Here is a 72,089-nt window from a genome sequence, read left to right on the forward strand (position 1 = left end):
GTTTTGTCCTGTTCAACAACATGGACAAGCCTCTGAATGTGTAAATGATACTTTTTAAACCGTTGAATTCAGCAGGACAAGTTACAGAACATTGAACTATGTATAACACCATGTAATGCTACGATATATTATTCTATGTGACAGTAAAGTGTATTATTCTACTCGTTAACATATTCAGTGTGCTCTTTAATCACAAAAATGTCATCATGCGAACAAACAAATATTTTTTTTAATATTTATTCAACAATATTCTTACCCCCTGAAATAGAGGAGAGCTTGTTTCATTGGTCAACATAGACTTCATGTTTGTATCTGGAAGGACAAGAATGAGAAAGTGAAGAACTAATAATTTAATAACTTTAAGTTTCAGTGCGGCAGTAAGATGAATGTATCAATTAAGAAACTTAAAACTTCCTCCAAATGAACGAAGGCCAGTTTCACCAAAGCCTAAACCAGTGGCATAGCATCAAGAGTTCTCAGGAAAAGTGAACCTGTATCCTTTCTGGGGTCTCTATGAACTTAATCCACACATTCTCAGCCCCAAGATCCTCACCTACACAAAATGTTATCAAAGATGTTGACAAGCATTGGGCATGATTAAAGAAATAACCAGGATGATGATCTCACACACCCTATATTTATAGGTGACACACAAACATATCAAGCACAAAAAAAAGTAAAGGTGAACTCTACAGTTTATTTCATGGTCTTCTTATGTTATCACTGAATCTGTTTATCACGTATTTGTAGAAACATTTGTCCTGAATACCCATCACTTCTTCATCTCCTCCATTTCCTTCACCAACACGCCCATTGAGGTCTGCTCCAATCAGGACTCTCTCACTGCTAGGATGCTCTGAACCACTTCATCTAAGTCAGTCCAGAACTTCTCCTTCTCCTCTAACCCACCTCCTACCTGTGGAGCGTAAGAACTTCTCCTTCTCCTCTAACTCACCTCCTACCTGTGGAGCGTAAGAACTTCTCCTTCTCCTCTAACTCACCTCCTACCTGTGGAGCGTAAGAACGTCTCCTTCTCCTCTAACTCACCTCCTACCTGTGGAGCGTAAGAACTTCTCCTTCTCCTCTAACTCACCTCCTACCTGTGGAGCGTAAGAACGTCTCCTTCTGCTCTAACTCACCTCCTACCTGTGGAGCGTAAGAACTTCTCCTTCTGCTCTAACTCACCTCCTACCTGTGGAGCGTAAGAACTTCTCCTCCTCCTCTAACTCACCTCCTACCTGTGGAGCGTAAGAACTTCTCCTTCTCCTCTAACTCACCTCCTACCTGTGGAGCGTAAGAACTTCTCCTTCTCTTCTAACTCACCTCCTACCTGTGGAGCGTAAGAACTTCTCATTCTCCTCTGACTCACCTCCTACCTGTGGAGCGTAAGAACTTCTCCTTCTCCTCTAACTCACCTCCTACCTGTGGAGCGTAAGAACTTCTCCTTCTCCTCTAACTCACCTCCTACCTGTGGAGCGTACCCACTAACAATGTTCAACATGACACCCTTAATCTCCAGCTTTTGTCCATCTGACACTCGGTTCTCCTCTAGAACACTCTGCACCAACTCTTCCTTCAAGGTAACTCCTCCTCCATTCCTCTTTCTGCTCCGTTATAAACAACTTGATTCCTGCTCCTCAGCTTCTAGCCTTGCTTCCTTTCCACCTGGACTCATAACACATCAACCTTTCTCCTCATCATCATGTCCACTGGCTTTTCCCGCCATTGTCCCAACATTTAAAGTCCCTACTCTCAAAACTAAACTCTTCCATTCCCTCTTCTCTCACTGTTGATGCACTGGCCTTCCTCCTCTTCTTTGTCTTTGTCTTCAACCCACAGTAATCCAATTTCCAGCAGCGTCCCGTGGGTTAAAATCGCTGCTGGCAGTAATTTTTAACCCGGATTTTTAACCAATGATTTTCTTTCTCAGTAAAACATTTTTAAAGTTTTATGCAACGGTCTATTTTTCCTCAAATCAACCACAATAAACTCAGTTCCGAGTTGATAATTTTGTGTTTCCTGCAAAGATGAGGGAAAGTAGATGTAAGATCACTGTTTCCTGTTAAGATATAAGTTTTGGTTTCAGAAACACAACCCAGAAAACTGTGGCTTTATTTCTGTTTAGTTAGCTCCGTTCACAAACCAGTCGTTGAGCCAGTTATGATGCATCTCTGATGGCACTGCTGATAATTGTAAAATGTGTGCTCAAAACTCTTCTGCATGACTCACAGATATGAGATAAAACTATCTGAATGTTGCAGGTTCTAATAATGGTCAGTGCAGTGATGGAAAATTACTCATGTGCAAGAGGAGCAGCTAAAATACAAAAAAATAAACACTTGAAAGAGTGTTGTAATAGATAGTAATGTCAGTGTGTCAAGATAATTAAACTTGTCAGCAAATAATTTAATAATTTGGTTCCAGTCTCCAAATAAATAGATTGAAATTAAGAAAAAATAGTAAATTATATATATACATACATACATACTCAGAATTGATTTATTTGCCATTGTCAGTGAAAGGATTCACAAATGTTTATTTTTTCTTGGTGCAATCGTACAACATGAAACATAAGTCCACGATCATCTACACTGTCTTCTGGCTGTTCACCTCCAGGTTGTTGCTGCTGCACCAGGACACCAGCCGGTCTACCTCCCTCACTTTAACGGACTGATGGCTGGAGGTGCAGCAGTTAGTGTACAGGGAGAAGAGCCAGGGAGAAAGTACACAGCGCTGGGGGGGATTCAGAGCTGATAGAGTGTCCGAGACCAGAGTGTCCGAGACCATAGTCTCCAGCCGCACATGCTGCCTCCGGCCTGTTAGGAAGTCAATGATCCACCTGCAGAAGGAGTCGTGTGCATTGAGCTGGTACAGCTTGTCCTGGATCAGTCCCGGGAGGATGGTGTTGCAGTTCTTCTGAGTCGCTTTGGTGCTATTAGATCAGAATGAAAATTCTCACAACTATTAGTTCAACCTCCACAACATTTAGTCATTTGTGCTCATCATAGCAGCACTTTCTCCTTCCTCTGAACAAGTTGCTAATGCTTTTGGACATGTATCAGTTGCTTTCATACAATTATCTGCTGTTTTATAACATTATTATTTGCTTATGTCATGTCAGTCAAAATGAACTATACTTATGGATGCTGAATAGTCGTTCCCAATAAGACTATTCCACAACCCTCTGCATTTATCCGGGCTTGGGACCAGCTCAGGGGAGAAACTACCTGCGCTACCTATGAGGTTGCATTACTCACTACCACCCCGAACTACAGCAATGTGTGTCTTTACTGTAGTTTTAAAATGGTTGTACAAGCAGTGTGTAGTGTTGTCTTGAGCATTTTCAGGTAGTGTCACTGAGTTCTGACCTTTTTTTGCATTGTAAAACACTGAGAGAATAAACTCATCATGAAACCTGAAAAAGCCATTTGACTCTCTTGTTCATAAACGATGGTGTCAAGACCTCTCATTTTGATGACACTGGCAGTTTCACTGACATGAATACTTAGAGCTTCAGACATCAAGAAATAATTTTTGTTCTGAAATTTATTGAGGACAATTTGGAGACCAACCAAAATTTTGGTGAATTATTTGTATTTTTTGCATACCGTACATTTTTATATCCTTTCTATGTAAGAACTTCTCAGTAATATTGGTCAATTTGTATTTATCTAATTGTGATATGTCAATCATGGGCATAAACATGGCCACTTTCAATAGCATTAATTTGTTTCTCGTCGGCACACCCTCTGTCATATAAAGCAGACCTGGTGTCGCCGTCTCTTCATAGCTGTGGAGATGATGTGGTTCCTATTCCTCTCTGTGGTTCTTGTTGAATCACTGTTCTTTCTTCAAGGTAAGTGACTATTTACCTTATATTTGCACTCTTTGTCTCAATTAAAACTGGGCAGTGTTTTGAACCCTTGAGATAGAGAAGAGTAAAGTAGTGCTTGCTAGATATTCTTGAAAGATAACTCATGAATAGGAAGGAAATGTGAAAGTGAAATTACTTTTACAGTGAAATCTTTAAAAAAATTAAAAAAAAGACATATTTGGATTGATTAGTTAATTTATTTAATTTATAGAGCTTACAAAAGGAGAATAAAATATGTTTGTTATCAAAATATTTGCTAATTATTTAATATGTAGAATTAATGTTGCCATTTGCTGCAATGTTGATTTTATAATTTGGATTTCTATAAATGAAATGATGCATTTTATATACGTCAATGTCAATTTGAATCTTAAAATAATATATATTAATACATTTTTACAAGTTTTGGAAAATATTGTATTTTAATACAAGATTCCTTGTCATCACTTACGGATGAAATCAGTTAGTCAGTACTAAACAATTTAGAAAACATACCAGACTTTGTCAAAGCTGTCTTTCAATAACATATATAACAAATTAAATATATAATTGAATGTACTGTATTTTTCTTTTTTTTTTTGGATGATGATTTTTTTTTGTTTTACAATTTAGCAGGTTTAGATTCTTTTATTTGCTTTTAAACCTGTAAATGATCTTGCCGCTGCCGACTGCTGTGAGCTTCTTCAGCGCCCTGCTCTTACTCAACAACTAAGGTCAGCTGACCAGCTGCTGCTGGAGGTTCGGAAGTCTTGGCGGAAGCTCAGAGGAGATTGTACGCGGGCTGTTTTTAAAACTGCTCTGAAGACTAATTTTTACTCTCAACACGGCATGAGACATTTGGTCTTGTTATTATTTATTTATTTATCTATTGTCTTTTTAATGGTTTTTATTATTATTTTATTATTTGCTTCATGTTTTTATGTTTAGTTTCTTGCTTATTTGTGTTTGTTAGAATTATTTATGTACAGAATATTGTTTCAGCTCGTGGTTGTTTAAGTGCTTTATGAATAAAGTTGACTTGAGCGTTCAGGTTGCAATTTAAAATAATGAAATAATAACTATGATTACTACTCTCTCACCTTTATTTGTAGTAATCTTTGAATACTTGTACAATTACTTTTAATATATATATATATAATATATTTTTTTAAATATATTTATTTATTTATTTCGATCATGTAAACAACAAAGAATAAAAATGATAAACAACGCCGAATACATGCTCACACATACATATACATATACATACATACATGCATATATATATATATACATACATATATAAAGACATATTCACACACACGCATCACATGTAATAGTAATTAATAATAATAACTCAAATAATAAATAATAGCCATAATGCAGTAACTATGCCGTTTACATGAGCGAAAAGGAGTAGGAATAAGTATGTACTTATTTAATCCTACCCCTTCTAAACTTAAACATTATCTCTAATTATTCATTTTCTAGCCAATGTACATAGCATCCTCTACCTTTGTATAGTCAACATTTATTGCCAATGAAGATAGATTCTTGATTATGATTGTAATCAATTCAGGACACCAAAAGGGAAATCTATTTAAAAATAGTAATAATAATTTGTTACATAATTAATATCATTGAATAATTTGTATCATAACTCATATTACGGGGCAGCAGTGGCTCAGTGGGTTGGGCCCTGGGCTGGGAAGCGGAGAAGTCCCAGCTCTGGTGAAATATGGAGTGTGGGCTGGTGACTGGAGAGGGGCCAGTCTGCCTCCAGAGCACTGCCGAGGTGCCCTTGAGCAAGGCACCGTCCCCGCAAATGGCTCCAGGTGCGCCGACCACGGTGGCGCCTTCACCCTACTCCCTCTCCGTGTGCTAGGGCCCTTTGAAACACGTATTAGTGTGTGGTTGTTTCAAGGGGTCCGTTGTTCTAGGGCAGGCATGGGCAAACTACGGCCCGGGGGCCATATGCGGCCCCTTGAGCTTTTTAATCCGGCCCGCCGAACTTTCTCAAATTCTGTCATTAAATTAAATTTTATTATAGTTACACCTCGTTCATTTTCCTTTTCCCGGTAATGCTACTTGTAAAAGGTCAAATCCTTTCATATAATGTCTTTTACATGTCATTTATATTAGTTCTCACAAACACTCCATCCATCTGTTTCCTGGTCACATTTTAGAACCCATTGTGGCCCGCGAGTCAAAACGTTTGCCCACCCCTGTTCTAGGGTGAAAATTCGATTTCATTGTGTGTGTCTGCAGATGATGATTAATAAAAGCATTTCATTTCATTTTCATTATCATAGTTGGTATCATAGCAGAAAAACAAATAACAAATTTGTATCAATTTGTAATCTTTAATTTATTTGATTATTAATATCCATAATATCCAATAACAGAGAGGGAAGTCTCACTGAGTTATGAGGTGGCTTCTTGTGGACGGTGCATCATCATGAAAGATGGATAGATTGATTTACTCTACTTCTCTGAGTTTATTTAAGCAGGTGATGCAAACAGGCTGATTCTTAAGAATGGACGCAACCCATGTGAAGGCCACATTGAAATCTACCATAACAGCACATGGGGCCATGTTGGGGATACTCAGTGGAGTACAAACACTGAAGAAGTGGTGTGCAGGAGCGCTCACTGTGGAAAGCACGTGTCGACAGAGAACATCCTGCGGCCTGTTGGTAGCAAAGTGTGGCTGAATGATTTCAAATGCAATGGAAAGGAGAATCATTTGTGGGACTGTACAATCCCTGGTTGGAGTGTCAGTTTATATCGACAGGACGCTATGAAGTGGATCAAATGTTCAAGTAAGCAGTTTTTCCAACTGAGTTTCCTGTAATTGAGATACTATATGAAATGTGACATTTGGGGGGAACACATTCAAGTCAAAGTCAAACCTTCTGCAAAACAAACTATGACATGATGTAGATCAGGGGCGTCAAACTAATTTTGCATCAGCATTATGGTTGCCCTCATAGGGCCAGTTGTAACGGTAACACAGTGTAAATGTAACTAAATGTAATGTAATGTAAATTAAATGTAACTACTCCTTAACATGTTGCTAAAGAACTGTATTTATTATTTATTACTACTACATAATTAAGTTACAAACATTACATATGCAATTGCATAGTTGTAAAAATACATGGATACCTTATTGCTGTAATAATCTCATTTGAGGTTATGTAATCGCCGGCGTCTGTCTGTAAGCAAGATAACTCAAACGTTTCTGGACGGATCCTGATGACATGTTCAGGAAATGTTGGGAATGTTACCAGGAACAGATGATTCTGGTGACGATCCAGAGGGGATCATGGATTCCTGAAAATTCTTCATTAGTATTACAGTCAATAGAGTTTAAAAATCTATTCCTCAATATCTCGGTTGATTATTGATCTTTATTATTGATCTTTATGGATTTTGACAGAGTCATGTTGGGTGGGGGCCTCTATCCTACCACCGAATTTAATCTGGATAGGATTCAGAATGGAGTCAGTAACAGATATTTAATTTTAACATTAAAACCCATTTACAGATTAAAAATCAGTTAAAAATACACGACTCAGATTCACTTTTATTTTTCATGTTTCTAGGTACCTAGAAACTTTGTTTGTTTTTTGCTCCTCTAGATGAAATAAAAATAAGCTTGGATGGATTTGAATGTGCAGGAGCTGTCAAATACTCCACTGACGGAGGGAAAACGTCAGGCTACATTTGTGACGACAACTGGGGTAAGACATTAATCCAATAGAAACCAGTGTGCAAATGTTGGCACTGTGAGGGAATCGAAGAAGAAAAGGGACATTTTGTTCAAGTGCAAAAGATTATAGAGTGCAAATCTCCATGTAAAGTTCTGTAAATTGTTTTCTTTGTTTCTACATCTCATATGACTGCATATGGTATATTATAGGCACTGTTGCTAATCTAAAACATATGATAATACATTATCATTTCAATTTTACTTCCTGCAAATATTTAGATTCCCCATCAGCTTTTTGGCCACACCTGTTTTCAGTTCAAATTTAGCATATATACTATCTAAGATTCACTTCCTGTTTGCCAGATTTCCTTTTTTTAATTTCCTTTCACAAATCAATATCTGATGCTTTAATTAATTTTGCAGCGATCCCTTGTGAGACTCCTCAGTTACATTTAGATATTTAGATTTTACGTTTAGATATTTAGATTACATCGATTAATATTTAATTTATATCCCTTTAATTTCTTTTCCCCTGGCCCTGAATTGTCCGTTTGTGTAATCCTTGCATTTGAGCCAACCTTTTGAACTTGGACCATCACAGAATCAATGTATAAATCATCCCTCATACAGGACCAAATGAAGCCAACATGTTGTGTCAAAGCCTCGGCTGTGGCACATCCATTGAGGTTCCACATCTGATGGTTTGGAGGGAATTTGAAAGTTCAGCAAAAATGAAGATTGCGTGTTCGGGGATAGAAAATGTCGATAATCTGTGGCAGTGTGCCACAAATCATGATACAAGTTCATGCTCAAGCCCTGCTTCTGTCAGATGCTCAGGTAATAAACGCACGCTTGATACAAGTTTACTTGAGTGACAAATTGTATCTGTGAATTAAAAGAGTTACCTTAAACAGGTCATTTGAGAATGCAGCTCAGAGGAAACACACCAAACGTCTGTCGTGGGCAGCTAGAGGTAGAGGAGGACGGCAACTGGAGACCTCGTAGAAAGTCTACTACGGTGAGCCCTGATAAGTGGTGTCAGCGGATGTACTGTGGTACTAATGCCAGCCACAGTCTGGATGGCATGGAGCTGAATTGCACAGGTAATTCATTTAATGTTTAGCCGCTATGTTTCTACAAACTAGCCTTTTAGTTGTTGGATTCTCACATTAAAATTCACCTGCCCTCTTGAGCCAAATCAAAAAATATTCATTATATTTTTATTCCCCATAGGCAATGTCATAGTAGGTTTAATGGACAAGAATAGACCCAGCAAGTGCTATGGGGCAGTTTATGTTCTGGTGAATGCTTCAAGACATCCTGTGTGTGCTTCCAAATGGACCAGTAAAGAAGCTGAACTGGTTTGCCGGGAGCTAAACTGTGGGAAAGTGAGTCTTCAGCGTCAGTTTTTAGGAATAAAAAGTAAATTAAATACAGCTTTATATACCATGTGTTAAACAGCAGTGACTGTTGTGACACCCACATCACAATAATAGATGCTAAAATATATCAGCGGAATAGTACTGTCAGGAAAAGTAAGAACCGCAGCATCTTAGTATTAGCAATCATTAGCCAAACTTTCAATTTAACTAAAAAAGAAATGGTGATGGTCTGTATAAACTTGTACGTTTTAAACCAAGTCGATGGAAGCTGTGCTGAGCTATCTTCTATCTTCTAGTTGGTTGGTCAGGCCACGATACGATCACACGTTCAAAATGGGATCATGGACAACGTAATCTGCTCAGGCAAAGAGTCCTCATTGTGGTACTGTAGAGCAAAGCGAGACAGCAAGCCATTCTCCTGTTCTTCTCAGGCCTACGTAGTCTGTGCAGGTGAGACCTGGCAACAATCATGCCGTTATAATCTCTTCCCGGAGCTTTCTAAATGTGGAATTCTGTAAATGCCAAGGAGTGAGTGACTGCCAATGTAAGTGCAATAAGAGCTTTATATATAATATGTGTACCATTGTTCATAATACTGCTCTTATTTTACAGGAAGTGTTGATGTGAGATTAGCTGATGGTCCTGGAAGATGTGCTGGGAGAGTGGAAGTCCAGTATACTGGCCAATGGAGAAGGGCTGATAAAAAAGGTTGGACAGACACCAATTCTGATGTTGTCTGCAAGCAATTGAAATGTGGGAATAAGAGAAAATCCCCATATCCTGGTGATTTCAGCCAGGGCTCCGGTGATTTCCTGGCTAAGGCTGTGAATTGTAGTTCCAATGCCCTCCATATATCTGAGTGTGTTAATTTCTCAAAGGCCGCATCTGGGGAGAAGTTCATGATAGCGATCACCTGTGAAAGTGAGTATTTCTTCCATATTGTCATTGTCTTGGCCCAGAGACAGTGTTCGTAGAGGCCCGGAGGTGAACTTGAGTCATTTGACTTAGCTCTTGTCTACAGAAGGTTAAGTGTCAACAGGGAAAGTAAAGATAACTTGTCTTTCGTAGCACCCATTGCTAATACTGTTAGAGCAGGACTGATCAACTGAAACATTCTCAAACAAATTGTATGTGTCGTTGAGCCTACATGTATTGACAGTGAAATTAACTAAATAGATCAAGAATAATTTACATGAGGAAGGGAGTAGTTTTTTTTTTAATTGCTCAAACACAAAACCCAATTTCCTAAACCAAATGACCAGTTCTCTAAACACATTTAATACAACTAGCCCCCATTTGCCAAAACCATAAACACATTTCACACGAAGACACACAATTCACAAAACACAATCCCCCTTTTCTCATAAATCTAAACACATTTTGTCTTGCGAAAACACAAGTTGCCAAAAAAAACCCTGCTCAAATTCTCAAATTAAAGCTCGGCTTGCCACAGTCTGCAAACTTTGAACACAATGAACACACCTGGCTTCATTCATTTAACATAACGACTCAAAATTGAAGACACTTGTTGCAAATGAGGTGGCCACACCTATAAAATCCAGTCCAGAGTGCTGTTTGCTGGAGGCAGAGGCAGAGAAACTCGCACCGTCATTACAGATGAGTGCGGGTGCTACAGTTCAGTGTAAAACATAAATAACCATCACACCCTGAACATTGTGTTTTCAATGAGTGTTGTGTGTGTGATGGATCCTCTGCAGTGTTTGCATTGAGTTGTAGCACAGTGGAGCATATGCTGTATTTTCTGTAGATTAACATACTTATGTGAAGCACACAAATCTATGAATGCCCGATACTCTAGAGTAATATATTTTGAGAACAGATAATAATGTGCTTTGGCAGTTGTGCAACAACAGTATAATCTGTTTCAATTTCCAAGAAGTTAACATTTAAACTTTAACCAAAGTCATTTATCATTGAATAGAAATGTTCACAGGTTTTTTTACACAGATAATCATATTCAAAATATCAGTCAGGAGTTCAGGGGCCTCGCATAACAAATACCACTGTACCATATTCACCCCCCTCTTTTTGCTTATTTTTACAGGGCAACATTTCCTGAAAGTGACATCAGCTCTACATTTTAAACTCCATATTAAACATTTAATTATGGCAACAAACTCCTCACCATTGGGCTTAAATCTAGTTTCAGGAGGCATTGTTTATTTTGATTTTGATTTTTCTATACGGTATACTATTCTACGAGGGGAGGGGGAAGTGCCCCTCACCTTAGTGATCTGGACAGAATGCCAACTGAGCATAATGGATCTGCTTAGTACCGTTCATCTCATTCTTTTTTTCAGAGCACATAGTCGTATTTCTCAAAGCAAATCGTTCCTGTTCTGGCATGGTGGGGATAGAGCAGGGTGGAATTCCCTACTGGCTGTCTGGTTCGAAGGAGACATGGAACTTGGCATCTGCAAACACCGTCTGTCGGCAGATGTCCTGTAGGAAAGCCCTGGAATTCAACTCAGTCCCCAGCACTCATATGAAAGGAGACATTTGGATTGGTTCGTACGAGTGCTCATCCAACAATGCATCTTTGTTTGAATGTAAAAATGCAACTCTGCCATCTGACCACTACGACACTATTGCTACTGTGGAATGTTCAGGTAATGAGAAGAAATCTGTGAAACGGAATTTAATTTAGTATAAGTTGTTGTTATGCTGTGTTTGTTACATCACTGGTCACCATAGCCTGGTTCAACAAAGTAATAATGAATGTGAAATCACTCAAATGCACTCAAATCCATCCAGATCAGATCCACTGAACCTTAAACTGTTGACTCAGGCATTGTGTTCAGAATAATCCAAGTCCTCAGACACTCTGAGATTCCAAATTGATTGGAAAATATGTTATTTACACCAATTTTTACACTTAAGAATTCACAATGACATTGAAGTTTAAAGCATGCACACTCTGAGGATGGTGCAGAGCTTTGACTGTGGGTACGTGCACAGCTAAATGAAAGTAATACAAGCTCACAATATCTATACTTCAATATTCGCCTGCGCCACAAATGAAGAGCTCAGCTAGTGCTGGAGCAAAGCGTTCTACTGTCACTCTACTTTCATCTTAGAGACTGTAGCTTGAGGAAAGAGTGTGGTGCAGTGTTGTGTACTGTGAGCTCTGGACTAATTTGACTTCACCCCTCTTTCCACTGGTATGAGAGTGAGAACATAGTCATCCGTCAAGAAAATCTTGAGAAATAATCGCTGATGCATCGCGTTGTTCTTCTTTTGGTTTTTGCAACAGGAAACATTAGCGTAACCCTATCCAATAGTTGTTGGGGGAACGTCAACGCTTGTGTTGAGGGGAATTGTGGGAATGTATGCGAAGACACCTGGACCAAGCACAAGTCCAGCATGCTGTGTGAAAACCTGAACTGTGGGATCCCAATCAGGACCAATGGACAACCTGGAAAAGGGAGGGTGATCATCAAGAGTGTGCACTTGACAAATCACACAACCAACCTGAACCAGTGCAACCTCGTCTTAAACAGTAAAAAAGATACCAGCTGTGACCACAAACCAGCCTACGTTGTTTGCTCAGGTAATAGATAAATCCTCACATATCCATCGCATTTGGTTATGTTTATTCTTCTGGCCATGCAACTACTCAGGGGTACTTCTGAGGCTGACAATCCCTCATACTTGTTACGTGGTAATCAGGTCAAATCAGAGATATTCTATTTTTCCCTTGTTTGTACATACAGTACATCTGTACTGCACACAGTATTTCTGTGATGCCTGTTTTAATGTTTACTGTGCATCTGCACCATGTCTTAGCTTTTGTTTTTGTTTATTGTGTCAATAATAAAACTGTTCTGTAATATTTTCTTTCTTTAACCTAACAAATCATATTTAGAAAATTAAAGCAACTGAAAACAATGCAGTATAATTATGGAAAAGATAAATAAATGTCAATTTTAAAATGGATTAGAAATATAGGAGATCTTAAAATACAATATGTATACAGTAATACAATTGAATTAAAATGAAACATAAATAGTAAAGCTTATATATAATAATATTCAAAAGAAAAAGTTCCTTATAAATGCAACAGTTTGATATAATGTACATGAAGGCACAGTACTTCACTTTCCTAATTTACGTCCATTCGGACTCATAATTCGGATAGTACTTGTATTGTCCAACAGTGTATATTTTTCTATTAACCTTTTTTCCTTAAGGTTAATAAGGTGTGCCTTTCATTGTTTGCTTACAGGAAGTCTCAAAACCAGAATCACTGCATCTCGACAGAAATGCTTTGGAACTGTGGAGATGTATTCTGAAGGTCAGTGGCTCCCCGTGTGCGTCGATGCTCTTCGAGACAATGTAACGCAAAAAATAATCTGCATGGAGGAGAAATGTGGAGAAGCTGTAAATGTGAATGAGCATTTTGGACCGAAAACAGCATGGCCTCGTGTCATTTCACAAATTCAGTGTCTTGCAAATAACAGTAACTCGTTTAAAGCATGCACAATGACTTCTGATCGGCGAAACTGCACCCAGGGTGTCCTCCAGTGCTCCGGTACGTTTCGCGATTTCATCTTCAGTGGGCATGATTTTGATTTTGAATTCCTTCCAAATATATAAAGCATTGTCTGAATCTGCTCATCACAGGCTGGCGGAAGATGGAGCTGAAATTTGGCAAAGCATGCAGTGGAGCTGTGTTTGTTCACTCAGAGAAAGGTAGACAGGCTGTCTCCAGTGAAGGCTGGACAGAAGCTGAGGGAAACAGGCTGTGTCAGGATCTGAAATGTGGCAACTTCAAGTTTAACACATCAACTAAATTCAATTATTTCTGGAATGGAAGCTTCAACTGCGAAGGTGTCAAAGATCCAATGAACATCTGGGCCTGTGAAAAACCAGCTTTGTCTGCACCGAATCAGCTCAATATTGAATGTGATGGTAAAAAACATTTCCCCCTCTATCTCTTTCTCTCTTTCATCAAATTATCTTTCGTCAGACTAAATTTTTTAAACTAAATATGTGTTTTGTGATCAGGTTCAATGACCTGCTCATTCTGGATTAAATACTGTCAATGTCTTTATTCTCTGCATTCAAAACATCTTCATCCATCCATCTTCCACCGGTTATCCGGGGCTGGGTTCTCGGAGGCAACAGTCTCACAAGGGATTTCCATACTTCCCTGATCCCAGACACTTTACTCCAGCTCTTCTGGGGGGGATCTCGAGGCGGTGTCAGGCCAGCCGAGAGACATAGCCTCTCCAGTGTGTCCTAGAGCAGCCTGACTCCTCTCGATGTGGAGGGGCAGCGCCTCGACTCCAAGTTCTTCCCTGGTGACTGAGCTCCTCACCCTGTCTCTAAGGGTTTACCGAGCCACCCTTTGGAAGAAACTAATTTTGACCTCTTGGATCTTGTCCTTTTCAGTCATGAAGCAAAGCTCCTGACCAGAGGTGACAGTAGGAATGTCGATTGACCGATAAATCGATAGCTTTGCCTTTTGTTTCAGCGCCTTCTTTACCACGACATACCGATACAACGACTGCATCACTGCAGCTGCTGCACCGATTTGTCCGTCAATCTACCGCTCCATCCTTCCCTGACTCGTAGACTACAAGATACTTGAACTCCTCCACTTGAGGCAAAGATTCCCCACCAAGCCAGAGAGGGCAGACCGCATTTTTTCAGTCACCATGGCTGTGGATTTGGAGGTGCTGATCCTCATCCCCCTTGATCCACTCTCGGCTGCAAACTGCCCCAGTACACGCTGGAGGTCCAGGCTTTGTTCCCCAAACCAGACCCCCTCTGGTCCCTGACTGCACCTAGAAATGCAGAGTCCAGCCCCTCTCGAGCTGTTGGGTTCCAGAGTCAAAACTGTAGGTGGAGGTGAGGCCGATTATATCCCTCCCAAACAGGTGACATTCCATGTCCCAAGAGCTAGTCTCTGTGTCCGGGGATCGGGTCTTCGAGACCCCATCTGTCGACTGCCACCCAGTCCACATTGCACCCGTCCGATATGGTTCCCACTGCGGATGGTGAGTCCACCCGAGGTCGGACCCACGTCACCCTTTTGGGCTGAGTCCGGCCCAGCCCTGTGGGCAGAGGCCCGGCCAACGGATGCTCACAAACCAGCCCCGATCCCACGCTCCAGAGTGGGGCCCAGAATCTGATCTGCGTATAAAAACACCTATAAGAACATTTAATTTGTGTCAGTTGGCCAGTTGATGTGGCAAAGTCACAACAATGCAAAAAATATGTTTTATTGTTGTGGTTGGTCATGTCCAAAATAGTCCAGATAAGGTTGTAGTGAATAATACATCAAAGTTAACAGCGCTTTATAGGCTCATGTTTTCAGCTAATCCTCGTGTGGTTTTTTTCAGACTGTTTAACGTGAACTTACTTCAGGTTCATCCACACTTTCTTTCAACGTGGGATTTGATTCATCCAGTTCATTCTCCTTGTGACATTTATTATCAATAGTCTTGTTGTATTGTTGCTTTCCAGACGAGCCAAAGATCACCCTTTCAGAGAAATGTGCCGGTGAAGTCAAGATAAACAACATCAGTGTGTGCAGCAGTCACTGGAACATGGACTACTCATTCTTGGTTTGTCAGGAACACGGTTGCATCGGCGCCATTTCCTTTGATTCGACACCACCTAATCCAAAGGAGACGTACCACCACGTCAGCTGTGAGGACTACCATCACAATCTCGGCCAATGCAACAGATATATGTCAAAGTGTGACGGAGGACTGGTGTCCATCGTCTGTGCTGGTTAGTTTGGATACAACCATCCTGTTCTCTGACTAATGAAATGTCCACAATGATTTAACCCTTATGCGGTGTTAGGGTCCGAACGGACCCGGTTAACACCAAATGAAGATAAATAAATTAGCACAGCATAAGGGTTAAAGAACAAACCAGTGGAATTTACCAAATTAAGACACATGAACTCTTCTCACAAGAGATTTTACTGAGGAGTCATTATATTGTGACCAGAGCTTTAACACATCTCCTGAATCTAGCACAGTTTGAGCATTTTCAAGGTTTGCATGTGCCTTTAGTCCACAATGCAATAGTGAATCCATTAATATGGCTTGAATTACAGCCAGGAGATGAGTTTAGGTTAACAATGTGGCACACAGTGAAGCTGCTAGTTGTTGCTGCATCTAAGGACTGTTATAAATATGGTGGCACGGTTACGCAGTGGATATCGCTGTCGCCTCACAGCAAGGAAGTTCCAAATTCGATTCCTATCTGTACAGAGTTTGTATGTTCTGTTTGTGTTTTCACCTCCACAGACATGCAATTTAGTTGAATTGATCACTTCAAATTGTCCGTAGGTGTGAGTGGTTGTCTGTCTATGTGTTGCCCGCAATGCGCTGGCGATACATCCAGGGTGCTTTCTACCTCTCACGTGTGGCCAGCTGGGATAGGCTCCAGCATTACCAGACAATTGAGGCTGTCTCTTCCACAAGAAAATGCATGGATGGATGGTTGAGATATCTAAAAGGAAAATCATTCCAACCGCACATCTCTGTGCATGGAACATTCTGGTCCGAATATTTCCCTAGTTTTCCCAGTGAGTCACTAAAGCTGGAGTCATAATTCTTAACTTTTTTTGTGTGATAAATAGAGGATAGTATAATTCTTAACTTTTTCTGTGTGATACATATTTGAATTAACCACTGATTTAATCCATCAGATACATATATTGATACTTTGAGAGTAAGTACACTGTGTGTAAGTAGAATGTGACATGAAGGAACCCTCCCTTATTTTTGATCATTCTGTTTTTGGATTTGTGCTTTACCTCATCAACCCCCCCTCCTCCCAGCTTTGCTTCAGCTTCATTTACCAAAGTTGATTTTTTCTTTCTTTCTTTCTTTTCCAGGTGATTTGAAGTTCAAGACGACAGAAAATTGTGGAGGTCAGATTCAAGTCAATTATCGAAATCAATGGGAAAAAGTGTGTCTCCTGTCATTTCCCGCTGAGCAGAAAGAAAAACTGTGTCATCATCTCCTTTGTCCTGGTCACAATGATAGCTTAGCAATACCCAACAGGATACAACTGGTAGGTATTTGAAGTATCTCATTTGAAGCAACTCATTATTCTTGCAAAATCTGTCTATCTAACTATAAGTCGTTTCTTTAAATGCATCCAGTCTTTATTATTAACCTCTAATTGTTTTAAGACAAATTTACATTTAAAGGACACGGAGAGCTTAGAAACAGCGCTGGATTGTACTAACGACTACAATTTCAAGTACTGTGTCAAGAGCTGGTCCTGTGGTTCACTGAAACCAGCCGAGATCTATTGTAACGGTAAGCAAAACCATGAAAACAGTCTTAAAACGTTGGGTTCATATTGCTGCATGGCACAGCTGCCCCGCTCTGTGATTACATGCTGAGGATGAAATCTCGATGTTTGATTTCAGGTTATGAGAGAAAGACACCTGTTCTCAGCAGATCCCACAAAGTGTCTATCATCCTGGGGGCGGGGCTTATCTTGGTTCTGGTTGTAGTGATTTTATTTTTGTGCATCAAGACAGCCAGCAAATCTGCATTGTGTGAGTTTTTATAAATTTAAGAGTTACTTTTTGTTTCGGTTTTAATTATTTAATTTAAAAAAACGTGTCAATCAAACAGATCAAAAGCAAAACAACTCAGCGATTGTTTTCTCATCGTCATGAAAAAAGCGTAGAGGAGCCTTTGTGCCACTAGAGGTCAGACTTCCTGTGTTAGATAAATGTAAATGTCCTTATTTTTCATTTGAAACATTACAGGCAGCACATCAGTTTAACTCAATAAAGCGTATCAAAACAGAAATATGTGTTGTTGTTGTTATTATTATTATTGACAGGCAGTTTTTTGTCATTTATAAAAATGACTTCTTAATTTTCTTTTGATATAGTCAAAATGAGGTCAAATAAAAAAGTCGAGCCCAAAAGTCGCAAGCATGATGATGTCTCAAGAGGAGCAGAGAAAGGTCATCACAGTAAGTCTGAAAACATAAATATTTATTCATACTATTTTGTTTTTTCATTAAAATATATATATTGAAAATTGAATCCTAATAGCAGTAGGAACACATTTAAAACAAATGAAATGCCCTTGAGCTATGAGTAAAATTCTAAATTTCGATATTAAAGAAACTCCTGGGTTACAGTTATATGTCTGTTTGATGTTTGTTGAATTGTTGGTCTGTTATGTCTCATTTAGCGTATTACTATTTATTTTTATTCTGTAAATATGTAATTTTACTTCTATTCTTTTAGGGTTAGGGACTGCAGCTGAAAAACAGCCCTTTGGCTAACTCTGGCATATTGGCTGAAATGTATGTAAAGTTGTTGTTTTTCATGCAGAGTTCAGGTCAGAGGCTGAATGCATGATGGAGGCCGGAACACAGAGCATTTCCTCTTATGATGATATTGATGAAACGTTCAAGGCTCAGCCACTGAGCTTTCAAGCCACCACTGCTGCCATCCCCCGAGAAAACTACTTTTATGAAGGTAGCGTCTGTAAAGTTTCGATTCATTTCATTCACATAATTATTATTATTTTTACCCTTTAAAAGACAGTAGAGGTTCTCTCGCCGTCACTCTAATTTTAACTCAAGGTGTTCTTAGCAGATGGGGCGACCTGTGAGGTGGACGGCTTGGAGGAGGCCTATGATGACATTGATGGCTGCCCTGAAATCCTTCAGGCTAAAGCTGAAATACACAGCAGTCCACAAAATGCCCCTGAAACTGTGGCATTGGCCCATCTCGGACTGATGCGAGAGGGTGAGGACTAGGCCAAGGCCGGACGGGTGAGAGACGATTGGGTTTAAATTCCAAACTGACATCATGAATTTTATGTTCTTCAAGCCATTTTTGTTATCTTTTGTTATTTTTAGATCAGCTAAACGAGCTAAGCTAATTCTCTTGTTTGTTTAGCTTCCTGATATGAGATGTTAATACAGTATTATCCTCCGCTTTCATTGTTTGTCTTCAACAATAATGTCAAACTGTCATGCGGTACAGCATGTTGGACTAAAGTAGTAAAAAACCTTCTGTAAGCTGTATTTTATGACTATTATCTATTTCATGTTGTCATTTTTATATATTTTTGACTCTTGCTGTATGTCCTGCTACTCAATGTTACCTATAAAATGATACTATTACACATCATCATCTTTTGCAGGACTTACTGCACCTTGTTGCATGAGCGCAATGAATGGCACTGCTACAATAAAGAAATCTGAATGCGTGATTGTAAACAGCTTAATTTCTGAGACTTGTCTTGACAAATTAAAATTCACGATTTACCTCTGAGACTTCAAGGCTTCGGAAAATGGCTCAGATGTTGAGTATCAAACTGTATGTTATATGTCATATATAGTTTGATACACAGCACAATAAGCCATTTTCTCCACAGCACGTCTTTTGAAGGATGCTGAAGAATGTTTTGTTAATATGTACCGTATTTTTTGGATTATACGTCGCTCCGGATTGTAGGTCGCACCAGCCAAAAAATGCATAATTAAGAAGAAAAAAACATATATAGGTCGCACTGGAGGATAAGTCGCATTTTTGGGGAAAATTTATTTGATAAAATCCAACACCAAACAACATATAGCACAAAGAACATGCTAACACGTTTACCAAAATATCAGGTTTTACTCCGAATCACGAAATCCAAGGAAATCTTCATCCTCGGTGTCACTTTTGAACAACTCCCCCAACTCGGCAGGTAGACAAGACGCCGCTTCCTCTTCTACGTCGCTTACATCAGACTCGTCGTCAGTTGCAGTTCCAATTATTCCAGCCCTTCTGAATCCCGACAGGATGGTTACGGTTGTCACTGAAGCCCATGCTTTGTCGATCCATTCAATGACTTCCAGGAAAGTTGCATGGCGCATTCTCCCGGTTGCCGTGAAGCTGTGCTCTCCATCCGTCATCCACTGCTCCCACAGGTTACGCAAAACTGACTTAAAGCTCCTATTCACGGAGATATCAAGTGGCTGGAGTATTTTGGTTAAGCCTCCAGGGATGATGGCAGGTATGGAGTTGAAAACTTTTAATTTATTTTTTAACTGTGGTGTGATGTGCGCTCTCATGCTATCCATCACAAGCAGAGCTTTGCCTGCTCTAAAGAAGCCATCCGGTCGCTTATTATAGCACTTTGTAAGCCACAAGTTCATCATTTCTTGATCAATCCACCCTTTCTCGTTCACGGCGACTTCAACTGAGGAGGATTGGATTTTTGGCATGGTTTTTCGTTTGAAAATGACCATCGGTGGCAGTTTTGATCCGTCTCCACAACATGCCAGCACCGCTGTGAAGTGTGATCTCTCATGACCAGTTGTAACGATATTCACACTTTTTTGCCCTTTCTCTGCAACACTTCGGCCCATGGGGATGTCAAAAGTGAGGGGGACCTCGTCCATGTTAATAATATGATCCGGTGTCACGTTGTGATCACTTACATGCTTTTCAATGAACGCGCGGAAACTGTCAACCTTGGCTTGGAAGTCCGCTGGCAGTTTTTGGGACAGTGTCGTCCTTGCTCTGATAGAGAGGCGTTTGCGTTGCATGAAGCGGTAACACCAAGAAGGTCCTCCCGCAAAGCCGTTTATATTCACCTCCTTGGCCACCACCTGGGCGCGGAGACGCAACTGCACCGTTGACAAACCTCTCCCAGCAGCACGTTGTTCAAGCACCCATGCGTGAACTCGTTCCTCCAACTGCGGCCACCTAGCTTGTTGCCCGCGATTAGCTTTCTTTGTTTTCTTCATTTCAGTAAGCGTAACCTCCGCTTTTCGCCAGTCCCTTACAAGTTTTTCGCTCACTCCAAACTTTCTTTCTGCTGCTCGATTGCCGTTTTCGGCTCCATATTTCACTATCTGAAGCTTGTAAGCCGCGGAATATGACTTTCTTTTCGGCAACATTTTCATTCAGCCCTTCTAATTGGTGTTTTTAGATAACAGGTGTGACAGATAACTCTGAACCTCCAGACACCGCGACAGATTCTGACGGGTCACAGAGTTCCCTGTAACACCTGTTATAGAAATGTGTAGGCTACTGTCTCTGCGCTCACAGATTTTGTAAAAAAAAGCATATATAAGTCGCTCCGATTTATAAGTCGCACCCCCGACCAAACTATGAAAAAAACCGTGACTTATAATCCGGAAAATACGGTAATTGATCTCAACTTGTTTGGAATTGAATGTTTCATTATAGAGATTGCTGCAATTTTGCTGTGCCGACCGACCACTTCAAATCTGTCATCCAAACACTGGCACTGTTCGAAATATTTTGGATACAGTTTCATATCCATGCACTTTAACATTCTCTATAAACACTTTAAAATACCCTGTAGCACCACATTATGTAATAACGCCATTTGTGAATGCGTTATGTGAAAATGTAATACATTTTCATTATGTAATAACACTGCATTTTGTAATAACCGGTGCAATGTGTAACTTATTATTACTATTTATTACAAAATGCAGTGTTAATACAAAATGCAGTGTTATTACATAATGCGGTGTTACACACCCAGTGGCCACAGGCTGAGCGTGCAGTTGTTCGGTGCAAATGCTAATATGAGTGAGGCCATCCGTAAGAGGCCGACAGACACTGGTGCTGCTTTTCAGAGTGAAAGAAATGCTTGAGCCGAACATACTTCGTCAAGTGACACTGAGATCACGGAGCCAGCATTACACCCAAAGGGACCAATTTGCTAACGGCAGCCTTCGTAGAATATGTAAACATCAGACCCTGCCACAGGCTTTGCTGGGGGATCATGATGCAGGATTAAGTCTGTGTGACTGAAGCTGAAATAGATATAGTGAACACATATTCATCTCAGAAGAGGTGACATTTTCATTCAGTGTCCACTTTGCATTCTCTACAGTAGGATCCAATGGTCATGTTTCAGGGGAAGTCAAAGTGTGCAAACATTGAAGTGTTTACTGTAATGTGTTTGAGTAATTCTAAAAATAAATAAATGCCAGGTTGTTTAGATAATCAGAAATTATCTCTGTTTACAATACATCATAGAGTAAATCCTAGTCAGCGATCCGCTGATCCGCTGACTGACTCTCCACCTGCCTTTAAACGATCCTCCTGAAACCAAGGCACTGCTTAACATCAGCTCCTGCAATCCACAGACCGGAAAAGACTGTAGAATGTCTCATCTACAAGAAAAGGGATGGATCAAATAGCATATAGGCTACTATTATTTGAAAGAGGTGGTTCAGACATTCAGACAGTCCCTTCAGGTTGAGTTATAACTTTATTCATTTTTAAATTTTCTTCTAACAGGATAATCATATATTGTTTTCCTTCTTCTTCAATACTGTGTTTTATAAGCAAACTACTGCAAAAGCAACCTCAGCCTCAGCAGCACTTTTAGTGCAAGTTAGCATATTAGAAAAAGTTAGCATGGTTACATGTAAAAGTTAGATGAATATTGCAAGTGGCACTTATTACAATTATTAACATGGAAACATTAACTCAGTACACATACAAAGTGATAATGCAGTACTAGATGTGATAAAGAAAGATGCACATCGCCCTGTTACAGACACAAAAAGATCATGACCTATTCATTCATCCGGGTCTCGTGTCTGGAGCCGAACCCAGCTGACAAATGCAACTTCATAAAATCTTTCTTTCAACCTGATCCAGTGAGAGTTCTCACCATGGCAAGTATTTACCATCACTATTATCGAGTGTACCATCACTATTATCACGGGTACCATCACTATTATCGAGTGTACCATCACTATTATCAAGTGTACCATCACTATTATTGAGTGTACCATCCCTATTATCGAGTGTACCATCACTATTATCACGGGTACCATCACTATTATCGAGTGTACCATCACTATTATCGCGTGTACCATCAGCTCAATCAATGAAAATGCCTTGTCAGGATTTGAGAGGTTTCTTTAATGAGGATCTTTGGCACCTCCTCAATTCATGTGAATAGTTTTTGTATTGTTTTCTAACCATGACATGATACAGTTTTAACATTATTTGTCAGAAGTATTTTCTCTCAGACCATCTGGACCAAATATTCATGACCTTTATATCCATTAAGAATACTCTAATCTGTCTCCCCTGCTGACTTTGTATAGACTGTCCCAACTTATTCAAATACAGATCAAGGTTGACAAAAGTTTCTTTAGCTTCTCAATGTTGTCATTAGTTTTTCTGATGTTGGAGGTGGTGATTTTCCATAACAAACAGTGCTGTATTATTTATAGTGCTCTTGTGTGGCTGCTGTCATCCACAATGCCAGTATAAGTTGTTGAGACCTCCCTCTATCTCTCTTGCTCTCTCTCTCTCTCTCTCTCTCTGTGTGTGTGTGAGAGCGAGATGAAGGGTATAACAAAGGCCTGCCAAGAACTTATAACTGGGGAAGCTAAGTCATTATCTGTTGTAAAAGACACAGACATTGAATCAAACACAGCACGGCGAATAAGATTGGAAACAAAATCCCAATTTTGCTATAATATAATTCAAATTAAGCTCATAACAAAAGGCTTGCTTCCTGGTGGTAGTATAAGCCACTAGCACATGGAAGTCTCAAGATAAAGACTTGACCATGTACAGAGGAGGTATCACAACGTGTGTCATGAGGAATGAAGGAAATTTGTTCTGCCTTTCCATTATGTAAACTCCTTTTCTCACATTTCATCCTCGAGGCATTGGGAATATGCTTACCATTTTTTAATAGCTAAGTAATATATAATTTCCACATTACAAACAGAGCTCCTCTACAATATGTCCAGTGTTTCTGGTAACTGCTTAATGACTGGGACTCAATGAGCAAGGAGAGAGAAGTAAGTAGTCCCATTCATGCGTGTGTATCTATCTCTCACACTGCATGATGATATGCTTGTTAAATATTTAAGTATTGGGAACATGGCATTCATGCTCCACACTTTAAGCAGCGTGAAATTATCTGAGCAGGCAAAGGAACTGCACCACTGGGTTCGGGGGTTGCCGCTGCGGCAGGTACCAGAGACCCTGAGACCAAAGCTCAGAGGTGGAGAACATGGTTGACTCTGTCTCAATGTCCCCAGCCTCTTCCGGGATCTGGGAGAAGTTCTCCCGGAGGTGGGAGTTGAAAACCAAACTGACAGAGGGCTCTGCTAGACATTCCCAGCAGACCCCTAAAACACGAATTGAGAGAGAGATGTTTTTTTTGGAAAACACAGACCACAGGAGCGACGGAGGATCTGCCTGTATGACCACCGTACCATCGCAGAACACAACCCAGCTGAACATGCGAGGCGTCACCGACAGCCTGGAACAGCTTGCAATGTCGATTTGGACGTAGAATGAGGGACAAGGAGTGGTCTCACCGCGCAACACGGAGGTTTCGATATAATGATGAACAGTCAAACTCGTGGCACCGGGTTTCCTGATATTTTCTTTTTGGTAGCAATGCGCCATCTGAGAGGAATCTTTTCTAAAATGAGGAAGAGTAAGAACTATTTCTCAACCTTTTTCCTGCCTGTCAGTTATTTCATGAGGGGGGAGGAAGAGAAATGTAAATTTCACTTACCCACTTAACCATAATATTTAACCATTAACTATAAAGAGGCTCTGGGAAGCTTAGCCTCCCTAAAATTGTCACTAAAAAAATAAAATCCCGAACTTGTTATCATTCCACATCTGCTCGTGCGTAACAACTTCCCTCAACACGTTTGTACAGCCAATCAGTTTGATCTGTGATGATACACAATGAGACATACCAACATCCTGCTGATCATGTTACGTAACAACAGTATGCAACGTTTTGTGGAAGGTTTTGAATCGCGAGAATTTGCTGAAAAAAATGAAAAGAAGAAACCCTGACAGAGCTGACATTAAGTCAAAATAAAAGATGCTTTAAACAAGATATTACTGAGAATCCCTAAAACTGTTTAGACCCCAATACTAAATGTTTGCCCAAATAAAGAGTTTTGCAGATCATTTCTCAGTTGTGACTCAGTTTGTTCTATCAAAATTCAAAATGAATGTCCTGAATGTTGCCATAATCTTTCTCAGAAATGACATCATGATAAAAAAAAATATAATAATAATATTCCACTCATTAGGTCCCAATCACCCCAAATAGCCAAGCAAAATGAAAAATGCAAGCCATGCAAGAGTTCAGGCATACAGGACGTTGTGAGCTGCGGCTGCCGCTACGCTAAGTATGCCGCAGACCCAAACCACTCTGACACCGACCACGTCTCTGCAGAAACTAGCCATCCATCAGCTGTTTAGTTATTGGCCCTTTGTTTATGAAACATCTCATCCTGCTGTAGACCAATCAGAGATTGATGATTGTACCCCCCCTCACTGCTGTGAATACACTCAGAACTAGACTGGAAAGGTTATGATAATGTTTATGTGACCGACAATTGCATTGCAAAAAGGAAAGAACAGATGTCAAGTAATATTTTATTCATTCCAGAGGGAAATTACATATATATATATATATTCTAATACTTATGTGTAATGACAATTTAATGGTACACTATGCTTAAATGTTACACTTTACATGTTATTATGTAATTGCATGAGGCAAAATATAATAGGTCCATATTCTGCATAACAGTCCTCTGTTTAAATGTTTTATATCTACATAACTTTGTTCTGCATACATTCATCCCAACGCAGGAGTTGAAGATAAAATCTAGCCACATAGTCAGTTTTATTCTAATATGTAGTCTGAAATGCATTCAATTATATGATAATCAATCAATAGTAATTAATATATTAACTGTAATAGTTTCCAACGCATTTTTAGAGGACCAACAGGATTGCAAGGCAGGGCGGCAGCGATTATAATGCAGGAATTTTAGTTGGTATTAGTACTTTAGTGGTGTATATACATTATGTATGAAAATATAGTTACTCAAGTAGCATTTTGAATAGAGGACTTAACTAAAGCATCTGAGCCCTTCTTTCACCACATGAACGCCAGCATCAAAGCAACACTCAAGCTTTACAACAATTATATGATGTAAATGCCACATCCCATCGTCACATCACTGGTACTTTTGAATAATGTCTACATTGGATATTTGTTGAGCCGCTAGGCTCTGGCGACGCATTTGGGATGTATCCCACCTCTCGCCCATAGCGAGCTGGGATAGGTTTCAGCAACTGCCGTGACCCGCAAGGTGGAAAAGTGGAAAAAAATGGATGGATGGGTGGATATTTGACATGCCGTCAAAGCAAAATGGTGCAATCTGAGTCGGAATATTAGGCTGGTTCTCCATCAATTAGTCCAGTGTTGTTCTGGGAGTCACTGGCGTTTTCTGACTTCTGCTGCTGCTTCTTAAGCCAGTCCTTCTCTGCATACGCTCTTACTTCTCCCACTGTGCACCTCTCTCCTGCATCCAGGGCCAGTAGCTTGCCAAACATCTCCATTGCTACTGGAGTGAACCTTTTCCACAGAGGTGGAACATTCTCCTCCGTTTCGGTTTTTGTCTCTATTCTGCACCAGTCTGCAAACTCCTGGTAAAAGTCATCTGTGTCCATGCAGCACTCCCAGGGGAAGTAGCCTGTAAGGATGCAAAAGATAACTACCCCAAAGGCGAAGGTGTCTAGACTTGGCTCCACACAAAGTGGAGGAGCAGTCACTTCTTTCTGGCCTTCCAGCAGGGCCATAGTACAGAGCTCCGGCGCCATATAGGGCAATGTTCCTGTGATGAAGCATATCAGAGTGCCTCTCTTCTGGGCCAGGCCAAAATCTGCCAGCTTGACCTGGCAGCAGTGATTATCCAATAATAGGATGTTTTCGGGCTTGACATCACGATGGACAAGGCCATGGCTGTGAATGAACTCCAAAGCACTGGCAATCTGGAGGGCACAACGTTTTACCGAAGATTCAGGGATACCCACCTGGAAGACACATACACATATTGTATGTATGTATTGTGTTAAATAGCATTCAAAATCCTGTTTCTCTTTAGAAGCGGTCTCTCCTCTTGTTCCTTATTATACTTTACCCTCCCAGCCAAATACGATGCCTCAGTTCATGTCCCCTACACCTAATTAACCTTCTGTATACTTCATCTTTGTGCTCCCCTCTCTGTTTTCCAGTTTGTAAACCATGAGTCCAAAGTGGCTATTCCTCTTTTTCACCTTGTTTCCTCCACCTTGCCCTATTTCTTTTAGATATTAGAATATTTATTTTTGTATTTTATGTGGTGCCCCTGTACTCTGGATCCATCTCTTTTTTTTTTCAAGCACCAGGCAGATGGTCTTCCGGTGCCGATCAGCAAAGACGCGTTTGTTATCATCCTAAATTAAAAGTGTAAACATGTGAAACCCTATACTCCGGCTTATCACTTTCCACATTGTGAACATGTTGCTAGCTCACATTGAAGTTCTTCTCAATGCACCAGCAACGATAAATATAGTCCTACTAGGTGCTAGCATGACAAGACTTTGAGACTCGCAGTTTTGACGATGTATATCTCACCTTTGGCTGGATGACAGCAAACAGGTCCCGCCCAATGACCAGCTCCTGGGCAAAGCAGTAGTGCTCATTAGACTGGAAGGCGATTCCAAAAAGACCCACGATGCAGGGGTGGCAGGAGAGGTGTAAAGAGATGCAGTACTCTCGCAGAAAGCCCTGCAGCTTAGTCGAGGATTTGGGCATCACTTTCAAGGCCATGGGAGTACCTAAAGATCATCCACATTTCATAGTGGCTAGTACTTGTGCTTGAACTGAAGGTTTAAATTATTAATGTCCAGTTTAGGAATACTTGCACAGATATTAGGTATTCACTCTATGCTGTAATGATTAAACAGTAAACCGTTGCATTGATTTCATGCAACTGTAAACTTCCCTGGTCACACCCCTCAGCCTCTGGGCCTCCAGCCATCTAGCCTGAAGCCAACTCATGTTCGGCATCCCGCTCTCTTTGCCGACATTGACACTGTCAGTTTGGCTCGCCGCTTTTTCTCTCTTGATCACCTGGGGTTCTAAGTCCCCATCTTGCCAAAGGAGCGCTGTTAACCATCTCATTTCATCAGTAATACTTATCCCTTATCTCTTCTCTTCACTGTGGTTGCTCTGTAAACATCTTTGTATCAAGTTGCAGCTCGGTCTTATGACATCAAAGAACAACAAGCTTCCTTCGTTTTTGGATTTATGCTTCCCATAAAGCTGACATTTGCAACGAATAAGCACAGAATCGTATTTAGTTTTTTTGCTTGTATTTTTCCATGGTCTTCAGAAAAAAACAGCTTAAACATCATAATATTTTGCTGTAAAACTAAGCATTGACATTAATCGTGTCTCAAGGTGAAATGAATTCAGATTGGAACACATAAAAGATTTCAAGACAGAACTTCTGGTTATTATTGAGAAGGGAATTATCACCAGGTTATTCTGGTCATGGTATTCAACGGGCTTTTCATTCCTACCCCTGAACCGATGTGTGACTAGCAGCACTTTGCCATATTTCCCTCGGCCAATCTCCTTGATGATGTTGAAGTGTTCCTGGATCTCCAGCTGCCCGAGGCTCTGAGCCGTCAGCTCCATCAGTTCGTCAATCAGGCTGCCATCAATAAGGCCCAGTTCAATCATCTTTAACCTGCAGTGGAACAAGACCAGAGCACACACACACACACAGAGACCAAAGTGCATGCATTCAGGTGACGCGCAAGAAGCCAGAAATGTAACAGAAACCAGCTGTCAAAGCTTTTCTGTTTTAAGATTCTAATTTCAGAGATAAGCATGACTAAATCACACAAAGACTTGGTCTATGACTATGTCAATAATCTTAAAACACTGAATGAGAAATCTGTTCCAGACGTTGTGTTCAATAGCACTTAATAAACATGGTAAAATTATATTTTGTACAAATGCCTCTTGTGTACAATCTGTAATAACTTGGCCACAGAGCACGCAAGCACACACACACACACACACAAAACAAGATTTAATTTACACCTGACAGTGGTTCCCGCTACACAATCCACATGCATTTTTGTGTAGGGGCCCTGGACTGGCAGTGCCCTGGAGGTAGACTGTCCCTTCTCCAGACACCAGTCCACTCGCAGTAATTTCAAGTTTTTGGCTGGGCCAGGAATTGAGCCGGCAACCCTCCGGCTCTCAAACCAAGTCCCGACTGTGCTATTGCTGTCCCCCCTAAGACTTATGTCTGAATTTAACACATTTTTAGCAAAAATATTTCTTCTTCAGTCAGTATGATATTAAAATAATATTTAATGTTTTAATTTGGGAATTGCAATACGCCATAAAATATATGCAGTATATAATATTATTTTAACAGATTTCCCATCACACTGACTGAAGAAGACTAAAGTACAGATCTTTGCTAAAAATTCACCTACATTTTTATATCCACAGACAAAATCTTTCCTTTCATTGTTAAGAACTAAAACTTAAACTAAAAAAGCACTGGGAGAGCGCAGACCTCCGCCAAGCAGTTCATCCCCCTCCCATCCACATTAGATCGCTATGCTTGATATTGATGCTCGATTCATGGCAAACTATTTTTCATTCAATATGCTGCCTTTATACAGTGTAGCCAAAACCTGAATCATAAAAAATATATTTAAAAAACAAAGACTCATGACTGAACTTCATGTTTAGTTTTTTTTCCTTAATGTTCAAAATATTGGGAGCAGTAATTAGTAGCAATACAGGAACCACCCCCCCATATCATCCATTAGATAATTCAGTCAGTTCAAGTCTTACCTTTATTCCTCTTGCGTTCAAATAATGATTAAACACGGGAAAAGCAAGGACCCAAAAAGGACTCACACCAGCATGCTTTCAGGGCCCAGAACAGAACTGATCAACACGACAGGTTGGACGTCGGCGCCGTCGGCGGTTTCACTGCACAGAACGCTGCTCTGCTCTCAACTGCTGTGATGGGGAGGGAACCCACTTTGACAGCTGATTACAATCTGCCTCTGTAAAGGGCACGCACACAAACACCCACACACACTGACCTACATTAAGTACTCTCTCTGCACATGCATACCGTACTGTATACACAATAAGTACATATAATGGGTGCCAATTTGAAATGCATTAGCGTGAAGTTTCCCAAAGAACACCTGTCACCGCTTCATTTAAGATTTAGTTGTGCTGACAGATTAAAGAGCCTTCTGCCACTCTTGCTAGCTCTGTATATCGATGTCACGCCAAGGATTATAGCATTAAATTAGCGCACCTGCTGCTTACACAGATTTTTTTTTTCATTGAATATCCAAATGTAATTTATGATGGATTAAATAAACAAAACTAGAAAACGACAATCAGAGATTGCAGACCCCGCCTCCAAAAGACTATTCGTTCTTGTGAGACAGTAAACAGGGATTCCGGATCAGAGGGGCCAAACCTGCTCTAGCTTGCTGCTCCGGAACGTACTACAAGACTCCTTCTGGACTCTTTTTCCCATCATGCCATTCGTGTCCCTCCCTCTTAAAGTGGCAGTTTACAGCACAGGCACAATTCCAGATGTAAAAATAATTCTAGAATCTGGATCCAGATCCGGCTCAACGCCATTCTCGGGCAGGACCAAGCCACGGACAGAACCTTGCTCGTGTAAAAATTTCAAGACGATTGGGTTACTAGTTTTTGAGTTATACGCTCGGACAGACAGACAAACAGACAAACAGACAAACAGACAAACAGACAAACAAACGCACCCAATTGCAATACCCTCGCCTCCGCTTCGGCGAGGGTAATGATGTGGTCTAAGTGGGCTACTGGGCAAAATTGCATATCACTAGAATGAAACACATGCTACTTTGTACTCCATATTGGGGTGAAATATTGTGATTCAGCACTTTAATGTGACAACTAAAGAACCACTCCACAACATCAACATTTTACATTCAATTCAATTCAGTTTTATTTATATAGCGCCAGATCACAACATAAAGTCATCTCAAGGCACTTTACAGGATTAGCAGGGAAATACCTGCAGGGAAAGACAGAACCCAACTTGACCCACAAGAGCAACGGAGGCAAGGAAAAACTTCCCTTTAACGGGCAGAAACCTTGAACAGAACCTAGGCTCAATAATTTATTCCAACAAGAGAGTTACTTTTTGCTTTTGTTTTTATACAATATATTATATTACAGTAATATACAATATTACTGTAATATAAAATGTGGTTTTATTATGAGTTTTACCTTCGAAACAGAAGATAGAACTGACAGCGGTGTGCCGTGCGAGGAGGATGGAGGGGGGGGGGGGGTAATAGTACCTTACACGTACACTGACATAAATTAGACATAATAGTTATTACTTTGGAAGGCTTTGTGTTCTTGATAGCAACCTTCTGTGGGAGGATTGTACATGTCGTCAATGTACTCCACTCGTACTGTCAACAAATCACTAACGCGGACACCACGGTCACGTTGATCAATAATTTCATGCTTCATCTCCATCGTCATCATGCGTCTATTCTCCTCACTGCCATCCTCACCACTCACTTTCTTTGGACCCATCACTTATAAGGAATACTCAGAGATACTGCCAAAATCACGTAAATAATGGAAACACAACACAAGAGGCAAGTATGGAAGGTGATGAAGGGCTCAAAGCGTGCTTGGAGGGCTCGGCCATTTAGCGCTGGAAGTTGCTTGTATCTCAAATTTATGCTCGTGTCGCAAAGCAAAACATGACTTGCAGGTTTGCTCGTGCCTCAGAACACTCTTATGTCAAGGTATTACTCTATATGTGTCACGGGCCGAGGTAGAAAAGAACTTAACAACTCTGCACAGATAGGCTTCAAACCCGGTAACTTCTTGCTGTGAGGCGACCGCGCTAACTTCTGGCTCCTCCTCCTTACTGTGCTTCTGTGGGGGAAAAGGAGCCACCACTAGCCTCCTCCGGAGTCTTACTTTGATATCCCTCGACTGGAAGCCAGGAATGCTCTCAAGCTGTGGCATTTGTACCGGACATCTCCCCTGCGGTGTACGCAACTCAGCCAAGCCTAATGGGAGTGTTGTTTTCTGCACCTGTGTATGAGTAAGTGTGTTTGTGCATGTATGTGTGTTTCATTAAATGTGATCTCACTCAACATCATAAGCTCTTGTAGATATTTGGGCGGGGGGGCATCAGCATCCATGCAGGCAGCACTAACAACGTAAAGAAACAGATCTGGTGGTGTATTGGCTTCTGCAGTGTTGTGGTGGGTAACAAGGTGTCAGTCACTGTAAGTCCAAAGCTCGTGGCTTCAAAAATGCACAAAGGTCATTTTTCCAGAATTAACTCATAGGCCATAAGGCTTAGATGATTTGGAATGACCTGTCCAAGTTAAGTGGTCAGACACTAGAATGGAATGAGGTTTTATATTTCCTAATTAGCTCATTATAGCTCACTTAAAACAGAGTTTAGAAGAAGCTATATATACGACACAGATTCTGAAATCATCCTGTTATTTTTGGTACTTCTACAGTTCCCTAGTGGTTAGTCGGGCTGCGTGAGATGACCATAAGTAATCAAAGGTGTTGAGCATGTTTGGAAATTGTTTCGCTTTTCACCACAGACACAGGCTTAAGTCAAATTTGGGATTTTTTACATCTCAAGATTCAATTCATTCAATTTTATTTCTATAGCACCAGATCAAAACAGAACAGGATTAGCAGGGAAAGAAGACCTGCAGGGAAAGACGGAACCCAACTTGACACACAAGAACAAGCAGTTTGGCGACGGGGGAAAGGATAAACTTCCTTTTCAGAAACCTTGGACGGAACATAAGATTCTGTAGTGAGGAGACGTCGGCCATCTCTCTTGACTGGCTTGGTTGAGGAGGAGAGAGAGAGAGAGACAATAACAAGTCTGCACAGATAGGCTTCAAACCCGGTAACTTCTTGCTGTGAGGCGACCGCGCTAACCACTCTGCCACCGTGCCGCCTCCTCAGAGTCTCGCTGGTGTCAAATGGCAGAGCTGTGTAGAAAAACTAGATCAGTGCAACTGGAGTCCTTGATGGTCTTTACCAAACAATCAGAGATAGTTTTTAATAAGATACATTCAATAGATAGATTCAACTTTCAGCCCCAGGATATCATTGACTTGAGATTACTTCACCAGAAAACTATTAGGATATTCTTAACGTTCCTTTTTCGATATGCAGTGAAAATAAACCTGTGTATCAAAACAAAATGAAGCTGCAAGAGACGATAAATCCCCCTTGACCTCCATGGGAAAATCTATCAACATTAATGAGGCCAGACTTTCCAAGAGATCAACTATTTCATGTTGGCATTGCTAAGATGAACCTGTGTCCAAATAATAGGGTATTCGTAGCACCAATGGGTTAATGCATATGTGTCAAACTCAAGGCCCGGGGGCCAATGTGGCCCGCCACGTCATTTTTTGTGGCCCGCAAGAGCTTTGTGCAGACATTTGTTTGTGTAAAATGCTGAAAAGTAAAAGTGAATCAGAGTTGATGTGTATTTGTAACAGATTTTTAATCTGTAAATGGGGTTTTAATGTTAAAATTAAATATTTGTTGCTGACTCCATTCTGGATCCGACCCAGATGATTGATATTCAGTGGTGAGATAGAGAGGTGAGATAGACGCCGGGATTACATAACCTCGGCGGATATTTTTACAGCAGTAAGGTATTGATATATTTTTAGAACTATGCAATTGCATATGTAATATTTATAATTTAATTAAGTATGTAGTAGTAAATACAGTTATTTAGCAGCATGTTAAGGAGTAGTTACATTTTATTTACATTACATTACATTTAGTTACATTTACACGATGCTACATTTACAACTGGCTCTTTGAGGGCAACCATAATGCTGATGTGGCCCTCGGAGAAAATGAGTTTGACACCCCTGGGTTAATGGATAAATCAGTAAATAAATTCCATGAACTGACATTTAGCGAACCAGGATTTTGTGTCATTACACACACAGTCACACCAAAAGATCACTAGAAATGGGTCACGGCAAATGTTGCAATGTCGGTGGTACATGCCATGCAGGGGCTCGTCCTTCCATGATAGCCCTTCTGGCTCCTAATCCTTACTGTGCTTCTGTTGCCTGCTAAGGCATTCCCTTAGCAGCTCATCAGTTTTAAACAGAGAGTGAAACAAATTATATTGCCAGTGCAAACATATGTCAGCAGAATTTACTCTATTTTACAGTCTTGTGTTGGCAGCTTTTATTTAACGCCAAGGAAACAATTACATTTAAACCAGGTCTGTGACAGATCACAGTATTTTTACGCATATATAAAACATAGTTAACAGAAATCAGAGATCACATAATAGCGAATTTGAAATGCACTACAGAATACCTCATAAAAAATACGTACGCGTAGCACAAACAAGAGGTGGGGGTCAATGGGTCTTAATATAGAAAGGTGAGTAAGTGCTTGGAGTGAAGGAATTGAGTTTACTGCTGTACCAGTGTTGATAGAGTCGGTGAAGACAGGTTGAAAAGATATGGTTTCAGAGTGACATGCCAGTCGATGGTTGGAGCTCTCTGAGCAGCAGAGCTGTATCTCTGACCTCAGCTTCTAAACTACAGTTGACATTTTCCACTTAAATCATCTCATTTTTCCAACAATCATACAGAGTTCTGTCTTTTACAACTTATTGTCATTTAGAACAGCAGTAATTGATGATCATTCAGTTAGTTGGTTGATTGAAAAATAATCTACAAGATATGTAGACATAATATGTATTTGATTAATTAATTAATTAATTACCGTATTTTCACACCCATAGGACGCACCTAAAAGTCTTAGATTTTTTTCAAAATGTGCAGCGCGTCCATTGGTCCGCGCGGCCTATTTGTTGTTGTAAGGCGGACTCAGTCAGGCGCCTGGCGGAGTGATACGCCTCCGACGCGCATCACCACAGTAAACTATTATGGCGTGTTGACGGAAGTGGCTGCCGAGGCTGCCGGTCCCGCAGCAGAACACGGGAATAGAGCAGCGGAGAGAGAATCCAGCATTAATGGATCAATGGAGGAAGCGGAGGAAGCAAGAAGACGACCTGCAGCAACTCTGTTCCTGCGATCTGCGACTCCGTGCGGGCCGATCTCACCGATACGGTCTAAACCGGAGTGAAGCTAGCTAACGCGCTAACGGGCTAACTAGCAAGCTAGCTTATCATCGTCATCCCCGGTGGATTAACCAAAGAACTCCAACCGTTCGACGTTAAACTGCGGGCTGCGTGGGAGCGCTGGACGACAGAAGGAGAACACAGTTTCACTCGGAGTGGAAGGCAGCGCAGCGCCACAGTTTGACTGGATTGTAGCTGCTTCGGCTAACTGTCTGCTAGCATTGTTGTTCGAGCCTTCACAGAAGCCGCCGCACGGCACGAAAAGAGACTCTGACAGTGAAGAAAGGGAGCCCGGCATGTTTGACGGAGATCTAGCGCAGCTGTTCACTACAGAAACGGAGGATGAGGACTTTGATGGGTTTGGTTAATGACTCTGTTTTGCTCCGGCTCTATTTTTTAAAACGCGTACTAGTATGCTTGTTTGATTGATGACAATTAAAGATGTGAGTAACAAACTCAGTTTTTCTCCTGCTTTATTTTGCGCACCTATCATGCCGGCGCCTTTTGATCCGCGCGCCCTTTGTATGTTTGAAATACCGAAAAATCAGCTGTTAATGAGACTGCGGCGAATCAGCAGGTGCGTCATAAGGTCGTGAAAATACGGTAAATGATTCAACTCAACTATTTATGAAGCACTTTAAAAGAACCGTAGCTGACACAATGTGCTGTACATGCGTATATTAAAACATAAATAAGTATAATAAATATAAAAACAGGAAACATTAATATAGAATAAATAGAGAGTTCTCCACAGTCTCACGCCGTCTCCAATGCCAATGAATGAAAGTGGGATTTCAGTCTCTTTTTAAAGGCGGATAGAGAAGGGGATTTCCTGATGTGCAGTGGTAAGTTGTTCCATAATTTTGACACAGCAACAGAGAAGGCTCGGTCCCCTCGGGACCTCAAGCAGAGACTGATTCAATTTAAATTCAATTCAGTTTTATTTATCTAGCGCCAGATCATAACAGAAAGTCATCTCAAGTCACTTTACAGGATTTGCAGGAAAATACCTGCAAGGAAAGACAGAACCCAACTTGACCCACAAGAGTAAGCATTTTGGCAACAGAGGCAAGGAAAAACCTCCCTTTAACAGGCAGAAACCTTGGACAGAACCTAGGCTCATGGTGGACAGCCATCTGTCTGACCGGCTGGGTTGATAGAGAGAGAGAATGGCAGATCGGAGGAAAGTCAAAAACGAGGAGATGGATAGGGAAGCGATAGCAAGACAGAGCAGGAGCAGACTGATCTGCTGACCTGAGGTGTCAAGCAGGGATGTCGGGGTGAAGAAGCTCAGAGAGGTACAAGGTGCTAACATCACTCAGCATTAATTTAATAGGTAATACTGTTGCGTGTTGGTTTTTAGTTTGGACCTCAAACGCAGAGACGGAGTCAGAAACAGTCTTGAGTATTTACTGAAAGAAAACAGACTGGGCAACACAACTGCTGGTCAAGTGGAGGTGGTGGAGGATGGGCTGGCATTGCTGACGGATCACAGCCCCGAAGCACAAGAGTTGATTGACGGCACACAGGTAGCAATAGAAAAGGCAAAATCTGGCAAAGGAGAGACGTCTTTCCCAGATTTTATGGAAAGATCTGATTGCTGGAGTGAAAATCAGGTGTGCTCCGTTACAATGATTCAGCCAGTCCCACCCCCGCCACTGCCGGGGAGAGAACAGAGAAGGGGGAAAGGAAAAGACAAGGAATACTCCGAACACAAAACAAACATCGTGAAGACATTGCCCCCTCCATCCATACAAAAGCCACACAGCTAGGAGTCGAACGCTGTGCAACTCACTGCACCACCGTGCTGCCTATGTTGTTGTTGTTGTTGTTGTACTATTAGTACCTTTCTGTCCGGTTGCCATGCAACTTGAATGAAATATCACTACTGGAGAGTTGTCGGAAAACTTTGGAATGAATTACAGTAAAGTGGTGATATTATTATTACTATTATTACATCAAAGGTTGTGACCAAATAGCTGAACATCTGGTGACATAATTATCTTCTAACACTGTTATTTATGTTTATTGCTACTATTTTTGTCCTTACATGAGATGCCTAGCAAACATTAGAACTGTCAAATGTCACGTTAGCATTGTTACCAAGAGCACACTAGCTCCATTTGGTCCATTTGAGTTTGCTATTGTCTCCGCAGCAGTAGGCTAGCTTTAGTTGTATCGTCGTGAATGGGTCACACACCGTGCTTTCGGCTGTCCATCGAACACAATTTCTGAATTCATCTGAATATGCATAAATCTTACGAAGAGATGATTTGCAAGGAAATGGCTTTGCTAGATTAAAAAAAAGCACATGTTTTTACTGAGGAGGAGGAGTTTAATGATGATTTCTTCATCTTGTTTGCTTTCCTGACTCTACAGAAGTCAGAAACCTTTTGGTCGCTCACGCAACAACATCGCTGCCATAGCCAGGAGGAGATACAGCACAAAACTAAAGCCAATCTTTTGGCCTGCAACTCATAGGAACGCTCAAAGCCTCAGCGAGGGCGTCATAAACTACTTACAACACAGGTCTAAATCCAGCTTTAAACAGGTTGATGATACTTGAAATGTACATGGCTTCTTCCTTATGGTGTTTTATGACTCTATTAATCTTGGTCCTCGGGTTAAACCGCTCCAAAAAGCTGACCGTTGAAAGTGACAAATGGATTGACAGCACCACAGGTGGCTTGAGTGAGAAAGACGTGATGACTTGTCAGCTTAGTCCCGGTGGGTTTAGCGAAGTTATGTTCAGGATGCGTGTTTTATGACCCCTTTGTTCCTGCCAAGGCAAATATCAAGCGATGGAATCTCTGTGTAACATGATGTCTGTCTGTCCTGTGTCCTTCCTCCAGCTTGTTTTTCAGTCCAGAACACACCAAACCATCCGCTCTGTCCTGCATTATGCTTGTGTTGTGATAAATGAGTGGCATGTCATTTCTTTACCCGCCCCACTTATTGCTGCCGTGGGGTAATAGAGTGGTAGGCGCATTCCTAAGCCATTTTGGAGGGATGCGGTAATGCAACCCACCACAGGACAGTGGCCGCTGTCCCCAGTGAACTTCCAAGTTGCTAGATACGGTGTGTTGTGTTTAGTCAACACAGCTGTTATAGCAGTAGTTTGATCTCAACTGGTGTGGTGGAGCACCAAAAATAGCTCAATGGTACTATAGCTGATCATCAAATGGGCTCTTGGGAAAGTGGCGTCACTCTGAGGGAGGTGGCAATCCAAGCACTGGTCTGTGCCCAGTGAAAAATAACTTCTATGGAACACTCTATAGTGCATCATGGACGAATCATAGACAGCTGGGCTTTCACTACACTCGTGAAGTTAATGCACTGCTCCAACAGTCAAAAAACATGATTGATATTTTGTAAGAGCCGTGGTCTTACTGATATCCGCCTCGCCTCGGCGGAGATAATTAGGATGTTATGGAATCGCCGCAGTTTGTCCGTCTGTTAGCACAATAACAGATCTTGATGACATTTTCAGGAACTCTTGGGAATGTTACCAGGAAGAGATGATTACATTTCGGTGACGATACAGAAGAGATCCTGGATTATGGATCACTTTGAAACTTTTGTTAGCATTGCAGTTAATGGAGCGTCAAAATTTGTTCCTCAATATCTCGGTTGATTATTGACCGATGTTTATGGAATTTGACAGTCATGTGTGGGGGCCTCTATCTCACCACCGAATTTCATCCGGATCGGATCCAGAATGACGTGAGGAAAAAAATATTGCATTTTAAAATTGAACGCCCAATTTATGTATTCAAAAACTCAGTTAAAAATACACATTAACTCTGATAGACTTTTTGCTTTTTATGGTTTTTGTATAAAGATACCAAGAACTATTTATAACCTTTTGATGATGATCCAGATCATCATGTGGACGGTGTAAATCTAATTGGGAGGGGAATGAGCTGCTCGGCGGATGTCTGTGCTCTCTGAGTGCTTTTCAAGTATAGGGCCTACAATACACATTAATTACCATCTACAATCATCTCCAGTGTGAAATACTTCAACACACTATTGGACAAGATATTGTTTAAAACTAAATGTAGTGGCTTAATTAAAAGTAAAAAATACATGAAATGTTGGGTTTGGAACGCCTTTCTTGCTACGAGAAGAATTACACTTTCGAGAGGATGTCAGACCCCAGAAATTCGCTTATAGCAATACGGGCTCCCCCGGCTCATTCAACAACAGCTGCCGTCTGCACCCCATCCGTGCTAATCCTAATGTTAGCCAGCAGAGGGTGCCCAAGGTCTGAGAATGACACAGTTCTGGGTCCAAGTGTTCGTCCTCTGAAGGTGGACTAATCCAGATCATGTGGCATTTTGGCTGGTGTCCCTCTCTTTCACAATCTAGAGACAGATATCTAATTTATTTCACATCACCTGGATGTAGGTCAAACATTGAACCTGTCGTGCAGGACCCCTTCTGTAAATCAACATTCTTTGGAGTGCACACAATGCTGGCCATCAGGACTTCCTCACGAATCTCCAACAACAAACACCTATCAGGTAAATCTCTAAATGTGATGTCTGTGACATTCCCACTACCATCCACATCTGCAAGGATGTGTAACCATAAGTTACAGGAAGCAAAGTATGACTGTGATATTGTGTAATTACTCACACTGCCTGTAGGGGGAGACAAATGTTCGGTTTAGGTTTAATTGACCTTGACTCCGCTTCACGATAAAATATCCCCTAAATGTCAGAAAGATCTTTCAAATAGAAAGACACCAGCACATCAATGTAACTACATTTATTATGATTTGTATGCAGTATGTAGTTGAAATAAAAATATATAAAAAGTCTTTATTAATAACTTGAACATCAATTAAAAACAGACACAAACTGAACGAGCTTTTTCTTTAAACTGTCTGACATAAATGCAGAAGTGCCTTGTCTGTGTGTACATTGGGTTCACAAACACTGTACTTAAGTATGGCATTCGACACACAAAGCAAATCCATCTACTAATTACTATACTTCAACATTTACTGTGTTACAGTCCATTACTGCATTCTTAAACATTTACAGCACAATACTGGTTAACAGCAAGCTTTTTCCTTCACCTCAGTCCTCCTCAGCATGCATCTATTTAGTGAATTAGGAAGCTCAATGTGTGCGGTCATGTGTTGGTGCTGCGAGTGTGTGTGTGTGTGAGTGTGTGAACTTTACAAAACCAGAAGAGTTGAGTAAGTCTGACATAAAGAGGGTTTGACTTCAGCAGAAAGAGGAACTGTGTGGAGTTACTGGAAAGTGGCCGCCTCGTTCTCACATGTGTCTTCCTTTTTTTCCTTTGTGTTTTCTGTTCATATTCACATAGAGCAAATTCACATTTTTTGCCAAGACAGAATAATGTGTGTTAAAGGAAAGGTCACTTCTTTCACAGAGTTTCTCTTTAGTCAGCCATGCCAAGCAAAACTGAAGTAATCACTCAGAGAATGATACGCAACAGGATTTCAGTACAAGTCTGAAATATAATAAAATTAACATTGTAAGGGATTTAAAAGGGTTGCAGGTGCAACCAAAATGTGCTGAGATCTTTACAAAAGAATTAGCTATGTCAAAACAGTTGTCATCACAATGTGGGGCATTTTTCAGTACCTTCTGTGTACCAGTAATTTATTAACTCTGTAAAAGAGTTCTGTCATTGGCAGGATTGCACAAAGACTAACGTGGAAACAAGACTTGATAAGACTCCGTCTTCAGCTTGACACCATCCCTTCCTTCTGGACTCCACCACCGGGTTTGGGGGTTGCTGCTGCGGCAGGTACCGGAGACCCTGCGACCACCGCTCTGAGCAGCTGCGTCGACAAAGGAGATGGAGAACATGGTCTACTCTGACTCTGTCGCCAGCCTCTTCAGGGATCTGGGAGAAGTTCTCCTGGAGGTGGGAGTTGAACACCACACTGGCAGAGGGCTCTGCTCGACAGTTCCAGCAGACCCTTAAATCACATTCGGGCCTGACAAGTCTGTCTGGCCCCCTACCCTGTCAGTGGATCCATCTCACAGGTAGTGATCAGTTGACAGCTCCGCCCCTCTCTTTACCCGAATGTCCAAGACACACGGCCGGAGGTGAGCTCAACCAGATTAGATGAGCAAAAGAGGCAGCAAACAGGAGTGGAGACAGGTACAGCGGCAAGGATGTGAAACACAAGTTTAGCTGAAGAATGCTAATTCAGCATATTCACGCAGACTCCAGCAGCAGTTCTCTTCTTACGACCCTGCAGCAGTATGGAGGGTCCTGAGGGCCATTACCAACTACAAGCCCAAAGCCCCTCGAGCTCTGAATGACCTGCCACTTGCTCAGGGTTTAAATATGCAGCCGCTTCGATTGCCCAGGTGGTTGTGTGTGTGTGTGTGTGTGTGTGTGTGTGTGTGTCTATGTGTTGCCCTGTGATGAATTGGCGGAGTATCCAGGGTGTACCCCGCCTCTCGCCCGTTGACTGCTGGGATAGGCGGCAATGCATCCCGCGGCCCGGTAACGGAAAAGCGGTTTAGAAAATGAATGAATCAATGAATCATTGTCAGGAGTCAGTGACATGATGGTGAGACGTAATGCAGAGAAAAATGAATACTGCTAAATATCATTGGTTATGCCTTAGAGTGGATGTCTTCTCCTTCATGCTGTACAGCCTCTTAGTTCTGTGCTGCTGGCCGCAGAGAGCCTGTCTCTGTAGTAGAAGGCTAAAAAAAGGTTAAAATGGGTTGCTCCCCTTGAATGCCAGACTGCAGTATGTCTCCTTGGTAACAGAGCAGTTTGGCTGGCAGCCAGGCCTTGCAGTGTATGGTGTCCCACTAAATATAAAGCCAATTCTCTCACTGACTCTCTTACAACTCTCTTGATTGCAGAGGCACTCCATCATGCATCCACTCACACTCACAACAGAGGCATTCATTCTCACGTATGAGCAATGTAGAGAGGAGCTGGCTGCAGTGCAGATATTACACACAAGGATCCAAGTAAACCCGGGCCTCGTTCACCCTTCTCCAGCCTGTCTGCATGATAGGTGCCATGTACTGTCCTTTGCTTTCAGGTGTGTGTGAGTGAAGAGCCATTTCACTAGGAGTTTCTGTGCCAGAGTTCCTACAGCCCAACATTATAACTAGGGCTGTCAAATTATTCCGTTAATTGCGATTAATTAATTACACTCATATTTAGTGCTTTATGTTTTTTGATCTTGTTAATCTAATTTTTAATCTCTAACTTTACTGTTTCTGTATCACCTTTTTATAGAAAACATTTTTTTTTATGCGTTGGGCTTTATGTGCTTGAGTTGTTGGGGGTGGAATAGTCAGTGATCCCCTGAAGTGGACACTGATTGGCTGTCATTGGGTTTTGGGCTTATTTAGCACAAGCTGATAGGCTCCCATTGGAGATGGGCGGGACAAGGTGAGGAGCGGAGAGGAACGCAAAGCACCCAGTCGCGAGTGCAGACACAGCTAACGTTAGCACCGAAGACGTTAGCAACTTAGCGAGCCATAGCAAAGCTCTTCTCCAAACTAAACCGGAGAAGACACCCCACGTTTGGTCAGAGTAGCTGCTACGTTCTCTGTAACCTACTAGAAGTGATTGATTGATTGATCCCAGCCGCAATCCAATCAGAATACTTCCTGCAGTTGCAGTGGAAAACGTAAAAGCAATACAGTATTTCATCCCGTAAAATAAATGTCTCTGAGAATAATGAGAATGAGCGTATATGAGAATATCCACACCAATAAAGGCAGTGAACGACTGATATTGCACTGAATTGAAAGATGGTTAAAAAAGTGTCACTGAATTTACGTGGCTAATTAGAGGAGAGGTTGTGTGTGACTGTATAACACATGTCACATTATACCAGTTGTATACACATCCACACCAGTTGCCTAAAGCAGCGTGCAGCCGTTTGAGTACCAACTAAAAAGACAACTGTTGCGTCTCTGCAAATGATTTGGTTCCTTGCGTGAAAACAAAAACCTTTGAGATGTTTTTTTTTTTTTCTGAAAAAAGCTTTGTCTGTCTGAGCTTCTTGAAGTTGACCTCCTGTGGTTCTTCTCTGTGCTCAGAGGGGGGGTGGAAAGAAAGTAAAGAAAATGGGAGAAGTGGTGGCAAAGAATGTGAAACAAAAAGGGCCTTGTGGTCAGACTCCTGCACACAACATTCTTCGGCGTCATCAAGCATGTGACGGAATCCACACGTGTGTTCATGTGCTGTTTGCTCATCTGAGAAGCAAGAGGTGAGGTTTTTGAGGGCGAGAAGAAAAGAAGTAACTTAAAGTAGTAAGTAACCAGTCACGTTTGTCAAAGACTAAAGTAAAGTACAGTAATTACTTTGCGATCCAGTGATTACTGAATTACTGATCTTAACTTGCCCCACACTGCCTATGGAATAGGTCAAAATAAAAGCAGCATAAACTACAATCTATAATGACTACAGATTATCACTACTGTTTCTAAATGTTCTCACAATGATTTTCAAATATTTCCAAGTCGGTGAAACTGGCCTCGACTTGGACCGACACGCCGATCGGCCCGGGTGGATCATCGGGTGTCGGTCCACTTTGGTAACGTTAGACTCTTCAGCCCCGTGATTTCACCGTTATCCGATACAGTTACCGTCATCTTAGTACCATGACTCCTCTTCAGTGTTAGCTGCTTATAGTTCTCTGATCGCTCCTGCTCTGTCATTATCCATCCTCATATCTACGTACTTTCTGTTTCGTCTTTTTGTTGTATTGTAATCTGAAAATACCGGAGCGCTACACTGCATATTAGGGCATGTCAGTGGGAGAAATTCACCGCTTCAAGCTATCTCCATAGGAAGTGAACAGAAAGGACACCGAGGAGGCGCAACTACATTTTTAGCAGTATTATTCTCGATAATATTACTGTATACTTTGCATGGCAGCATTGCCGGCCACTCTGGGACGTCTCTTCAAATGGTTAAAGTGGTCTCATGAAGAAAGAATCGACAATTTTCTCCAGATTTAACATTTCAAATATCCAAAAATATTATGATTCTATATTGTATGTATCCAGACAGCTCTTCTCATTTACATTATTTTAATCAGCTCCTGTTGTATTGTCCCATCAGGGCCTTTACTTTGTAAGTTTTATGGGCAACCACGTGAGCAGCTTCACTTCATCCCCTGAACTCCAGCTTAAAAATTGAAATTAAGGCTCATTTGACGGCTTCTCTTCTTCATTTGAGATATCCAGTCCAGCAGAGAGACACAAGTCCGCGCTCGGCCCTACACCTCAGAACCTAATAGAGCACATCACTTGCTTCCACATTAGGCTTGACCCCAATTTTAATTCCGTTCCAGTTCTCTTCGGGAGCCCTGTGTCAGCACTAATGAGATATGGCATGATGTGTGAGAACTGGAGCTGGTCCTGTGCCTGCAAGGACCATGGGAAGATCCCTGCCGACAAGCTGCCCCCCCTGCCCCCACCCCCTCCCCCATTCCTCTTTACATCATTTTTCTCACCTATCCTCTGCTCTTCTACTTCAACTCAGGAGCACAGGTGACCGGAATGAGCTGATTGCAGGGGAGGATCTGGAAGACAGGAGAAGTTAGTGCATGGAAAAGCACATGCACTAACATCCGCAAAAGCTGAAACACACCCCTCTTATACTGTCATTGATCAAATGTACACGAGTATACGCAGTATACAAACTTGCAACCACGCATATACACAGCTTATTTGTTACTGATATGCCTAAAAGTGTTTAGAAGAAATTTCCACACTATTTATTACAATGTGAATAAATACACTACCTTATATACTGTAGTAATACCAACCACATCCATGCTAATATGTTGTATATATTAGTATACTATATAATAATAATAACATTATAAATAACAGCAACAGTACCAGTAGATATTATTAATTTTTAGTTGCCACATAGTATATCTACTACTCTATGTAGACTATTGTTCTTTTCCAACCTCGCTGTATTTCGTGAATATCGTACTTTTGTACATCATTTTAAATTGATTCATGCTTGGACATGGCTTCTGCTCCTCAGCCACACTCTTCAACAGTTTTACAACCAGCCATTGATATACAAAAAAAATGTATTGTGGAATTTCTATGGAGTGTTTTTTAAATTAAAGTCTACCCTCAAAGTGTAACCCTCCCCTTCACGGTCATGAAACACATTTTGAATATTTACTGCTAGGCGACGGTTCTTGGCTTTAGTACATTATTATTCCTGTTTGATAGGAAACTATTTCAGTGAGTTTAAATAATTTAGACTGCAAAAATTGCTGATTAGTATGATCCCGATATCCAACCTTGTGAATCGTCCTAATTGCTCTTTTGAAGAGTGATTTTATAGTTATTACCCCAAACTTCAGCAAAATAATGGAAATATGGCAAGACTAAGGGACAGTATAGAGCACATGTGTCAAACTCAAGGCCCGGGGGCCAAATGTGGTCCTCCAAGTCATTTTTTGTGGCCCGCAAGAGCTGTGTGCAGACATTTGTTTTTGTAAAATGCTGCATCTGTCACACATGTTCTTAACAGCCCACAGTTGGTTGTTCTGCAGTTCTGCCCCTCTCAACTGTGACAAAAGAGTTTTGAACAAAGTTAATGCCATAACTTGTTGGATGATATTTTTCATTTTTGTATCAATTGTATACAATTGAATATGCAATGTTTATAACTTAAGTAGTGAACTGATCAAATGGCAAAATTCAGCAACATGGCAATAACAATAGCAAAACGCTGCAGTCAGGAAATCAATAATCTGCTGGAGGTAACTATTGAAAGTTATTTGAACTTTTCTGTTTTTTCCAACATGTGCTGACATGTTGATCTACATATGGCGCTCAGGATCAGCACTGGACAGCTCCATAGGTAGTCGGCTACATATGGAGCTGTCCAGTGCTGATCCTGAAAGTGACGTCTTTTCCGCAGCATTGACTCGGGGAATGTTCTTTATCTTTCCCACTTCGGTTGTTTTTTTGGTTTGCTCATGTCCATGCCAAGACAAGGTGGTGGCTTTTTGGTTTTGCTTTGATTTTGTATCGATTATCTTTGTTCCTGCGTGATTATTGCATTTTAATGGAACTTTTCCACATTATTAGATTAATTAAATTAATGTTAATTTATTCCCATCACAAACTTTGGTTCATACTTATGATTTTTCTCATTTACCATATAGCTTTATCTCTAACAATTCTTAAGTTACAACCTTTTAAAAAAGTGATATCAAAACAGAATATTTTATTGTAATTACTGTGGGGCTAAATATAAATATATACTGATATACTCCGAGCTACTTTGTATTTTATGTGGTTGATTTCCAACTGAGCCTGTCATCTATTGTTACACCCAGGAAATGGTTTTCATGCACCTGCTAAATAGCAACGCCACCCGATCTGCAACTGCGTGTTTGACCTGTACTTAACATAATAATAATAATAATAATAACCAGTACTGTAGTCCAGGTTTGTGGCATAATTTGATAATCAAAGTCCTTTACAGTTACATGAGGCAATGATGTACGCGCGCACACACACACACACACAAAGGGGGCTGTGACCATTGGGTTTGTGGCTCCAACCGTCAACTCCAGTGAAAAGATCTGTGTGTGGTCGTCACGGCAACTCTGAGGCCTTTTTCTTCACGAGCCTTTGTGTCTGATCCAAGGAGGGAAACTCACAGGAACACAAAGAGGGTGAAAAAGGAGGGGAAGCCGAGGTGGAGAGCTTTTCTCTTTCCTTCTACTCAATGCATCTTCTTGTTTTTTTGTTTGTTTTTTTTTGCCTCAAAAGCATCTCTGGTACTCGGACGTCCATTATGATGGATGTAACATGGTCACGCCTTTTCTTATCATGTGCACTTCTGTATCTACGTTGTGATATGGATGTAAAACGATGCAACAGTCAGAATCCTGCGGCACATGGCAGGCTCCTGCTTAGCGGCAAGGGGGGGGGGGGGGGTATGAAGTGTTTCTAGCAGCAGTTCATCAGGAGGAAAGATGAGCTGATGTGTAGTTTAATCTTGTTGTTCTGGAGAATATGGTTCATTTGTGCTTTAAAATGGGATTCTCTTTCTCTCTCTTCCTGCTATCTAGTTGCACATAAAATAACTAAGTCCGTCCCTCTACGGAGGTAAAATCTCCACTCAAATACACAAACCATCTGCTAATGCTCCTTTTATCTTTCCAAGAAATAAGGGCCATCCTGGAATAGAAGCGCTGAGAGGAAGGACCAGTGTTTGCATTATAGTCCGGCTGAGTGGTGTAATTGCCTCTTATTGATCCTATTAATAGGTTAGTGTGAGCCGCTTCCTCACATCCTCGCACTCAGGAATGCACGCTCATATAAACATGTCATTTCAGCGGGGACCGTGTGTGGAAACACTTCACGGGGTTACAGCCGCTGCGGTTTGCGACGCCAGTTTTGTCCTGCGCTCGTTGCTAAACATGGCCGGAAGATGGCAAGGCTTTTCCTGAGTGGTCTTGTGTTTCCACAGCATCCCATCAAGGCTCCCGTCCATCACTGGATTGCAGACTGAAACCCTCTTCTGCGGCTAATGGCCGGCATCGAACCTGAGGCACCGCTCGCTTTCTCAAGGAGCCCATTTTGGTTCACAGTCATTCGTCGAGTGTGTTGATCTGCTTGTATCTCATAGTGACCTGCTTGTATTTCCACTGCCATTTTGGAGTGAATCCGGATAAAGGACAGATTCAGGATTACGATTTGTTTTCTACTTCCGCAGTACTGTGTAATGTTTTGTGCATGAGCTGCTTGAGCTTTGATTTCCTTTGCCATTGCTTTGGTTTTTTGCAGCATTTACTTTTTTCAATCAACATAAATCACATGATGCATCTTTCGGACATTTGGTGAAACAATGAGGCTAGCACCAAATGAAACCACCAGGTTTATTGAGTAGATCCAACTTAACCCTTGTGTGGTGTTCATATTGTTGTTACTCAGCCAGTGTTCGTGGGTCTGATGGACCCGTTGCATTTTGTTGCTTTTAATGCCTCACAATCACAATTTTATATTAAAATACTGAACATATGTTTACCTTATCCCAATTACAAGCAGTATAAACAATATATATGGTTAGTATTTGCCCTTTACCTTTGTTAGGTCACATTTATAAAAGAAATTCTGTTTAAAACATAATAAAGAAAATCAATTAAAATCAAGATATGAGTGGAAACACATTTACAAGTGAAGCAAGGTTTTTCAAAACTACTGACTTTTATTTCTTTGAACTTGAAATTTAACCCATTCAGGTGCACAACACAAGCTGAACTCAGAGTAAACATATCAGTCAAGAGAACACATCAGCCCCATTGAACACATGGCCTTTAGCCGCTAGCCTATACAACACATGAGGGGCAGAGCTACACTGTGTGTGTGTTGCAGATATACTTTTTGCACTTGATGCATGTATATTGCGTTTTCCTGTCCATCTTGGGTCGGACACTTCGCACCGCTTCTTCTTGTTCTTGGTGTTCACAACCTAGAATAATGAAAACATCAGACATTTTACTAACACCTCTCTCTCTTACAAGACATGAGTGCCAGACGTGCGCTGCAGCAGCATCACACACTTACTTCAGGCTCTGCAGACTGTGGTTCTGTAGGTTGGGTGGACAGGGCACCAGCATTCTCCTCCTGAATCCTCCTCACCATTGCTGCAGAGGCTGGGGTTCTGGGAATATGTTTTCTTCTCTTGATTTGTGGTCTCACCAATGCCTTTCCCAGATCCTCAAGAGCCATCTTTTCTGGAGCTTCACTCGTTTCCACTCTGGGTTCGTGCCATCCAAATGACAAAGGCATTGTACGCTGAGAGAATATCACCAGTGGCCAGCGTAGAGTCCTCCGTTTGCAGCTGTAGGCCGTCACCAGCTTGCCCATGTTGTCTACCCCTCCTTTTGTGGCATTATGATCCATGATGATCTTGGTTTGTGATGTTCCTGGTCACAGATTCTTCCATCGCCGTGCATTGTGCTCATGAGTACCACATTCTTGCCTTTCTTTGGCACATAGGATACCAGGGATGTGTCAGCCGTGTATACAAACTTGGAAGACTTGACAGGCCTGTTCTTTGAAGTCAGCAGTTGAGGTGGGAGCTCTGAGCATCACAGGCAGCCCAGATCTCGCACATTTGACCCACTGATTTTCTGTGTACCTACATTCTGTCATCCTCCTGTCTAGGCCTGCTGTGTGTGTAGGTGTGTGTGTGTGTGTGTGTAGGTGTGTGTGGTGGTGTGTAGGTGTGTTTGTGGTACACACAACATCAATTTCCACACTTCTATTAGCCCCGGGTCCAGTGGACCCGAACATCTTATATGTAATAGAAATGTGTAGGGGGGGTGTATGGTGTGTTGTTATTAAATATGTATTCTGATATATGTTCTTCACATAAAATGAGCCAAAGCCAGTGAGTCTCAGTTTGAAAAAATAATTAATTGTATCCGTTTTCTTTTAATGAAAAATGAAAACGGGTCCCACAGACCCGAACACCACACAAGGGTTAAGAGAGCGATCCGTGATTTGTTTCATGGCTGATTTGAACTGAATTCATTTGTGATTGAACAGCCGTCCTGAGGGTGAACACGTCCTATTGGAATGCGGATAAAGGTTTCCTTTCATGTGCCACAAAGTGCTTTGGATTTCACCGTACTGAAACCTCTCCTCCTCCGACCACATGTAAACCGATCACACGGCCTGACTCCATTTATTGTTTTCTAAACTGCCACCAAATACTGCCACCTTTCTTCACAGAAATAAAAGTCAGGAAATAAATAATAACACTATTAATAAAATAAATAATAACCAAATAACCCTTTCCCACAGGAGAGTGTTGGTGGGGATGAAGGGAAAGGTCTACAAGTGGTGAGGACAGCCATGATGGACGGCTTAGAGACAGTGGCTCTGAGGAAAAGACAGGAGGCGGAGCTAGAAGTGGAGGCGACGAAGATGCTGAGGTTCTCCTTGGGAGTGACCAGGTTGGATAGGATTAGAAATGAGACAATAAGAGGGACAGTGAAGGTTAGACATTTTGGAGACAAGGTCAGAGAGACCAGACTTTGATGGTTTGGACATGTCCAGAGGAGAGACAGGGACTATATCGGTAGAAGGATGCTGAGGGTGGAACTGCCAGGGAACAGGGCTAGAGGACGACCCAGGAGAAGATACATGGACGTAGTGAGGGAGGACATGAGAGTGGCTGGTGTTGGGGAGGACGATGCAAAGGACAGGGTGAAGTGGAGAAGGTTGATTTGCTGTGGCGACCCCTGACGGGACAAGCTGAAAGTGCAGTCGTAGATTTTAGTTCAGGATTTTCCCTAACGGGCTTGTTAGACTGCTGTTAATGTCACCCGTCCCTGAAAGCATGGAAACCCCCAACCAAAAATAGAGGGTCAGCTGATTAATATTCATCCGATTCATGGCCTGGTCACTGTCACCTGATTGGAAAGGTCACACATGCTCTCATACATCTCTGTAATCACAGCGCTAAAACAAGAAGCCGAGCTGCAGAGCGTCTCACATCAGTTCCCTTCATTCCTGCCGTTCTTTGGGGAAACATTTATTCCATGGCCATGCTGTGGGATTTTTTTTTTTTTTTTTTTACAGTTTATGGCTCTGCTGGACCTACTGACAGTAAGACATCAGGACATGACGTAAACCAGCTTAAGGGAAGAGTTCATACATTGAGAGGGCTTTTTCAGTGGAGGGTCCGCCGGACACTGATGGTATCCATGACCGCTGGACATGAGATAACGTCACAGGTCCCAATCTCTGAGGCTCCCTTGCCATATATGGGCGTCTCAGTTATTATTAGATCGGCTGCAATACAATCAACGTTCCAGTTGAGGAAAGGCAAACGGCACATCACTGCTATGTCATGGCTACATAAAAAAAGAAGAAAATGCAAACAATACTTTTTTGTGTATTTGGCTTGCTCTGCAATACCTGTACTATATGTATTGATTTTACTGGCTGGATGCCTTTAATAATCCTTCATAAGCTCTTTAGTGCCTTGGTGCTGTAATCAGTGACCTTCAGCAATGCTATTTGATCACAGCTCCTGATATCCTTTCAGAGGCTTCTTCTTAAGTGTCACAGAGGAGATATAAAAGGTCGCCATGTCCCTGTCATGGCATATAGAGACACGCGCACACACGCGCACACACGCGCACACACGCGCACACCAAACGTACTGAAAATACTTCCTGATGAGCTCCTCTAGATCCACTGGGGGCTCCCTCATGCTGTCACACAAACACAAGCAGGCATTTACATCAGTAGTGGAACTTGACTCTTTGCTCAACAGCTGCAGCCTCGTGTTGCTCCTCTTTCCCTGTGAAGGTGCAGCGATGCAAATCCGAGCATTTCCTATTAATAACACGGTGGTGGGAATCTCATCAGTGAGAGCATGAACTCTCAGTAGAGGTAAAAAAAAGAAAAAGAAAAGAAAAGAGGTAAAACCCTCTCGTTGAACGACCTCCTCATTATTTCTGGTATAGAGCACATGGAGTTTGTTGTGAATAATTCTATAGCATTCGGCAACTACAAACAGGGCGTGGGGTAAACAGCAAACATGAGGGATTCCCTATGTGTGTGTGAGCGTGTGTAATGCAAGTGTGTGTGTCCCGCCCTCCCCTTATTTCTGCCTCTGCAGTAAGCCTCACCCATCCAGCAGCCAATCAGACTGCAGCAATGGGAAATGAACAACATGACGGGGAAACTTGAGATTTTGAGAATCCCTGTTTTATTTTTTATTTTTCCCGTATTTACAGATTTCACGTATTAATTTCCACAGTACGCCGTACTGTACGCTGTACAGAACTCTTTGTGTTTCACAGCACACTTGAGCCAAACACTTCACAAAATAGCAATGCATTGTTAAATTTGAAACATCAATCAAATGTGATACATTTTATACGGACAGCTCAGAAGCAAATAACTCCAAATCTTGGAGGAAAAATGAAATCATAGGATGGTGTTAAAATAGAACACTATTTTAGGGCATTTTGAATTGAATTTGAGGGTATCAGTCTTAGTCATGTGGCATACAGCTGCAACCTGGTTAAATATGGACATGAAAATGAATTGGATCCATTAGGATGAGATGGTTTGAGTTGACATGAGGTTTGTTACATACATGATCAAACAAAATCTATGCAGGCCAGTGTTGTACAAGAAAATAAATTATGCATGTTAAAGGATCCGTTCACCCAAACATTTAAATTCAGCCATTATTTATTCAGCCTCCTGCCGATGACAAGCCTGGTGAAGTTTCTTTTTTCTGATAACAGCAAAGCAGCATTACAGAAAAAGAACCCGGAGAGCCGCTCCATGTGCCGGCATTAAAAGCCACCCTATATTCAGCTGTACTTGTGTTGCATTCACGCCGAATACAACACAAACTTGCATTATTTGCACAAACGTCACTGCAGGATCATCCGAGGTTTGTCTTATCCGGTGCATCTCAGCAATGATCAGCTTTCATCTGACATCATTAACCCAAAGTCTTCCCTTTCCTGTTTATCACAGTGTCAATTTCTCATCTACAAAGGAACATTTCTTAACAGTTAGTCTTTATAACACTTTAAACAGGAAGTCGGTAACTTGTGACAGGTTCACTGGCAGCATTTTAGTCAATCATTTTACTGTCTGCTTTTGCGTACTCTGCCAAATATTCTGTTAATTGTTTAACTGGATTTTTCTTTTGGCTGGTTTTACATTCTAGCTCTTTCCACACACACACACTACTTCACACAGAAACAGCAGTCTAATTATTATTGACGGCTCTGATGGTCAAAACTATGAACTGTGAGGCAGGAATTCCTGTGAAAGACACATCCATCATGTTTTGACAGATTTTGTTTTTGAATTTCAAGGTATGGCCAATCACACTGATTGACCACTGAATACACTGGGAATTGGACCCCAGAGTGGTTTCCTCTCTACTGGTTTGGGACCAGCTGTAACTAATTTGATTTGCTCCAATCCCAAGATGCAATATCATTCCTAAAGGTGATATCTGTGGCGCATGTGCATCCAAGAGACATTTTTGATGTGTGTAAAGTGTGTGTGCTTGTATGTGAGCACGACATTATGTTAAACGTATAGTCTGTAGCTCTCATTTAGCCTCTGGCTACCAGCCAGTACACAAAGCGAGAGACACACACACACACACACACACATAAACTTAATGAGCTGAGACCTATTAGAAACATCTACTTTATGGTAGACATCTGTGCTCCCTATAAGTTCCAGTCTAACAGTGGAGCCATCGCAGGAACTGCCCAAATCGTGTGAGGTAAGAACAGAGGAAGAAGACCGTGATGGACCGACTCATATTTACAGGTTTTATTAAGTACAAGATTTTATTAAGAACGATAGAACAGCCTGCAGCTAGTAAAATGCTTGAACACATTACGGCTGTCTGACACGATGCAAAATATCACATCAGATAACAAAAAACAAATATTGTTAAAATATTGCCCTGATTGTGGTTTTTCGTGCTGTCCAGCTGAAGTTGGGTCAGGGTGTCGTTATGTCACAAATGATTTCCTTCTTTCGTAGAGAGGATTAATATAATAACTTATATTCCTGCCTGGACAAAACATGGCAGCAGCCTGCGATTGTGTCAGCTATTCTTCGATGAATTCAAGTGGTGAAAACATGTTTCTCTTGATGTCTTTGTTTTGTATGTGTGTGTGCGTGTGTGTGTGTGTGCGCGCATGTGTCATTTCCCAACAGCTAACAATTGGATTTGTCTTAAAATCTGTCAGCCTTGTCGTCTCTTCTTCCTCTTCCTCATCTCTCTAATGTGCTTTAACTGTGGACTGATAATGGACAGATTCCCCAGACACACATGCACGCACACACACACAGCTGGAGCCACTGTCTCATGAACAAACGGCTTTGAAACCTGGCTGAATATCACCTTGAAGGTAGACACAACTAATGAGACATGCCTTCATGTTTGGTTTTTGTTTCTGTCTCCGGTTTAAAAAACAAAAAAAGATGGAAAGTGGGTTTGCATTTTAAAGTGCTGTGATCAAACGCTGGTTCTGGTTCTGTGTCATTCTCTGTCTCTGAGGCCTTTGCTGTTTTGGCGCATGACGAGCTGGAGGATTGTGTGACGTGTGTGGAGGGATGGATAATGGCGCTGCCATTTCTTCCCGATCTCACTTGGTTTAAGAGTCTCTTAAAACCAACGCTGCTACTAAAGCACAAGGCAACACAAGGTCTGCTAAGATGATCGGGTTAGCCAGATAGCAATGAAAGCTTCTTCATCAGGATCTCCTCCCACATGGCTGAGACACATCAAGCTCCAAGCACGAATTCATGATACACTTTAACAACAGCTGTCTTTCTCTATTTAAAAAACTGTAATTGGAGGCCACGCCCTTGTATCGATCCACACATCTGTCAGTCTTTCCTTTCCTCTGACATGCCATGGTATTTGGTAACGGCCCCTGGGGGAGTCTTCTTGATTTCAGCTGAGTGAGACTCTGCCGTGAAGCGAACCGCTGCTGATCAGATCGATGGATTTGACCGTCAATGTGCCGGTCAGCTTTCTTTGCCCACTCACAGGAAATGTTCTATCAGCTCCACTCTGAGGTTTGGAAGTGCCAAAGCTTGTATGTTGCTGGAGCTGAGTTTCCACCATGTGGTCTTCTCTGACTCAAGGCATCTTTGGTATCAGGCGTTTTTCTGGAGGTTGCCTTCCACTGCTGCATTGTACCACCACCGTGTAGCGCACCATCGTAGCGATGCGGTGCAAATCTGCCACTGCTCAATGTTCAATAGGACACCCATCATCTTCTCCAACTCTCGCCATCCGCTCATCGTCTACACACACTGCATGTTGAGTTTATTCCTTAGTTTTGAATCATCAAGGGCCAATATTTCAAAAACTTTGAATCCAGATTTCCAAATCCTCTGATTCAAATCCATGGATCGGAGATTCATATCCCGGTAAACGTTGCAGGGTTGGATCAAAATTATCCCGATCCTCTTGGATAGGGAGTTCCAAAATCCGTCCCTCTTACTGGATCATAGAGAGGAAACAGGAAGTGATACTGAACATGTCAAGCAAGCATAATAGAGCTTCTCTTGTACAACCCATTCCTGTCGAGAATGAATAGTCAGATGAATTATAAGTTACCGTATTTTCACGACCTTATGGCGCACCTGCTGATTCGCCGCAGTCTCATTAACAGCTGATTTTTCGGCATTTCAAACATACAAAGGGCGCGCGGCTCAAAAGGCGCTGGCATGATAGGTGCGCAAAATAAAGCAGGAGCAAAACTGAGCTTGGTACTCACATCTTTAATCGTCATCAATCAAACAAGCATACTAGTGCGCATTTTAGGAAATAGAGCCGGAGCAAAACAGAGTCATTAATCAAACCCATCAAAGTCCTCATCCTCTGTTTCTGTAGTGAACAGCTGCGCTAGATCTCCGTCAAACATGCCGGCCTCTTTCTTCATTGCCAGTCACTTTCCGTGCAGCGGCGTCGGCGCCTCGGAAATGATGCGAACAACAATGCTAGCAGACAGTTAGCCGAAGCAGCTACAATCCAGTCAAACTGTGGCGCTGCACTGCCTTCCACCCTGAGTGGAACTGTGGTCTCCTTCTGTCGTCCAGCGCTCCCACGCAGCCCACAGTTTAACGTTGAACGGCTGGAGTTCTTTGGTTAATCCACCGGGGATGACGATGTTAAGCTAGCTTGCTAGTTAGCCCGTTAGCGCGTTAGCGCGTTAGCTTGCTTCACTCCGGTCTAGACCGTATCGGTGAGATCGCCGCGCACGGAGTCGCAGATCTCAGGAGCTGAGTTGCTGCAAGTCGTCTTCTTGCTTCTTCCTCTTCCTCTTCCTCCATTGATTCATTAATGCTGGATTCTCTCCCCGCTGCTCTATTCCCGTGTTCTGCTGCGGGACCGGCAGCCACTTCCGTCAACACGCCATAATAGTTTACTGTGGTGGAGCGCGTCGCGTATCACTCCGCCAGGCGCCTGACTGAGTCCGCCTTACAACAACAAATAGGCCGCGCGGACCAATGGACGCGCTGCACATTTTGAAAAAAATCTAAGACTTTTAGGTGCGTCCTATGGGTGTGAAAATACGGTACATAAAATGAGTGAGGAAGGCTAATTCGTAAATGCTAGATTTTTTGTTTGTTTTTAATATACATAATTTAATGATATAATTTGGGCATGCCTGGGCTAGGAGAAAGTATGCATAGCTGCTAGGCATACTTTCGAATAAAGAAATTCTCTGATTTTTTTGGTACAAATGTATCAAATATTTATTTTAACCTCAACTCAAAATATACATACGGAATTCTGTGCTTGTGAAAAGTGCAAATTAATCAAGGCACTTCTGACAGTGGTGGCACTTGTGCTATATTGTGCAGGACAGCACATGCACATACTTTAATTTACTACTTTAAATCTTAATGTCATTGTTAGGGATAAAGTCTCTAACATTGTGATATTAAATTTTAAACGCATCGAAATGAAGCAGGCAGAAGCAGGGATCCTTTTTCTCTGACGCAGCCAAGACCGGGTGGTCTGGCGCGCTGCTCCAAACCAACTCCGTTCCGCTTTCCGGAACTGTTTATTTATCACCTTCGTAGCTCCACCTCTTGACCCAGTGACATCACAATACCTTTAGGGGGGGGGGCAAACATCGCTGCCCACCAGATGGGACTGTTCTACACCTAACAGTTACATTACATTGAAAATTAGCTAATTGACCCTATCAGTCATCAGCTGTGACTCTTAATTTGTCAAAACAATGTTGACACCTTGGTTACAAACGTCAAATCTTTGAGTGGAATAAATGATTGAAGCAAATATTTGAACAAGGTATTTGACAATAGGAAATTTGATTTTCAAGAGTAACCGATGATATTGACTCAATATAATGCAGTTTTATTCTGAGGATTCAGAGTAAAATACGTCAACGACTACAATTGTGTGAAATTCATCCTTCTGGAACACAAGATCAACCTAAAATCCGCCTCTGAGGTGGCATCATTTCTTTAATCCTTCTTTTTAGGGTCAAAACGATCCAGATTTGGATCCTGTTTTTGTTTTTTTTATACCCAAAAGGGTGAAATATCCGGATTAAAAGGCAGGAGTGGATTTACAAATCAGGATTTGAATCTTCAGGATAAAATCTTCTTTGAAATACCCAAAATCAGATCAGATTTGGAGAAGAAGAAAAAACGTATCCACCTGGATTAATCCTGGTGGATTATTTTTGGAATGCTAGATCCAGATGATAAACTCAAAAAAAGATCAAATGCTGGAGTGTCTTTAGCATCATCCTGGTGGGGTGAGGTATTGATTGTGGAGGAGGCATTAGTTCTCGGGTTATTAATAGCCTGGGGGGGGTGGGGGGGGGGGCTAATGGGAACTCTACTTCCTCCAACTGGTTCATTCATAGCAGGATCATTAGGAGTATAATTGAGCTCATTCCTGCTTTTCTGACAGGCAATGAAACCCAATGCAATTGTGTGTGTGTGGGGGGGGGGGGGGGGGGGGGGGCATTCCCATCCTTTGCCTGTGTGTCAATCGCTTTACGTGTTTCTCAGTTTCTCACCCACAAGCACATGAACTAATCGACGCTACACAAATACATCTATGCCTCTTTTATATACAGTACTGCAGCATTTGAAATCATTGTTAATTATACAGACCTAAATCAGTGGGCTTCACTGTGTGCGTAATTACACTATGTGCCTCTCACCATTGATTCCATTAAGGACACACTACCTGGCTATAAAAGAAACATTCAGCAGGGGAAAAATGGAATAAACGTCGTGGGAAAAAAACAGGACAGATGCCCCACCTGGGACAGATGGACATTCACTCACTGTCCAGTGTAAACAACAATCATCACGAGAACACAGAACACAGTAACAACCTTTCTGCCAACCTGCAAAATGGATCCAGAATATTTGAGCAGCTCAAGGTTTCATCGTCAATGATGACTCGGTCCAAGGCAGGCAACAGAGAACAATGGAATTAAGCATATACCATGCAGCTATATGTACATTGTAAAATGTTTTTTATTGTCCATGAGGTACCAGCGATGCAAATTCAACATCTGGTGCTTTAATAATGGCAAGCTCTCTTATTCTCTTCTGCAACAATCGCCACCCCCGCCCCCCCTCACCTCCCTCCACGCTACATCCTCCGAGGTAGCAAATTATTCATAAACTATTTCCTGTCTTTAAAGATATGCTTTCAGAAAGCTTTTGCTTGTCCACCATTTAAGGTGCATTAAGGGTGAGCAGAGTGCTTATACGCCTCCTTCCTGTGAGTCCCGCTGGAGCTGCACACACAGGCCTGTATCCTTCCGTCTTCCTGTCCATCTCCAAACAGAAAAGCTGCAGCAGCAAATAGCCAAGAGAAAACACTCCCCATTTTCTATTGGTAGTGTTACAATTTTCCTACTTCTAACGCATTTTCACTTCTATCTGCCTCATGGAGGTCTTTTCTGCCAAGGCGGATGCTACTGTCAAGCTTTATATAAAATAGATTTCTGCACTGAGGCACAGCTTCACACAAGTCTACGCTTGTAAGCAGTTGTTTAATCATTCACAATTCAATATATACAGTATGTGGACCGAGTTATCACATCATCCCATGATTAACTTTAAGGTTTACTTTTAATCACAAGTGTTACCACTCTGGTTCAAAAGCAGCAACAAAGAGGGGAGAGACCACACAAAAGCCAAAGATGAGAAGGATCTGCCTTGCCAGCCTGTACAGTTCCTTCTCTCCCTCTTTACTATCAAACCCAGGGGTGTCAAACTCGTTTTCTCCAAGGGCCACATTAGCATTATGTTTGCCCTCCAAAGGCCAAATGTAAACCGTAACACAGTAAAAATGTAACTAAATGTAGTGTCATTTAATGTAAAATAAATGTAACTCCTCCTTAACATGCTGTTAAATAACTATTTATTTTTTATTTAACTCTTTAGCCGCCAAAGTAATTACAATAAAATATTCAGTTTTGATGTCACTTTTTGAAAAGGTTGTAACTTAAAAATAGTTTGAGATAAAGCCAAACTGTAAATGAGAAAAATCACAAATATGAACCATAGTTTGTGATGGGAATAAATTAACACATCTAATAATGTGGAAAAGTTCCATTCAAATGCAATCATCACGCAGGAACAAAGATAATCAATACAAAATCAAAGCAAAACCAAAAAGCCACCACTTTGTCTTGTCATGGACATGCAGAAACCAAAAAAACAACCGAAGTGGGGAAGATAAAGAACATTCCCCGAGTCAATGCTGCGGAAAAGACGTCACTTTCAGGATCAGCACTGGACAGCTCCATATGTAGCCGACTACCTATGGAGCTGTCCAGTGCTGATCCTGAGCGCCATATGTAGCCGGGATCAACATTTCAGAACTTTCAGAACTTTCAATAGTCACCGCCAGCACATTATTCATTTCCTGACTGCAGCGTGTTGCTGTTGTTATTGCCATGTTGCTGAATTTTTCCATTTGATCAGTTCACTACTTCAGTTACAAACATTGCATATTCAATTGTATAGTTGTAAAAATATATGGATAGATTATTGCTGTTATTATAACATAAATCCATTCAATTGATCAGAACAACCAACGAATGTGGGCTGTTAAGAACATGTGTGAGATGCAGCATTTTACAAAAACAAATGTCTGCACACAGCTCTCGGGGGCCACAAAAAATGACTCTACCTTCAGGATAACCCCTCCTCCATTCCTCTTTCCATCTCCTCTAATATAAAACAACTTGAATCCTGCTCCTCAGCTTCTAGCCTTGCTTCCTTTCCACCTGGTCTCCTGGACACACAACACATCCACCTTTCTCATAATCATGTCCACCAGTTCTCTTGCTTTTCCCGTCATCATCCCAACATTCAAAGTCTCGACTCTCAGTCCTAAACTCTGCCATTCCATCTCTCGCTGCTGATACACCAGTCTTCCTCCTCTTCTCTGTCTTCGATCCACAGTAATCTATCCCGTGGAGGTCATTGTTAACCAGGGACTCGACCGAACCGGTATGAGATTAAATTTTAGATTTGGCGAAATCTTTTGGCGGGGGGGGGGCGAAATGTTTTTTTCTTCCTCGCTGGGGGGGCATAACAGAAAATAATTGAGAAGCACTGGGCTAGAGGAACAAGGCGGTTCCGAGCACGTCCTGTTTGTCAGCGGGTTATAAATGATGGCCGGTTCGAGAATGGGATCAACCACCCCGGTCTCCATCTGGAGAATTAACTCAACAATTAGTCTGTCTAATCTGTCAATTTCTTCTCAGATTGTTAACAATTGTTATAATAAAACATTCTCTATGTTTCTGCTTCTCACAGTATTGTCCGAACATCAAAGCACAGCTTCTCTTTGACCTTTATGATGTCATCAACAGAAACTTCTTCGATTCTTTCTTTTTCCCATCGTTACAAGCGGAGCCGAGTGGGATTTGTCTCAGGTGAGGGCTTCTACCTTTATTATTGGTTCTTATGACGGAGATGAGATGCTGATATTTGGGAATTTTCTGCAGCTTTCTATGCAGCTTCAAAAAGCACCATTTGAAAATGATTTAATAAAATTGCATTCCGAGTGTGTGTGTGTACTTGCGCGTGAATATGTTGGTGATCATGCATCTATTTGCGTGACTTTCACATGAACTCTTTGTAAAGTTTCCTTGTCCAGTAATATGTTTCCTTTTTGGAAGGAACCAGGAAGATATTTTCTCCTACGGAACCAGAGAGCCGTTTGTGCCCTCTCACCACCTTATGTAACACACACACACACACAGGAATTGTTTTTTCCGTGCGGAGCTCTTCCTGATCCGGATGCGAGTGCATGTCAATACTCAAAGATGGTCCCATAACACAGAATCAAGCGCTGGTGAGCAGCTGGTTCTGCACACTGATGCACAAACACATAACGCACGTGTGCCTTCCTTCCCGCTGAGTCAACGAGTTGGAGGCGACTTTGGTCTTGCTGAAAAAACACAGCAAATTTCCCCTGCAGCTTCCACTCAGGATGTTTCCCTCTGGACTCACAAAGACAATGTCAGCAGCATCGGTAGCCTCGGGATCATTTTAGTAAAAAACACAGCAGCACCACAACATGCTTATTTAGCAGCTGTCACAGGATGGATCTCACCACACACACAAGTCATTCCTTCCTCCCCTCAAACTGAGAAGGAACTTTGTGGGTCATAGTTTGTAGTGTTCACATCTTTGTATCAGTGGCTAAGAGTGGGGGTTACAAATGCTCATTTTACTTAAAAAAAAATCAAAATAAATTCACATGTTGCATAATTAAAATGATTGTTGCATATATTGGGATGCCCTTTTCAGGAACATGCAGAGATTAACCACATGTCTCCTTAAATCAAATGAAAATGCAGCAAAATCTTTTCTCCTTAAAAAAAATTAAGAAAGGAAACATGGCAAACCCCATGGAAGAGCTGGTGTAAAGAACCAAAGTGAGACCAGCACTCGTGTATGGAAAAGTATATTCAGAGGCTCTCATCCCAGTTGGTCACATTTGCAGAAAAGTTAAGTTCGCATGGCTTTACGTCTGTGGATAGCAGAGAACGCTAACGCTATCCGCTGTATATGTGTATCTTTGTACTTGGTGCCAACACTGCAATATGACGGCTCATCGTGATCTGTGCATAAATGTTATCTTAATACATCCAAACCGATTGGACAACTGCTCGGTCCACAGACATTTCAGAATTACACATTGAAGCTATTTTGAAGTACTGACCTGTCTTCTATCGGTAATTTCACTGAGAAGTCAAGTTTTCAGTTCGCATAGATCTTTCCAAGAATATTTGATAGAACATTGTGCAATAAAGATCCATCGGCATGAGACACGCAGCCACAGACAGGGACATGTATGGCAGAAGTCGAGATGTGTTGACTAAAGGTAAGTGTGCAACAACAGTCCAAAGGCCACGTTAGCATCGCCGCCCGATCGGTTTGGCTCCAGAACGACTAGCGATGGTATGTTAACGTGCTTATTCTGTCCTTGTTACCATGTTAATAGCGTGCACCGCACCTTAATTGTAGATGTTAGCATGCTAGCTCTGACAAATAGCTTACACGTTAAAAAACTGAAAATAAAATCGGCAGATCATATTTTGAACCTGCTGTCGACAATCGACTTATTTCCCCCCCTCCTGATGTCGTGGGGAGGGATGAGTCCGCTCTTGAACTCCCTTTCCCAGAAGCTACAGGTGGATCGTGGATGATGCGGTCATGGCTGGTCTGAGGCAGGTGAGAACCGAAGTGCGTGACAGGAGAAGGCAAAGCCAGAAACTGTATTCATTACCACCAGGTCGTCGGTTCAAATCAGCAGACAAAATCAGGATAGGGGCAGGCAATGAGACAGTCCCAAAAATCAGGCAGAGCGCACAAACCAGGCAATCAGGTGACACCCAGAGACAGGCAGGGCAGGTACATGGGAATCAGAATCAGGATTTTTAGAGTGCTGGAATGAAGGAACTGACTCACGACAATCTGGCAGGAGCAGAGAGCAGAGAGCAGAAGTGGTGTCCGGGCTGATGAGAGATTAGCTGCAGGTGAGCAAAGGAGCACAGGAGACAAGAATGAGCTGATTGCAGGAGGAGGATCTGAAAAGACAAGCGAGGTTAGTACCTTGAAGAAAACAGATTCTCCTCTGTGGCAAATAGGACAGCAATTGGGAGGGTGTGTTGACGCCATTGAGGTGAATGAGGAAGGTTGCATGCATATGTGTGTGTTTGCAAGAGTGCCGCTCCAGTTGAATAAAGTCTGAATAAACTGCAGGTTTCACTCTGTGCATGCAGCGTGGCTGAAAATGCTGTTTCCTGGGGCTAGACTTCTGGTTCGTGTTGTGCATTGGAGGCTTCCTGTCTCACAAGTTGCCTTTAAGTGGCCTCACTAAGAAGTCTTATTAGGCAGTAAAGAAAAATATCCTGATCTGTTCTTGGTCGGTGCAAACCCTCCTGCTGAAATAAGTGATTCAGCCCCACTGTTAAAAGTATGAATGAGGCTGCCTCCCCTTTCCTTGTCCAGCGTCCTTGTCAACCCATTTCAGTTGGCAGACGTGAAGCTGCGAGCTGTAGAAGAACCCGAGGGGATGAAATTAAGAGATTGAAGTGGTTAGTTTAGTATTTGGGGGGGGGGGGGCTGAAACAGAGAGACTAGCCCAGACATGGGCAAACCCAGGCCCGGGGGCCATATGCGGCCCGTTGGTCTTTTTAATCTGGCCCGCCAAACTTGTCCAAATTATATCATTAAATAAAATTGTATTATAATTAAACCTCATTCCTTTGACCTTTTCCCTGTAACGCTACCTGTAAAAGGCCAAATCCTTTAATGCAATAGCTTTCATGTGTCATTTATATTCGCTCACACAAATACTCCATCCATCTGTTCTTGGTCCGGCCCCTCTGTCAAATTTTAGAACCTATTGTGGCCCCCGAGTCAAAAAGTTTGCCCACCCCTGGACTAGCCGCACGAGAGCATGCAGCAGAGCAATTCTTATATTGTTTAGGCCGCCGGATGGGGCAGACCTAAATATAGAAAGGCAAAAGCAGCTCAGGTGATGACGTATACGTGTGTGTGTGTGTGAAGCCATTCAAGGTGACTGCAACACTGTGCAGTCACTCTGCAGTTGTAACCAGGATACTCCTGAACCAAGCACTTACACACACACACACACAAGCAACAGTCATACATGCTGGTCTTAGAGCAACTTATACACAATTGGGAGGTGTCTGTGCACACGTAGAAGTAGAGGAGTGCGATGGGCCACAGGGCAGCTGCTGATGTGGTCATTTGTTGTTTCAGGTGTTTTGGCGAGAGCGTCAAGGAACAGCTGAACATTTGTCTGGACATGTATACCAGTTCGTACTGCGTTAGCTCAGCTGCTACTGTGGTCTCTGCTTCTTCCACAAAAACACGCCCACACTGCCAATACAATGCACATCGAGGACGAAAATGTGGCGTGGGCCTCTGGGTTGTGGTTATTCTTAATGCTCTGATGACATTGTTAAGAGGAGTAAAACTGTCTCTTGGAAGCTCCCTGTGAATGATATATGTCGTCTTTTTGAGCTGCAGCAACCAGAGCCGATATGGATGACGGGCAGAAATGTGTTATTCTTTCATCCAAATTGCTCTTCCAACAGAAACAACTGGATAAATGTCAGATATTTATTTCATTCCAAACTGAACAATAACGGCAAATGTTAGGCACGATTACATGATCATAATCATAACTTTGGACAGAACCTAAGGCTAACCGCACTACCTGTACTGCCCATGATGCTGCATACTTGATAATTACTGCCACTTTTGGGCATACCTTCACTGAATGAGTTAGAAATGGAACATTTGTGTTTTAATGTTAATCTTTCCTCCTGTATAAAGAAAGACACTTTCTACTCCAGATGGATACCAGAGCATTAATCTTTCAGAAGATAGCGAATGTGTGTGTGTGTGTGTGTGTGTGTGAAAATGGGATGGCTGAATATCAAACATCAGTCCTCCTGACCCTGGCCTTTTTTCATGAACTCTAAAGGTCTCGTCCCTTTGTTTGACCCCCCCCATCAGTTATTCATGGACAGGAGTCCCAGTGCTTGCAGTACTGCTTGTGTACATCTCTGTTCATGACTGTCTGCACATAAATATATTATTTTATGTACAGTATTGTCTCGTGGAGCAGATACTGACGTCCAGGTTCAATGACTCCTTACATTTGTAAGTTATAGCAGGCTGCAGCTCGGTTTTTAGAGTCAGGTCTAATCTTATTGTATCTAGAAATAAAAGAACGGATGGTCGCACAAGAGTGACGTGTGTCGTTTATCAATGAGGTGTAGGTCCGATAAATGCGGCCTGGCCTTTCATAATGAAGTTGCATGGTAAAAGATCAGATACGTATCGGATTTAGGGCCACATATCCAAGTGGCCTGGGCTGCATTTGAAAAAACAATAAATGGATCTGTGTCATTCAGACTGTCACGGAAAGATCGGATGCAGGTCGCATCGGGGGAACACACTTGGATTTGGGTCACTTCAGACTGCAGTGTGAACGTAGCCTTAGCCTGTATTTTGTGTTCCTGCCTTATATTTCTGACGCCAAGTCCGTCGTTATTAGTGTTATTATTAGCTTGTGAACTATGGCTGTGCATTTAAATCTTTTCTGGGGGGGTTCTACTGTGCCAGGCCGTAAGACGACTTTCCCTGTTGACCCGTTATTCCTACTGGGAAGTTTTGTTCCCCGTTTTGTTTATCTGAGACTCCAGTAGGTCTTCGTATGTGCAAACGTTTTTTTCTTGAAAATTCAATGTCTTCAGTAAAAGACCTTCATACAACTTATTGTGCCGCCTTGTCTGCATTCTGGGGTCCAGTCTAGAACTCTAACCGTAATAGAATGATAAAACACGCACACAAAGCAAAACAATCGCAGTCTTTGAACCTGCTCAAGCGGACGTCGCCTTCGTTCGCGTGTCTTCGGGTTGCCTCGGCTCCACTCGGGTATTCGAACTCTGGAAATCTATTTGACTTGGAAGTTTTTTTCACATTGTCATTAGTGTGAAAGAAGTGCTTATTGTTTTGATTTATGAGTGGATGAAAATGTTATAAAATGGTGTTTGCCATTTGTGAAGTCAATCCATCTGAATTGTGAGAAGATTTATCATTCATTCATTCATTCATCTTCCGAACCGCTTTTGTCCGTTACCGGGTCGTGGGTGATAACATTTATTTTATTTTAATTGATTTAACCTGGAGTATGGGCTTTTTTCAAAGGCAGGTTGAAAAATGGGTGCATCTTCTAATTTTCCCCATGATGCACTGCGGCACATTCATCTAGTTCGGGGGTCGGCAACACGCGGCTCCGGAGCCGCATGCGGCTCTTTGGCGCCACCTAGTGGCTCCCTGGCGCTTTTTCAAAAATGTTTGAAAATGGAAAAAGATGGCGAAGGGAAATATATTTGTATTTTAAACTTCAAACAGGGACAGAAAAATACAAACCTTTGCAGCCTTGTGATTGGGAAACATTTTTTTCACGTTTCTTGATATTCAGTGCGTACCGGATGGTACTGTAACAGTTTGTGTTCGTAATTCCTACTCTTCAGGGAGTCAGTGAAGGCATCCAGGGAGGAGGGGCGGTGTGTGTGTGAGCGTGCTCCCGAGGGGAGGGGGTGAGAGAGACGGGAGTAGGGGACGGCGTGAGAGGATATCTGTTCTGTTCGCGGTGCGGTTACCGATTAATAAAAGCTTGTTCTGAGACCCAGCTCGTACTTATTTCAGCATCTGACGGACGCTACAAATTTGCGTTTTCCCGTACAGATTTTCTTCTACGCTGTACACGTCTTAAAATGCCTAAAAACCGTACTTTGTATGGCTTTATATTCATCAAAAATCTGATTTATTTATTCCATTTCTTTAATTTCATCAAAGTAGTGAAACGTACTGTAATTTATTAATATTGTAATGAAGTTAAACTTGAGGCAGCATCCTACAACAGAGTGGTCACGTGGGGCGTCATTCTCCACAGGATGCGCTGCAGGGAAAATAAACATTTAATCATGAAGGCTCATTATGTATTCGTAACCAACTTAGTCATTTTGATAGTCGGCTAATATAGCTAATATAGTATAGATACAGCATGTGTTCCCTTGATTATAAGGCTTATATAAGGCTTTTAATTTTTTGCGGCTCCAGACATATTTGTTTTTTGTTTTTTTGGTCCAATATGGCTCTTTCAACATTTTGGGTTGCCGACCCCTGATCTAGTTACACAGGACTGGCCAAAAAATATTACACACCAACTAATTAATTCCATGATTTTAGTTATTTTCGGGAGCGCAGCAGGCAGCGAGTCCAAGGAAAAACTCAGCAGACAGACGAGACGAAGACGAAAGACAGCAGAGCGGGAGAAGCCTCGAAGCACGTCTGTCCCCTCCAAAGACTGGAAGAAGAAGGCCTGGGAGGCAAATTATTTTGAATCATGCTGAGCATTTGCTTAAACAAATATCCTTAGAACATCAAATATATTTTAAATATCAGAGCTATTCCTTCCAGCCAAGGGCCCAGCGGGCCCTTCAGCAGTCACACTGAATCACATGCTAACAGTATCACACACCAGAGAATTTTGTGTGTGTGTGTGTGTGTGTGTGACATCACATGTCAGCTGTTGGTCTCTGAGGGGGGGACCTGAAATGCTATTTGGTAAATGAGAGGAGGAAGGGGAAGCACTAATGCCATCACCATTTTCAGAGACAAAGTTGGGGGAGAAGAGGGTGTACAGGAGGGCTGATTACAACAGGAATTCTGGTTTGGATTTTTTATTTATTTTTACAATACAATAATTGTTTCAAAATCACTAGGAAGATCACTTTTTTTTTAACACAGAAACTGATAGAACATTTTACAAACTGCTCGCTGTAGATTCGCCGTGGCCCACAGTGTGACCTGAGAACAGACTCGCTGGAGAACGAGTTCAGCATCAACACGTATAAATCCCCTTAAATGTAAACAGCATAAAGTGAAGATAAACTCACATGCTGCCAGATTTCTGTCAGTCCTTGTGCCAGAGGGAGACTCTGAGGCGTCACCTCACACGATCTCTGGAGAAACAGCTCTGGATCGTGAATGAGATCATCATCGTTTACAGAGAGAAAATGAACAGAAGAAATGAGTGCGGGAGAGGAAATGGTCAATGTGAGCTGTCTGTCTGTCTGTCTGTCGAGGTGATATAAGTGTCAGCTGTCAATCACGTCCCAGACCAGTTTCCAAACCTTTTCTGCCAGCCTACGCTGTCAGAATCCAAATATTTATAATTTGCTTCTGTAATGTTGACTGTTTGCTCTAAACCAGTGGAGATATTTCAGTATTCAGCGCTATCCCATCACAGCAGGAAGGTACCGGGTTCGAATCCCATCTGTGTGGAGTTTGCATGTTCTCCCCGTGTCCGCGTGGGTTCTCTCCGGGTTCTCTGGATTCCTCTCAGCTCCAACAAGATGCAATTTAGGTGAACTTATTACTCTAAATTGTCCGTAGTGTATGAATGTGTGTGTGTGTGTGTGAGAGTGGTTGTCTGTCTCTGCGCTGGCGACTCATCCAGGGTGTACCCCGCCTCTCGCCCATAGCAAGCTGGAATAGGCTCCGGAAACTCCCGTCACCTGAAAAATGGAAAAGCGGCTGTAGATGAGACAAGAAAATTGGATGGATGGATTTTGAGGATGTGTTTGGGGGGGGGGCAAAGAAGATGGAGAGTCGTAAAATGTGAGGGCGAGGAGAGAAAAGGAATCAGAGAAGTGGGGGAGGGTATCACTGGTTCAACCACTAATGCTCAGTTATAATTGCTTCAATTAGCTGGAAGGGCTGCCACGGTAACAGTGTTTGAGTCGTTGCCATGGGGATGCTAATGCTGCCTCTTCCGCTGAGGGGTAAAAGAGCTGATGTTGATGGAGGTGTTAGTATGTTAGGGGTTGAAGTTGGGGGGGGGGGGGATGGGTGGAGGAGAGTGCTGTCAAACACGACTAGAGCATTTTGACTCAAGGAGGAAGACTATGGCGGCTTCATGTGGTAGAGAGGCAAGACGGAAGGAGCTCATTGTTATCACCAGCATTGCAGCAGCTATTGCAAGCCGTGATGAAGATGAATCTCATCCATCTGTAATCCTTTATTATCTGGAGCTTCATCTGGAACCACAATGTTTAAGGAGTTCTTTTCAGGATCGGGGGAATCCGGTTCTTTGTTGTGACTTCATGGGTGATGTCTGTAATGGTTAGACCCCATAACATCAGCCACACATCTGGATCTGGATCCAAGTAAGACTCCAGATCTGATCCAGAATTGTAATACTTATGGGACTCATTTGTTTTATTTAGAGTCGGCCTTTCATGGTCCTGCTTACGCTTTTCTATTTACCGCATAGCATCTCTCGTGTCCACAGATCTGTCTCCGCCGATGCCATCTATGATCTCCATCGCCGCTGTGACCACCTGCGTTCCATCACTCTCGTGACCAATCGCTTCAAATGCCCGGCTCTGACATTCCGCTCTTGCCAGACGGTTTGTAACCCTGTTCTGTCCTTCCAACATCAAAGTTGCGTATATTGTGTTTTGTGTATGACCTTGCCCGTGCCCAGGATTCTGCCCCTCCCTGCCCGGTCTGGCGCGCTGAAGCCGACCCCTGTATCCGCCTTTTGGATTCTGACTAACCGGTTGCTGAACTTTGCCTGTTGAAAATTAAAATACCTTTGAACGTCCCTTCTGGGTCGTGCTTTTGGCTTTTCACCTTCTGTGGACCGTGACATGCTTTGCACACAAAAACAACAACAACAACAATTAAATGGGGTTTCCAGGAGTAGCATGAAGCCAAGTCAATCGATGCGGTGATCTGAAACGCAGCCCGATGTGTGCTCTCGCCTGGAGATCTAAAGCGGAGCTTGGAATCAATTCAAGATCTCTCGTGAAAATGATTCGAATGATCAATGTTGTGCATCCAGATTCAACACTTGTCCTGCCAAGGCCCCCCCCCGATCTTCCTCTGACCCCCAGAGAACAGTTTGTGTGTTTGTGTGTTTATGACTGCTGCTGCGCCTCTATCGCTGTTGCTCTATATAGAAATACAGTTTGTTCTTCCTGAAAAGCAGATCTGACTAATCTGGCCACCCAAACGGTGGGGGGGGGGGGGGGGCAACATGTCTGACGGATGACCTCCAACCACATGCACATGCACACCAGTACACAGCGGCCTGCAGTCTCACTGCGTCCTCTCCTCCACCCCCGTCCGCCTCCAGTGTTAATGATAATCACAAAAAAGATCACAAAAGATTTCATGTGCTTGTTGGATTATCTGAAGGTCGCGGTGCCGTGTTTCTGTCTCGCTCATGACGCAACAGCTTCCCTGTTTGCTCATACACAGAACGGCTCCGAGACACAAAGCCCAAACAGAAAGCAGCAGGGCCACAAGCTCCAGCAGTGAACCAGGCCACTGTTGCTGCTATATGCATTTATATTTCAATAGGGGAAAGGCCAGGGCCAGAAGGAGGCAGAATTACCTGGGATTATCACAGATTATCACGCAGCCTTAATGCGGGCCAGAGGTTTCCTCTCTCGTTCCTGCCCCTGGTGTCTGCCCCAGGGTGTGAATAGCATTCAAAACTGCCACACTAATCCCTGTTACATGCAAATGAACCTAATCCATTCATTCACTCTGCTGGGATCAATATTATCTCATTTGTGGGATTGATTCTGTAAAGAAGCTCATTTGGAATGATTTTACTGTTTTTGTGGCACCTCAGTCCCCTTACAATTTTATTTACACCAAAATATTATTGTCTGACATTTATTTTATCTGTATTTCTACATTCCTTAACCATGAAAACAAACCTTTAGTAATTGGATTCACATTGATATCATTATTAGGTAGTTTAGAAGTTATTCTCAAACAGCACGCTTTCAGGAATTGCGGTTTCTTCAGGATCTAGATCCGTAGATTCTGGAGATACAACAAATCCGTTTGTCCACTACTGATTCCACAGTGTTTTGGTGAAGGCCAGCAGAAACAGAACCTTCTTTGGGGAGGATATAAGATTATAAGCGAGATATTGGAAAGGGTCCAAAAAAACAAAATCGCTTGGTTGTGAAATTTTATTTCAACCGGATTTGTCTCTTCAGGTATTAAAGGTAGAAGAAATCCGTTGACATGCTCCGATGTGCAATCAACTCAGCTATAAGACAGAGCCTGTCACATAAAGCTCTATCTCTAATGTTAAATGCACATAATGCCAAAACAAAAGTGTACCGACATTTTCAGAAAAATCCTGATAATATCCACAATCCGGATCCATCTGGGTGAAATTCGGAGGTAAGACGATTGTGTCATCAAACATCGGTCAATAATCAACTGAGATATTGAGAAACACATTTTGAAGCTCCATTTACTGCAATGTAAAAAGAAATAAAACACATTCAAAGTGATCCAGAATCCAGGATCTCTCCTGGAGCATCACCAAAATGTCGTCATCGGTTCCCGGTAACATTCCTGAAAATGTCATCAAGATCTGTCTGTAACTTTTTGATTATGTTGCTGAAACATCGCCTCCTCGGTGGAGGTAATAAATATTAACCTACAAATTGTTTTAGGAGAATATTTTGAGTGAGTTGTCTCGTCTACAAGAAAAAGGATGGATGGATGGGAATATTTTGAGGAGAGCTCTCTGCAATCTGTAAGAATAAGGCTGAATGAAGACGTTTGCCTTTTGAAAATGGCGTTACAAATAAAATGCATGCATTGTGGGAAACATAGAAGTATAGCGCTGGCATGTTCCTTCAACAGAGGAGCCAATGGATGAAATATAACCTTTGTCCCAAGAGGCGAAGACATAATTATGAGCACAATCTTCATCATAATTCATGCAGACCGACACATAGTTGCTTTTGTAGCCTGATGGATCAGTTCGCCGAGTGCATCCTCTTGGTGACCGCTGGAGAGCTTGTGAGCAGTTTTAAATTGAGAACAAGAAAAGAAGTGATCATGTTGCCAGCTGTCACCATGACATTTTCACTTTCGCCAGCTGCCCGGGAGAAAAAGTGGCCCACATTAGACACGTTTCACGCACGAGGGCGACACCTACATCTGAATGAGAGCATCCAGGCTTTTATTATGCAGCAAATTAAACGAATTGATTCCAATATTTATCTTCCAAACGGCAGGTCCCTCCTAAAGGGAAGCGTTCTCAAGCGGGGGTGAAGGTCAGGGTTGCTTCTCACTGATATCTCAGTTCTGAACCATGAATGAAACTGATATTTGGACTGCCCTGTTTGTTTGTTTTTCCTGCTAGAACGGTCGTCATATTTCCTTGTGGTCCGATCCGCTTCCTGCGCAAGCCTGAATGGGCAAAAGAAAATGCAAGAGCAGCACAGCTAGGAAACAGCTGCTGATTTCACCATGTGCCCATTCTGACAATGGGTTTTGTCTTGGTGCAGTAAAAAGTTCTAATTGTACAAATGTTGAAGAGTAATTTGATATCTCCATTTGCAGTG

The 72,089-nt window shown here is 42.0% G+C and overlaps 2 protein-coding genes across 2 annotated transcripts; one reads left to right on the forward strand and one right to left on the reverse strand.

Moving 5' to 3' along the window:
- Positions 1-3,798: 3,798 nt before the first annotated feature.
- On the forward strand, positions 3,799-18,844 carry LOC137915042 (scavenger receptor cysteine-rich type 1 protein M130-like). Its single transcript, XM_068758526.1, is given in 20 exon segments — positions 3,799-3,849; positions 6,351-6,675; positions 7,498-7,599; positions 8,199-8,405; positions 8,483-8,671; positions 8,802-8,956; positions 9,247-9,400; positions 9,563-9,871; positions 11,272-11,580; positions 12,225-12,521; positions 13,197-13,502; positions 13,595-13,882; positions 15,443-15,712; positions 16,833-17,011; positions 17,151-17,262; positions 17,376-17,505; positions 17,862-17,935; positions 18,303-18,449; positions 18,570-18,748; positions 18,836-18,844. Coding segments are annotated over 20 exon segments (3,792 nt in total).
- A 7,354-nt stretch (positions 18,845-26,198) lies between these two features.
- Positions 26,199-28,536, reverse strand: LOC137915043 (serine/threonine-protein kinase SBK1-like). The gene is made up of 3 exons (XM_068758527.1): positions 28,374-28,536; positions 27,424-27,626; positions 26,199-26,840 (listed from the first exon to the last, which is right to left on the reverse strand). Exons 1-3 carry the CDS (start codon positions 28,534-28,536, stop codon positions 26,199-26,201), a joined length of 1,008 nt encoding a protein of 335 aa, XP_068614628.1.
- Between the last annotated feature and the right edge of the window lie 43,553 nt (positions 28,537-72,089).

This window comes from Brachionichthys hirsutus, unplaced genomic scaffold (assembly GCF_040956055.1).
Source record: "Brachionichthys hirsutus isolate HB-005 unplaced genomic scaffold, CSIRO-AGI_Bhir_v1 contig_296, whole genome shotgun sequence".
In the NCBI taxonomy this organism is placed as follows: Eukaryota; Metazoa; Chordata; class Actinopteri; order Lophiiformes; family Brachionichthyidae; genus Brachionichthys; species Brachionichthys hirsutus.

Excerpts from the sequence above, each read along its gene's own strand:
- LOC137915043 (XM_068758527.1), bottom strand. The coding sequence starts at position 28,536 with ATGATTGAACTGGGCCTTATTGATGGCAGCCTGATTGACGAACTGATG. Across the intron at positions 27,627-28,373 it reads AGTCACACATCGGTTCAGGG|GTACTCCCATGGCCTTGAAA; the intron begins GTAGGAATGAAA and ends GATGATCTTTAG. Across the intron at positions 26,841-27,423 it reads TTGCTGTCATCCAGCCAAAG|GTGGGTATCCCTGAATCTTC; the intron begins GTGAGATATACA and ends TGTGTCTTCCAG.